Source organism: Sceloporus undulatus, chromosome 1 (assembly GCF_019175285.1).
Source record: "Sceloporus undulatus isolate JIND9_A2432 ecotype Alabama chromosome 1, SceUnd_v1.1, whole genome shotgun sequence".
Lineage (NCBI taxonomy): Eukaryota > Metazoa > Chordata > Lepidosauria > Squamata > Phrynosomatidae > Sceloporus > Sceloporus undulatus.
The window spans coordinates 9531029-9594204 of record NC_056522.1 but is presented as its reverse complement, the minus strand read 5'-3'; the positions used below and the strand labels follow the sequence as shown (position 1 = coordinate 9594204).

At 41.4% G+C, this 63176-nt stretch overlaps 1 protein-coding gene and 1 long non-coding RNA gene across 2 annotated transcripts; both read left to right on the top strand.

Moving 5' to 3' along the window:
• The first annotated feature begins 13470 nt into the window (after window positions 1-13470).
• LOC121920538 lies at window positions 13471-19850 on the top strand. The gene is made up of 3 exons (XR_006101731.1): window positions 13471-13595; window positions 18852-18981; window positions 19613-19850. It is a non-coding gene; the product is annotated as an uncharacterized LOC121920538 (long non-coding RNA).
• Window positions 19851-23137: 3287 nt separating this feature from the next.
• LOC121920484 (beta-defensin 4-like) lies at window positions 23138-31124 on the top strand. Its single transcript, XM_042447628.1, has 4 exons — window positions 23138-23348; window positions 26652-26726; window positions 28589-28721; window positions 30663-31124. The coding sequence occupies exons 2-4, from the start codon at window positions 26669-26671 to the stop codon at window positions 30706-30708; spliced, it is 237 nt and encodes a 78-aa protein (XP_042303562.1). The 5' UTR covers window positions 23138-23348; window positions 26652-26668; the 3' UTR covers window positions 30709-31124.
• Window positions 31125-63176: the final 32052 nt, after the last annotated feature.

Here is a 63176-nt window from a genome sequence, read left to right as displayed (position 1 = left end):
TCCTTCAGGCTGTCCCTGATGGAGCTGGGTCTGCCTGATCGCTCCCTCTCAGGCCAAGATGACAGTTTAAAGAGGAAGGAGCCTCTTCCTTCAGGCTGTCCCTGATGGAGCTGGGTCTGCCTGATTGCTCCCTCTCAGGCCAAGATGACAGTTTAAAGAGGGAGGAGCCTCTTCCTTCAGGCTGTCCCTGATGGAGCTGGGTCTGCCTGATCGCTCCCTCTCAGGCCACTCCATTGTTTACACTCCATTGTTTTAGACTTTCTGTTTTAATTTATATTATGTAAGTGGTTTGAGTTTCATTCAGGAGAAAAGTGGGTTATAAAACAATCAAGCAAAATAGAATAGACCTATTGCATCCATTAGAGCTATTTACATGTTGTCTCAGTATTCCACCCTTGATCTATTATACTAAATAACAGGATTCCAGATGAGAAGAAGAAGAAGAAGATATGGAGCAAAAGGGCAAACATACAAGCAACATTGTTGAAACATCCCACTCTCTTCTCCTTTCTCATGTCTGGAGTAGAAAGCCCTTTTGCCTGAGCAGTTTGTTTCAGCTCTTAGTCCTCACCTTTTGTAGCATCTCAGATGTACTTTATAGTGCCCAAGTAACAAACTGGACCAACAGGAAAAGTATTGTGGTGGAAATTCCTTGTTGAAATATAAAAACTATAGAAAGATGGAGTCACCTTTGTCAGCCAGAGAAATGGTTTTTGAAATAAAGGCTTGGAGTAACTAGAGGAAAGGAATAGTGAGTGCATCTTGACCTAGATGGAAGCTGGCACCAGTAGAAAGACATAACATAAACTACTGAGATAAGGATACATAGTTGACATTCAGAAGCAAGGTTAGGAGGGAAAGCCACTGAATTCCTACAGGAGGGGGTAAGGAGTGATGATGCAGTTTTAATGTATGCATGTATTTCTGTTCTGATTGTAAGAATTCCGTATGTTTAAATTGTAATTAGCCAATCAGGTGTATTGGAGAAGCTTCTTTGTCTTGAATAATATAAAAAGAGCCATTTTGTCTTGTTCGGGGTTCTCAGCTTTTGGAACTTGAATTCCACTGAGTTCAATGTTTTCCTTTGTCGACAAATGGAAATAAACTTATGGATTTTCAATTACTAGGTCCTCATGCCGATCCTATTGATCTGCCAATCCTAGAAATCTAAGTTTCCTGAAATTTCTGTTACAGTATGGGCCCCCTACACATTGTCCTCCTTTTTTTTTTCACAATCTGCACAATTTGTTACATCTTCAGAAAATCCTGCAGAGGCACAAAACAGCAGCAGTATATTGAACAAAAGCTTTTGGACTCTAGGGGACTGCAGTCAAACCAGTCTTGACCTTTGATCCTCCAGGTATTTTGGAATTTAACCCCAAGAGGTATGAAACACAAACAGATTCTGGGAGTCCAGACCATTGGGGAGATCAGATATTAAGAAAGAGTGATCTACTAGAAGTGAACTCCACAATTTAAGGAGCTGGTTTACTCATTTTTAACTCCTAGAAGGTCAGCTTTTGATTACTTTGAAGGCAATACTCATCATCTTTTCCCAGCTTGATATATTGCAAGCAGAAGAGATGGGCAGATCAACATATGAAGCAGCTGACTTATTTCACAGAACGGTTGTATGTATGTGTAGCAGTGGTGGTTATAGCCATATATGTATGGGGACAGGGGAGTGGGGAAAGCTGGAAGAGAATAAACTCATTTGAAATGTGATGCTGGAGGAGAGTTCTACAGATACCAAAGACTGCCAAAAACAAAAACAAATAAATGGGTCTTAGAACAAATCAAGCTTATACTCTGCCTAGAAGCCAAGATGACAAAACCGAGACTGATGTATTTGGACATATCATAAGAAGAAATGAGTCTCCTTTATATAGAATTCTGAAATCCAAAATAATCTAATATCCAAAATTGTCCACATGGGTGGGTGAGACCCTGACTCCTTTGATTTCTGGTGGTTCAATGTACACAAACTTTATTTCATGCATAACATTGTGTAAAATATTATATATAAAATTATCTTCAGGCTATGTTTATAAAGTATACATGAAACATAAATGAATTTCATATTTAGATTTGAGTTTCATCACCAAGATATCTCATTATGCATATGCAAATATTCCAAATTTTGTTTTAAAAAATATGAAATCCAAAACACTTCTTGTCCCAAGCATTTTGGATAACAAAGACTCAATCTGTACTATAAGCACTGAGGTCAAGATTCTGTATTGTCATTGTACAGTACAATGTACAATTGCTGACTCTGCCTTGCAGTGGCTACGTTCCTACCTCTTGGGCAGATTCCAGATGGTGATGCTGGGGGACAGCTGCTCCTCTATGAGAGAGCTGACATCTGGTGTCCCTCAGGGCACCATTCTGTCCCCCATGCTGTTTAACATTTACATGAAGCCGCTGGGAGAGATCATCTGGAGACATGGGGTGGGGTGTTATCAGTACGCTGATGACACCCAAATTTATTGCTCTATGTCTCGGGCTGTTTCAGTGACCAAGGAGGGCATCTCCCCCCTGAAGGACTGCCTGAAGTCGGTAATGGATTGGATGAGAGAAAACAGACTTAAGCTGAATCCAAATAAAACGGAGGTACTCATGATAGGTAACCCCAATCCGGGTAAGGATATAAGTTCTCCAGTTCTAGATGGGGTTACACTTCCCCTGAAAGACTGCGTCCGCAGCTTGGGGGTGCTCCTGGATTCGTCACTTCAACTGTCTTCTCAGATTGATGCGACAGCCAGGAGTGCCTGTTATCAGCTTTGGCTGATACGCCAGTTGTGCCCCTACCTGGAGCAGCGGGGCCTAGAAACGGTCGTACATGCTCTAGTAATCTCTCACCTTGATTTCTGCAATGCGCTCTACATGGGGCAACCTTTGCGCCACGTTCGGAAGCTCCAATTGATATAAAACATGGCAGCCAGACTGGGTGCCAGAAAATCCAAGTTTGACCATATTACACCAATTTTAAAATCACTACATTGGCTGCCTATCAGCTTCCGGACACAGTACAAGGGGTTGGTTATCACCTATAAAGCCCTGCATGGCCTGGGTCCAGTCTACTTGAAGGAACGCCTCCTCCCATACAATCCTCGCTGTACACTCCGATCCTCTGGGAAAAACTTCTTACAATTTAGAAAGACCAGACTGATGGTGACTTCCCGGAGGTCCTTTTCTGTCACCGCTCCAAAAACTTGGAATGACCTGCCGGAAGAGATTCACCAATTATCCTCATTCGAGGCTTTTAAAAAGGCGACAAAAACCTTTCTCTTCTGGCAGGCCTTCCCCAATTGATAATGTCCAGAACCAATTGAATCCCCCTTTTATTATTTTTCTTATTTGTGAATTGTTTTTAACTTTGATGTATTGTTATGTACTTTTTAAACATTTTTTTTTACTGTTTAATTTTATAGTTGGGAGGGAGGGTTGGGTTTGGGTTTTGTGGGGCTTGTTGTTTTTAGTGTTGTATATTGTATTTTCTTTGTTGTTACCCGCCTCGATCCTCAATCGGAAGAGGCGGGATATAAATAAATATTTATTATTATTATTATTATTATTAGTAGTAGTAGTAGTAGTAGCTACAACAACAGAGTTGTCTCATTGTACCTGCTTCTGAGGAGCTCCAGATTGGTGCATTGGGAAATGACATCCTCAGCCCACTCCTAGTTGTGGAGTGCATCGAGACAAGCAGATTGAAAGACCCTTGGAGTCCTACTGCAACTCCTAGTCTCAATGTGCTCCATGTCCATCAAGATGATTGCATGATTGTTGACACACTTTTCAATGAAAACAGAATTGCATCTGTTTGTATCATAGTCATTACTGCATATCTTTGCAGTTGTGCAACGGACTCCCTCCCCAGTGACATCGTCCGTAGGCACCACAATTCAATTGGGCTATTGACTAACAGGAGGGTGGCCAAAATGGTGAAAGGCCTTGGAAAACATACCCTAGGAGGACTCCCTAGAGAGCTGGGTATGTTTACATTGAGGAAGAGAAGATCAAGAGGGGGCATGATAGCCATGTTTAAATATTTGAAAGGATGTTATATGAATGGAGCAAGCTTGTTTCTGCAGCTCCAGAGACTAGTACATGGAGCCATGGATTCAAATTACAGGAAAAGAGATTCAGTCGAAACACTAGGAAGAACTTCCTGACAGTAACTGAAAAGAAATCATCTCCTTTTTCATCTTGTCCTGTGAAGAGCTGCTTTAGCTAAGATTTCTGTCTTAATTTCTAAATAGGAAAATATGCCCCCTGCCCTCAGAATGTTTGAACAACAAGCTGTGAGCAACTGTTGTTGGCACTTAATGCATGCCACTTAATGACATCACTAGGGACAATCCCCTGTCTCTGATTTTGGCCTAGAAACCTCAGGGCCTGGGACAAATCCAGACTGGCAACCTTATATGGCATCATTCCAATGTCAATTGAAAACCTGAGTTTTTATTAAATCCTTTGGTGGCTAATTCTATCCACTCTGAACTTTTGTTCTCGTTTACCTTACTTTAATTTATTTTAAATTGTTCTCACTGGTTTTAAAATGTCTTTTAAGAAGTGTGAAATGGTTTAATATGCTCTGAGTCTTTTAAAATCATTCTCATTGTTTTAAACTGTTCTAAACTTATTTTATTGTATGCCACTCTAAGAAAGTTAGACGTAGGACAGGGTTTAAATATTTTAATACATAAATAAATAAAAGTTGTTATGTGAACTTTTGATATTTGGAGTGCCCCCTGCTGGTACAATTTGGGGACATTTGTTTTGTATGAAATAATCTGTTGTACAGTGGTACCTCGGGTTACGAAATTAATTTGTTCCGCGGCTAATTTCGTAACCCGAAAAACCTTCGTAACCTGAATTGCCATAGGCGCTAATGGAAAAAAAATAGCTCTCTGCTGCCCTCCGGTGGCGGCCTTTCCATTTAAAACAGCGCCGGGGTTTTTTCGTAACCTGAAAAAACCTTCGTAAGCCGAAACAATAAATCCCTATGGGATTTTTTCGTATCCCGAAAAATTCGTAAGCTGGGTAATTCGTATCCCGGGGTACCACTGTACTTCCAATACTCAACATCCTTTAGGTTTATCATACTTCTGTGAAGCCAGGTAAAATGAGAAATAGTTATTAATAAGCTTCTCACAGGCAATTGTTAGGCAACAGGAGCAAGAGGGTGTTACAGCACTGTTATTTTGCTTGTTTTTCCTACTAGGAAGGCTTTGTTCCTTGTCAGCACTTGGCAGAGCTCAGAGGTTGGAAAAAGGATTTCCATTACTACCTCAGGGTCTTCCTGGCCTCTGGAAAGAGACCATTGACATATGTGGAGCTGGTGGCAGGCACTGTTCATCTTGGCTTTATTTTCTTTTTTGCAGGTTATGTTTGCTATTCTACACAGAATCATAGGAACAGATCAGTTTCCAGGTGATCAGGGATGAGCAATGTTCTCAAGGCGTTCAAGGATTCTAGTGTGAAAGCAACACAGGTCTATACACTATCCATAAAATTATTATCCATAAAAGCTTGAGCCATCCACATTTAAGCACATGGTTCTGAAGAAAGGATGGATTCGCAGAGCAGTCCATGGACCAAAAGATAACCAAACATGGACTATATGGAACCACTTACTAAACTAAACAATTTCTTTTTATGCACTTACACAAAATATCATTAAGAATTGTTTAGCAAACTCTGCTTAAAGTAACTTGGTTATCTTTATTATGCTGTTACGATTTTAACACAAATCAAGAGCAGAAGTATGGTAATTACAAAAAGTAAAAAGAAATGACACAGAGGCTGTACAGACCTCCCCTAAGGGGCAACCTGCAGCAGCCCCTTTTAGTGCGAGATCGAGGCTGCGGCAACCACACGCCGTGGTGTCCAGTCTTGCCTTTTCATGGTGCAAAAAGAAGCTGCAAAAAGTGTCTCCTTTCTGCAGCAGAAAGGGTGCCATAGCCACCAGCACTGTGGCTTTTTAGCGCTCCATTGGCACTGCACCATCTAGATGTACCGTGATGCCACCTTCAATATGGATGCCATGCCCCAACTCCACCCCCAGGCCAACCTTAATGGCTGGTCTGTACAGCCTCACAATTTCTCCTGGTGATGAATTGAGAGACAGGGTATTCTCCATGGCTACTCCTAGGCTATGAAACTCCTTCCCAAGGAAGGTTTGGTTGGCCTCTTTTGTGTTTAGTTTTTTCCATCAGGCTACACATTTAGCAGATTTATTTTAGCACAAGATTGTATGGATTACAATCCATTTCCTTGGGTGGATATGGTATGTAACCACTTGTCAAGAGAGTGATGATGTATCAGAGGTATCCGATTTACCTGAGCCCATGAATATCATAGAATGTTACAATCACAGAATGGTAAAATCATACAGTTGGAAGGGACCACAAGGATTACCCAGTTTAATCCCTTTCTGCTATGCAAGAAACACACAATAAAAGCACTTCTGACAGATGGCTATCCAGCTTTGGTTTAAACACCTCCAAGGAAGGAGGCTCTACCATGCTCCCAGGCAGTGTTTTCCACTGCTGGACAACTCTTCTTTTTTAAAAAAGTTTCCTGTATCTTCATTATCCAGGTTTTACATAGAGTTGTTACATACAGATTGCCGTATTTTCATATTTTAAAATCGAGTAAACTTCCACCGTATAACATATGCCTTGTGTGCTTATTATCTTTCAGATTAATGTTTCCTTACAAAATTAACATATCTTGATAACTCCAGTCTAAATAATGCTTTGTTATTTTTAATCTCTCTATCCTCTCAATGTTACTGCCGGACAACTCTTATGATCAAGAAAGCTCCTTCCCTTTAGTTTGGATCCATTGCTCTGTGACCTAGTATATGACACCCTTTCAAATATTTACACATGGCTATCATGCCACCCCTTAACCTTCTCTTCTTCAGGTTAAATACAGACCCAGCTCCCTAAGCCACTCTTCATAGGGCTTGGTAATTTCCAGGCCTTTCACAGTTTTGGTCACCCTTCTCTGGACACGCTCCAGCTTGTCAATATCCTTCTTGAATTGTAGTGCCCAGAACTAGACACAGCATTCCAGGTGAGGTCTGATCTGAGCAGAATAGAGTGGTACTATTACTTCTCTCAATGTATTCTCCTAATGATGCAGTCTATAATTGCATCTGACCATTTTGTCACCTGTTTGCATTGGTGTACTGGTAAATTTTGAAGGGTAGGTCCTCATCATGACAGTCTCAATAGTAACATCCAAAGGATAGCCAAGAATGCAAGCAGCTGTATGTATCATTTATCTCCCTCTTCCCACCCCCAACACACACACACATGCACATTTTATAGCAGTATTGATCTCCAGCATCTTGTTTTGACCCTAAAGCAAGAGACTTGCTACTATAGTGGCTTAGCTGGGAGACATAGTGGGACATACATAGGAACAGCTGTCCAGAGTAGGAACGGAGGGCTCCAGGTAAAGTGGGGAGGTCAGGGAAACTCAGGGGACAGGATACTGTCTCAGAGTATCTTTGCCCATGCAGACAAGACCAAACAAAACTCTTTTCAGCAGTGGATATTCTTTCTCCCCGTTCCCCTCCCCCCCCCCAATGATAAGACCTACCTTGACCAACAGGGAAGATTAAAAATAGGGATGTAAGGAGGAGGGATACGTTCATGGATGCAAGTGGCCTAATTACTTGAGCTTGCCAAAGCTGAAGGCCCCCCTCCCTCTCCCTCCTCTCTCTCTCTCCCTCCCCCTCTCTCTCCCTCTCTGTGTGTGTGTGTGTGTGTGTGTATATATATTACAGTGGTACCTCGGGATACGAAATACCCAGGTTACGAATTTTTCGGGATACGAAAAAATCCCATAGGGATTTATTGTTTCGGGTTACGAAAGTTTTTCCGGTTACGAAAAAACTCCGGCGCTATTTTAAATGGAGCCGCGGCAGAGCCATGGCTTTTTCCCCATTAGCGCCTATGGGTTTTCGGCTTACGAAAGCGGCCGCGGAACGAATTATTTTCGTAACCCGAGGCACCACTGTATAGTGTCTTTGCCAGTGGCAAAGGATGCCAACAGGCCATGAAACCTTGTGGTACCCAGGAAATGTTACTCAAAGGGTATGCCTTGATGCACAAAACACCATTATTTAATTATCCCAGACTCTAAGAAAAATGAAAATAAAATTAACAGCCATAGAAGTAATAAGCACAGATAAGAGGAATGTTACTGTGTGCAAAATAATTGTAATACTAGCCACATGTGAGGCTGTTCAGAATAGTTAACCCTCCCCATAGCCTTTTATTTAAAAAAAAAAAAAAAAGAAATGGGAAAGTTAGACAAATGAGGGCTAGTCTACATCTTTCAGAATACTCTGAGGTGTCCTGAATTCACTCTTTACCTGGCTCTTAATTCTCTTCTTACCTGCTTTGCACCAACAACGCTACCTTCACTTGCACAGTCCCAGGCCACCCACCATGGGCATTTTGCTCTGAAACCAAGATAAGGAGCCCCGCCATGCCAATGACGTGCAGCAGATTGCTCCGGATTCTATTCTTCTCACTGTGAAGAGACCAGAAAACTTAGAATAAAAGGTGAGTTAAGTAAATGTGGGTTAGTGGGTGGAGACTCTGAACTGGGCCCAGGTGCTATGTAAACACAGCCTGCACTTGATTCAGGCTTTGGGGGCTGTGTGGTGTGGACACCATGCAGTCAGCTCGGGTGGGTGGGTGAGGGATTCAGGTTATAGGACTAATGTAGACAAGCTTTGGATTACAAGCAGGCTTTCGTGGCATATGCACAAGTGCCTCAGGGTCAAGGAGATAATTTTGCCATGTTTTGGTTAGGATTGCTGGATCTCAAGAGTTTTCATTGGTCATTTTCAAGTGAGAAATGGCGGTGCAATTTCTTCAATTTTAGGGGGCTCAGATCTAGTGTGCACATTTCCACCAGCTTGCAATAATTTCCAAGGAGTAATTGATTGGTTGTTACAACTTGCACAGATTCCCCATAAGAGTTGTGTAATTTACTTAGTCAGCTTCTTCCGTCACTCCCAGATATTGTGGTGTCAGAACTCACCCTCTGCTTTGCTCTATATCTTCATCAGTGACTCTGGATATTTGAGAAACATATTTTTAGTCAATTCTTAGAATGTTTTCAAATGTTTTGACTATCCCATTAAGACATACAAGCAGAATAATGTGATTGGGCATCCTAATGGAATAATGTAAATGCCTAGCAGATGAAAATATAAATTTGTTGTTGCTGTGTGCCTTAAAGTTGTTTCTGACTTATGGAAACTATAAGGTGAACCAATCACAGGGTTTATTATTGCCTTCCTCTGAGGCTGAGAGAATATGACTTGTCCGAGGTCATACTATGGATTTCCATAGCTAAGCTTGCTATGCACTTTTTTGAGTTTGATTTTGAGTATAAATATACATGCTTTGGCACTAGCCATTTGGCCTAGTCTGAACCAGGACAGAACCTCTGTTCAACTTCTAATAGATTCCTCACTAAGCCAACCACCCCACTTGCCATGGTGGCTGTTGAGCTATCTCCATTCCAGACACCCCTTGATTGTAGCTATGCTTCAGGATTAGTTAAGTATTACCACTAGCAAGGCCTCCACTTTTCACCTTCTACCACCTTTGCTTTGTTAGTTTTTGTGTGTGCATGCCTGTGTTTTGATTACTTCTCTGATAAAATGAAGAGCCTTGACAGACCAGCATCAAAGTCTGGCAGCAGAGTAGAGTGTGGTGTGGCATCCACACAACACACTCCCCAAGTCTACCCCCATGCCAGCGTGATGCCGCACACCCCGTCACACAGTGGGAGGCATCACAGCACTCTTCTGGCACTGCATTCAGATGACATAGCATCAAAGGAGCACCAGAAAGTAGTGGCACCAGCAGCTATGGCGCCCTTTCTATGGTATAAAGGCCACATATAAAATAAAGGTTATAAATAATAAAGGCCAGATCGGGGCTGTGACATGTAGTTGCCATGGCCCCGATCCGGCACTGAAAGGGGCAGTCTGTTCAGCCCCAAATAAACCTTTTTTGTAATTGCCTCTGGAGTTTTGTATGGTTTGGAATCATATACAAAGGAAAAGATCTCAGGCTGAACGTTGTCCCAGCCAAGGTGGACTCTTATTTGAGCTATTAAAATTACCCTAAGATATATTAATTTGTGGGTGACCTTCTGGGACCGCAGATTCTTGGGTAACAACTGCACCCAGATTTTTGGGGAGAGGGACAGTATGGTCCTTGAACCATCAAGACAGCCCAACGGCCCTAGTACCCCCTGAAACAGATCATCTGAAAAAACAATTAAAATGGACATCAACCCATTATGATTGTAAAATCCTGTTCTTGGAGAGTTCTCCATCCTGAACCCCTCTCTCCAGTATGGTTCAAAAGGTGATTAGAAGTGTTGTGTGGTCACTTCACTGAACACAAAATGGCAGCCGCAAGAACTTGCTATGGCTCTCCGGAGTTCTGGAAGAGCTCCAAATGTGGCCTTCCAAGGACTGGAGCATGTCCAACCCTGTACTCAACAAATTTTGTTTGTGACTTTAGATTAAGAGATAGATGTTTGTGCTGCTGGCTTCTTGCCTTCTCCCCACCCAGTCCTTTCTTTCCCTTGTTACTCCACTCCTTTTTCACTGTCAAGAACTGTCAAAAAGAAATTAATGGCTTAGGTAATGGGAGATACCAGATACTGAATGACAAATAGGGCAGAAACTGGCATTTGAAGGAAAAGACCCCCTGCCCTCAAGAAAGAACAAAAAAGATAGAATAAATATAAAGTAGAGAGATTCCATTTTTTTTCCTTGCCATAACTTTCACTCCCATAGCTAGTAAACAGCTTGTAAAACTATTTCTGGAGGTGCCCCAGGGTTGGAAGATGCCTTCAAGTAACGTCATTGAAGCTACTCCCTACTACTGGCAACAGGATGGGGCTTGCTGGGAAAGAACCCGGAAACTGGAACTATTCCAGTTCAGCAGCCAGAATCGGAGAACAAGTGAAAGTGGCTCCATCAACGTGTGAATATCTGTATGTATATAATTCAACAGGCACATTGAACACATGCGGGTATTACAGATAATTGCACTTACATGCATGCAACCTGAATGCTACACAGAAGCATGGGTATAGCTCTCTAGCTACCAGTCCTAGTTTTGTCACTCTTTACTCTTCAGTGGTAGAAGACAGCATGGGAAGAATCAAAAGAAAACTTCTCAGTTTGAGGCAGAAGCCACTAGGAGTAGTCTGTCATCTCTTCAGAAAACAAGGGCCCTTACACAGTACATATTTATAGCATTACAATTCCATTTTAACTGCTATGAAAATATCCCATGGAATCCTGAGGTTGGCTGTTTAGAGAGGGGCATTTAGGATTCTCAGCCAGAGTGCTCTGGTGCTGAAAAAACCCACTACAAACGATGATGATGATGATGATGATGATGATGATAACAATGATGTCCCTCACCAGACCAGAAATCTCAGGATTCTATGGAATGTTGCCATGACAGTCGAAGTGGACAATTAAAAGTGTCCATAAAGAAGGTTAAAATTTCCTTAGCAATCTGTTTTTATTTTATTTTTAAAAAATCTAAAATGTTCAATCGTAAATGAAGTTTTTAAAAATAATCTCCACTAATCACACCTGATTTTCTTTAGTTTTACCATCCCTGTGTCAGGTATTAGGTGAATATTTAGGTAAAAATCAGATGGCAAGAAAGGATGAAACACTCCAGTAAAACATTGGTGTTTATCAGACAAGCTCTTAAAGAGGTACTATTCCAGTGTGACTCCTCTAGCTGCCTCCTGTTGCATGCTGGGATTGGCAGTTTTAAGGAGGGGTATTTAGAATTCTCAGGCAGAGAAGTTCAGCTCCTTAAAACTGCCAATCCCAGCATGCAACAGGAGGCTGCTAGAGGAGTCACACTGGAATAGTACCTCTTTAAGAGCATAGTGTGATAAACATCATTGTAAACTACTGTAACTATCAACAGTTAACAAAATTCATAATAATAATAATAATAATAATAATAATAATAATAATAATAATGCCTATGCATTTGGGAGAAAACACCAGCGCTTTTCTTCCAAAGTAACAGCCATAACAGAAAAGTAGAAGTAATATTTTGTGGCACAAAAAATGTATACTGCACAAAAACAGTGGCCCTCCTGTTCCTGAATCAGAGGCTATGATGTGCACCTTTAGGATGACAGAACTGTGCCACTGACACAACAAGCAACTATGCTAGTGAATTGCAACAATGTACGATGAGGTACTGTGAAAGATGTCTCCTTGTGCAATGAGGCATCCATTACATATTGGGTCTCATCGCACAATGAGGCATGTATTTTGGAATATATAGTAGAGCAGGACATATTGTATTTTGAGACATGTTGCACATTGAGACATATTGCTCCGTGGTCAAGCTTCAGGCTTCACTTGTATGGTCCTGCTGGCATAGCTATGGGCTCATCTACACCAGCAAGAGTACCCCAGGCTTCTACCGAAGTATTCTGGCTCCAGATCTAGTTGGGTGTCTGTCTACACACAAGTCTCTGTTGGATCACCTAACACTACTGCTAGTGCAAGTGGTGTTGGCTGCATTGTTGTGACTCATGCCAACCGTAGTGGTGTGGTGTGACAAAACGGGGATGTGTTGCATAGACAGCCAGTCAGCATTGTTACAGAGTGTTTTCAAGCAAAATCTGGAGCAAAAGGTAAGTTTTTAAAAAACCAGTTTAAGGGAGGGAAAGGGTGGATTTGGTGTGGAAATGGCTTTATTTCATGAAGATAGCCCACACTTGAATCGAGGATTTGGTCCTGCAACATGAAGACAAGTCTTGTGATGAGGAGAAACTACATTATTTGGCATGTGTCGGTGAGCCCTGCATCTTTGTTCTTCTTAGAATAAAAACATTGAGCAATGGAACAATTCAACTTCACATGATCAGAAAAGTTGGTTTAACATAATGTAACTTCCCAACAGCATGCTAGCCAATGTATTTTGTGCAAAAGGGTGGCTTGAATCCCATTGGTTACTTCTGACTAGTCTCCCTAAATGAATTGTTGGATGCTGAGTCCGCACATAGGTAAATCTTCATGATTCAATGAGTCTACTTTAGTAGGCACTTACAATTGAACTGAGGCTAACGTCTTTTCCACAAAAAACATGGGAAAACATTCCTAAGTAAGGCTGGAGCCTTAATCACATTAGCTAGTATCAAGCACTATCATCCATTGCGTGTTCAGTTTTGAGGTTCATTCTTCAAGATCTCCACTGAACTGTTATGGCAATAAATTCCTTATACAGAATGCCATGTACCTTCATTGTTGACAGCCAACCATCCATCACTATAGTGACAGTCTATGAGGTAGGTCACCTCTCACTAGGAAATTTGCCATGCTTCCCTAAGCAGAAATTGATTTCTTAATCCTTGGATAAATAGCAGGATTTGATCCATCTTTGCTTTCTTTTTCTCTTGTAGGGGTGTTGAGAAACAAGACAACTTTCAAGCAATGAGACCCTTCTGGTTTTTCATACTGATTTTTGGGGTACTCCTGGCTGCACCAGGTATATTCCAATCAAATGTTGGTGTATTTTTCATCTCTGAGATGTTTTGTCGCATTTTCCTTTGTGTGTGTGTGTGTGTGTGTGGATTGTAGTACTATATTTGAACAGACTGGGGCTGCATCTACACTGCAGAAATAATACAGTTTGACACTATTTTACTGCCATGGCTCAATGCTATGGAATTCTGGAAACTGTTGTTTTCTGAGACATTTACCCATTTCTGTCACAGAACTCTGGTGCCACAACAAACAACAAATCCCAGGATTTCATAGGATGGACCTATGGCAGTTAAAGCAGTGTCAAACTGTGTTAATTCTGCACTGTGGTAGCAGCTTGGGAGAAAGTTGTTCTTGTTGTTATGTGCCACCACACCATCATATGAGGCTGTTAAAAGTATGACATCCTCAGTATCGTCAATTTGGCTTTAAGGGAGAATTCAGGCTTGATTTGCTCTCAAGCTCATTTATTTGTTTTCTGTTTGTTTGTTTTTGACAGACAGTGGTATTTTTAGGATGCTCTTGCAGCACCTCATTTTGACTGAATCAGTTCTTTTCCTGTCAGCTTTCTTCGCTTTCCAGCTTTCACATCCATACTTGGAAGTCAGAAATAATGTGACATGGATGATCCTGACTTAGGCCTGGTACAGATTAGGAGAAAGGGGCAGCCAGAGGCCATCCTTTTCTTCTCCGGATCATTGCTGCAGCAACCACACGGCTGTGACAATGATCCACTGGAAAAAGGAGATCTGAAATGGAGCTCTTTTCCCGTGATGCTGCCAAGGCGCCATTTGCACCCTGGGGCATTGCGGTGACATGTCTTGTGGAAGCTTCACACAAGACATGTCATGGATGCTCACGCTGTATGCATGGCATTGCGTCAAGATAGCACCGCCCATATGTACTAGGGTTTGGGAGCATGTGGTTGCTAAATGCTCCCAAACCCTAGTATCGGCGGCACCATGCCGCTTTTAGCCTGTGTGTACCAGGCCCGAGATATTCAAAGACAAATCTTTTCTCTTCAGGATTTTTCACAGTTTCTTTATAGCTGCTTTCCCCAGTATGAGAGTTCTTGACCACACTCCCCATTTTGTTTAATGTCTGAGCCAAGGTACAGAATTTTTTTGTTCCTAAATTTTGGAAAATATGGGTCTCAATTCTGTTGGTGAGTCTCAACTAGAATAGACCATTTGAATAAACTTTAAATGGTTGCGTCAACACATAGATAAAGCCCAAAGATTCAGAAGTAGAAAAAGGAGAGCATGGATTACAAATGGATTAACTCAATCAAGGAAGCCATGGCTCCGAGTTAAGGGTCTTATCTCTTAAGAGCTATTAAGAGCAGGGTCTCTTGTGGGTCTTATATTCACAGGGTCACCATAAAGTGAGGTTGTTTTATTGTTGTTAACTGCCCTTGGGTCAATCTCAGCTCATGGTAACCTTGTGGATGAGACATTATTATACTTTTATTCTTATATTATTATTATTATTATTATTAACCTTTATTTATAAAGCGCTGTAAATTTACACAGCGCTGTACATACAATCTTTTTAATTGGACGGTTCCCTGCCCTCAGGCTTACAATCTAGAAAGACACAACACAGAAGTAGAAGGGAGTGGTGGTGGGGAAGGGGCCTGTCTAGTAAGATAATACATATAAAATACATAGCAATACAGGAAATGATTCAATAAAACAGACAACAAAAGAACATCAAATAGCAAGTGACAATTATGCAATGCCTGGGAATGCTGCCCTGAACAGAATGGTCTTCAACTCCGTTTTGAAGCTGGTTAAGGAAGTGATGGCTCTTGCTCGCGGGGGAAGAAGGTTCCAGGAGTGAGGGGCAGCAAGTGAAAAGGGGCGAATCCGAGATGGGGCAGAGGAAATCCTGGGCTGTGACAGCAGGCCTTGACTACCAGAACGGAGGGCCCTGGTGGGAAGGTGAGGAGAAAGAAGGTCTGATAAGTAAGGGGGGGCAGCCCATGGAAGGCTTTAAACGTCGACAGCAGGAGTTTGTACTGAATGCGGAAAGGGAGGGAGAACCAGTGAAGGGATGCCAACACAGGAGAGATGTGGTCAGAGCGGTGGGTGGATGTGATAATGTGTGCAGCTGAATGCTGGACAGAAATTAAAGGATGGAGGTGAGAAAAAGGAAGCCAAGCCAGGAGGACGTTACAGTAATCAAGTCGTGAGATCACTAGGGCATGGACCAGGATCTTGGCAGTAGAGACGGAGAGATATGGTCGGATTTTGTCAATATTATACAAAAAGAATCTACAAGCCTTGGCTGTGGTCTGGATTTGAGGGATACACGACAGAGAACAGTCAAAGATAAAGCCAAGACTGCGGGCTTGCTGGACATCTCAAAGACTCCCTATTTTCCACTGCTTTGCTTAGTTGCAGTAACTTCATACCTGTGACCTCCTTAATAGAGTCCCTTCATCTAGCATGTGGTCTTCCTCTCTTTCTACTTTCCTCCACCATCCCTAGCATTATTATTTTTTCAAATGAGTCATGCTTTCTCATGATATGGCCAAAGTCCTCATCTTGGTCTCCAGGGAGATTTCTGGCTTGATCTGTTCTAGAACCCCCCCCCCTTTTTTTTTTTATTTTTGCTGTCCACAGAATCCTTAACACTCTTCTCCAGCACCACATCTCAAATGAATTGATTTTCATCCTATCCACTTTCTTAACTGTCCAGCTCTCAATCCATACATGGTAACAGGGAATACAATGGTTTATACAATTCTAACTTTTGTGCTCAGTTTATATTTTTGCTCTTTAGGATCTTTTCTAGTTCTTTCATAGCTGCCCTCCCCATTTTTCTTCTGATTTCTTTAGTGCAGACCCCAGTGTCTGATCCCAGATATGAGAACTCTTTTACTATTTCTATTTCCTCATTGCCTCAGTGACATTTCCAAGAGGCTCAGTGACATGTCCATTAATTGTCCAGTCCCAGGGCAACTGATAGGTGAATGCTTTACATGCAAGAATGGTGCAGAAAGACTTTTTAATTTTTTTAAATTTTTTTTTCAAAAAATGACATATGTTTTAATCTGGTTTTAATTTTTTATTGTTTAATTGTACACTGGTACCCCGGGTTACGAAATTAATTCGTTCCGCCGCCGCTTTCGTAACCCGGGATACTTCGTAAGCCGAATAGCCCATAGGCGCTAATGGGGAAAAGCCGCGGCTGCGCCGTGGCTCCATTTAAAAAAGCGGCGGGGTTTTTTCGTAACCCGAAAAAACCTTCGTAAGCCGAAACAATAAATCCCTATGGGATTTATTCGTATCCCGAAAATTTCGTAACCTGGGTATTTCGTAACCCGGGGGACCAGTGTAATTGTATTTTTTTAATTTTTGAAAATTTTAACAGTGTTTTCTCATTTAATCGTTGTATGCTGCTTTGAGTCCCAATATGGGAAAAAAGTTGGATAGAAATGATGATGATGATGATGATGATGATGATGATGATGGTGATGCAGAAAGCTCTGGTCTCCTTTTTTTCACAATGTTATTTCTTGAAGTGAAATGGTGCAGCCTTCTAATAGCTGTTGCTCCTCCAGACAATGGCAGAGGCTCAGAGTAGAAATATAAATTATATATGTTACTTTTTGTATCCATGAGGAGAAAAGAATATCCTGATACTCAGGGCACTCCATCAAGAAAAAACTGAACAGCAGCAAGATTCTTGGCACGTTACGTCATCTTTTTGGAAAGCTTGTTTGTGTAGAAAAGCAAATAGTTATTCTGTGCAGCAAAAGAGCTATTTACATAGAAAATCCACTTTCTGAATAGGTAAACAGGAACTATGTGCACGCACACACACACACACAAACACGAAAAGGGGAGAAAAGGGGTCTAGCAGTATCTTTGAGACAATGATACATTTTGGCATATATGTTCATGCATTCCTTGAAAGCTGATGCGAAAATGTATCAGTTAGCTTGCATCTGCACTGTAGAAATAATGCAGTTTGACAACACTTTAACTGGTATGGTTCCATTCTGCCGCATCCTGGGATTACAAGGTCTTTTGCTTTTTCTGACAGAGTGCTGCTGCCTTATAAAACTACAAATCCCAATATTCTTTAGGATGGAGCCATGGCAGGTGAAGTGGTGCCAAACTGACTTATTTTAACAGTGTACATGCATTCTTAGGGCCCATTCACATTACAAAAAAAATCGGTTCTGAAACCGATTCAATCACGTGAAGTTCCTACTCACCCCGAATCTCACACAAGCGAATCCGGGGCTTGCACACCCGTTCCGTGTTAAATGGCCCCTAGCGCGGGTCTTTTGAAATCGGCGCAAATACCGTTTCTTTTTAAAAACCCCGGGTCCTGGGAATGAGAACTTGGCCTCGATCACGATCGAGGCAAATTGAGGGAGGGATTTAGGTCAGAGGGTGGGCAAAGGGCAAGGCATTTCCTCCCCTCATCGGAGGGGAGGGGGAGGAGGAAAGAGCCCTGGGAAGAAGGGAGCAAGGGAAGGCATTCTTTAGGAGCCTCTTTTCCCTGCATCCCCTGCCCAAAGCCCTCTGTCGCTGGGCATTCCTTCCCTTGCAGGAGGAAAAAATCAGGTCATGAACGGAGCTCATGTCAGGCAACCCCCCCCTTTCAAATTCAAACAATTTTTTTGAGCGAACATGCGCATTGTTTATATTCCAGAATGTTGCAAACAATCAATGTTACATTTTTAACCATTTTTTTTGAGCAAATATGCGAATGATTTGTCTTCTTGAGCAGATACAGCAAGGGAAGCAAAGGGAAAGCTAATGTTGCCTTTAAAAGCATTTAAAAAAAGCATGGCAATCCCATCCTTTGCCTGGGACAGGGGCAGATCTGACCCAAAAGCCCACAGGTTTATAAAAAAGAGAGAGAGAGAGAGAGAGAGAGGCATCTCTCTCCCTGCTTCAGCCACTGAAACCCCTGTGCCTGGCTCTTTAAAAAGGGAGGACACTTCCCCTGATGCCCTGCAAACGTCACCATGACGATAGCTTGATTGGCAGCAGCCAATCTACAGAATGCATTCGATTTCTGTCAAAATGCATTCGATTTCAATTTGTAGTGGGCACTTGCTAACGGAGCGATTCGGGGGAGGGGCATCCGGATCATCCCAGTTCCCTCCATGTCTTTTAGGCCAGTATGAATGGGGCCTCAGTCTCAAAGGTGCTGAGGTATCCTTTCTTTCCCTCTGCTTTTTCTTCTTATGCTTAAATAGACTAACATCTTTTTATTCTCCTATTTTCCTGTGCAGCATTCACTACAGATATTCGGAGGGCTAAGGCCTGTAAAGATGCCAAAGGCATCTGTAGGCTTGCAACTTGCCTGCATGATCCTTGGGAGCGCATTGGAAAATGTGGAGACAAAAGGACTTGCTGCATAAGGTAAACTTGAAAGTTCAGAAGGTAACAGAAGGACACTGATTCAATGCAAATGTTAGTACTTCTATCTGAAAAGAGAACAATTACTTGGCTTTGTTATTGTTGTTGTGTGACTTTAAGTTGTTTTCAACTTATGGTAACTCTATATCATGAGGTTTTCTTAGTAACATTTGTTTAGTGGAAGTTTGCCATTGTGACTTGTCTAAGGTCACCCAGTGGATTTCACGGCTGATCTGGGAACTGAATCCTGGTCTCCAGAGTTGCAGTCCAACACTCAAACCACTGTGCCACATTGGTTCTATCTAGCTTTACCCACCCGTAACTGTTTCGTATTTACAAATGCCACTTAGTCAAAATTTTGACGCTATTGCCACAAAGGTAACTCCTCTCCCAACTTACTTCACTGGGCACCAGTTACATGGAGATGTCCATTCTGCTGGTAATCGAGCCATGGATGAATTACATTTTTGTCAGGCTTAGGAGGGGTTTGGGCCAAGAGATGTTACTTGGAACAGATCTACACAGGCCAGAATACTCCAAGATGCTGGGATGGGTGAATTTGTTGGGTCCTATCCCTGTTCTACATGAAGTAGAAAAGTCCCATCTCATTCCATGAACTTTTTTCTTTTTGCAGGAAAACCACTAAGTAGCCTTATCATAAGGCTCCTGATGGACATCTCAGGATTGACAGTGAATTTTACTCACAATATTGCTCTTGTTTTATTAAGTAGTGAGCCGGCATGCCTGAGTTTGAAAATAAAACTGGTGCCAATGAGAGAAGATGAGAAAAGATCTCTTGCCTTGAGCTTTGAAACAAATGCTTCCATTTGCTAGCCTCTGAAGGAATAGTAAGAGAAATAAAAAAATAATGAGCCCTGAAATGTCTCACTTGTGGGTCTTTGTGGTGGAGGGGGAAGTTCATTTTAAGAATGTCTTCAGAAAACCATGAGAAAGAAAAAAAAAATTGTGAAAAATAATTGCAGCTAAACAACTAAGCAATCCTGGTTGTGCATTGCTGTTCTTCGGGGACGTAAGGAAATAGTTTTCTTGTGAAAGTACTGAAATGTTTAAAACTTTGACTCAGTACAAATGGGCACTTTATGGCGCTCTGGGCCTGATTCTAGGGTTCGGGAGCATGCACCAACCACACGCTCCTGAACCCTAGTACATGCCCAGGTTAGCAGGGGAGCTCTCCATTGGAGAATACAGTAAGAAAGATATGTGTACAGGAGCAAAGAAACTTTCTTTATAATGAGTCAACCAACCCAGTTTTCCCAGCTCTGACTGGCAGCAATTACTATCTGGGTTTCAAGCAGGCTTCTTCCTATGACCTGGGTATATCTTGATGGTCTCCCATCCAGTTATTAACCAGGATCAATCTTGCTTAGCTTTCAAATTCAGATGAGACTAATGTGTTCTGGGTAGCTTGCATTTCTTGGAATCTTGGTGGATATTATTGGCTTATTGGCTTGTCATTAGAACACTTAATCCTAATGTTTCCTCATCCTGAATAAATGTCACAGGGATGTTTCACATGAGACCAGATGGGCAGGTCTGGACTTCTTCCTTCATTTTTTGGGTTGATCTTAGTCTTAGAAATGGGACTAGTTCGCCTTGGCTCTTGTAGTGCTACAGCCTCCTTGAGTGAGGTATTGTCAAGAATTGCCTCTTCCCAAGTTCAGAGAACCAGCCTTCAGTATTTCAAACAGCCAGAACTTTATTCCAGTAACCATAGGTGTTAGCAGGAAGACGTTTGTGGATAGCACTGCCATCATCCACAAACATAGGCATAACATTAACAATGTCCCGCCCTAATATTTCATAGGCTTTACTTTGATTTGTTTACCAATTTAAACATACCTGCCCCTTCTGACCGTATTTGCTCATATGGTCTCTCATCCAGTTATTAATCAGGCCCAATCTTCCAATACCAAACAACAATCTTCCCTCTACATCACTACTAAGCATCTAAACCAGAACAATGCCTCCCACTATTCCTCAACAACAAAAGTTACACACACTAAAATTTCCAAACTATTACATTAACCAATATAGCAAATCAATACACTTACACAATTTATGAGAGAGTCAGAGTCTGACAGGCATCGTGCTGCCACCTAGGGGCCAAGTTTCAGAAGGTCATGTTAGTCAAGAAGCATTTTGAGATAGCTCTTTCTTTCTCAGAGATGTTGGCAACAAAACATCAGGAAATAGAAAGCCAAGCTTATGTCCTTTCCAGTACTGGAGACCTGACAGATGAGCCCCAGTCTGAGTTCCATGGAGTCCTCTTCAGTTCTGATCTAGTGATGAGACTGGAGCAGCAGCCAAGATAAGACAACCTTGGAAGCAATATAAGACAATCTTGGAAGCTCACAGGTCACAGCTGGTTGCTGGCAACACTGGGTTGACTTTATGGATTTGCAAAGATCTACAGCCCTAAATACCCTAAAGACACCAGATCCCATCTGATTTTGGGAGCTAAGGAGGGTCAGCCCTGGTGAATACTTCAATAGGAGACTGGCAAGGAATACCACGTGCTGTAAGCTATATTTCAGAGGAAGGAATTTGCAAAGCCACTTCTGAGTATTCCTTGACTAATAAAATCCTATGAAAAATTCATGAGGGGAGCATCCATACAGGCCATATAAAATGGTCTCACATAGTTTTCACTGTGAGCTGTCCAAATGATGTATGCAATGACTGGTTCTTGCAAACTTGCCTCAGTATTTGTTGACAAGCTCATAGCTGCTACAGAGCAGGTTAACATGAAGGCAAGATGGATTTTCCTTCCATTGTAGATATTTCTCAGGTTAAAGTAAATCAATTTCCAACTTACATAAACAACACACACACACATGCATAACAAGTAATCACTCCTGTCTTACTGGTGATGTTCATAGGTCTATCTCATGACTTCTTTTCAAAGGGTAGGACCAGAGATCTTTCTCTTTCTCTGAAGTTTTGTCCAGTTAGAGGTTATTCCTGCCAGGAAGGCTGTGGAATATCATCCTTTTCCTTAGTGGATGGATCCACTGGCTCAAAACCTCTATGAAGGGAAGAGCATGTAATCCTAAATTTGTTGCTGTCCATCAAGGAATTCTCAATCTGACTAATCACATGGGGTTGCTCATCCACTAAGAACAGACAACTATTTATTTATTATATCCCTATGCATGTATGTATATATTATTTCATTTATATGCCACTTTTCTCCCAGATTGGGAAAAATGTTTTTAAATGTTGCATAATAATAACAACCCCATTATGGCAATGGTCAGTAGTATGTAAATTATATGAACAGATAGCAACTAACATCCTTTGCTCATGGCACATTGTAACATTATTATTATTATAATGATGTTGTTGTTGTGTGCCTTCAAGTCATTTCCAGCTTAGGGTGATCCTTAGGCAAACCTATCATGGCGTTTTCTTGGCAAGATTTGTACAGAGGAGTTTGTCCTATTTATCTACTTATACTTTCAATCTGCTTGGTTGGAAGAAGCTGGGACTAGTGATGGAAGCTCACCCCATCATACGGCACTTGTGCCTCAAACTGCCAACCTGCCAATCTTGCAACTGACAGAATCATTGCCTTAACCACTGAGGAACCATGTCTCCAGCATTATTATATTACTCTGTAATGATGGAGGATGATTTTTATGTCATACCCAAGTATGCTTTTTACTTGCCAGTAGGGATGGAAAGAATATTAACAAACCTTCCAAAAATGGCTGAAAAATGGGTTTTCTAAGGACTGGAGCACAGCTTTGGTGCAGCTTCTGGCCTCTTAAGATGCATGTGTTATTTAAACAGCATACCTCCAAAGTGACCCAAAGCAGCTTTATTTTGGCCTGTCTGTATGGGCCCATAGTCTCTAAAGGTATATTTTTTAAGTTCCTCTGGCTAATTAGCTCTGTTTTAAGCTATTTTACTGCCAGGAAAATGAGATTTTGAAATTGCTAGATCATCCCAGGGTTAGCTTTCTGCCTTCTCTTCTTTTCCTACCGCTTCCACATTCCTTCACTTCTTACTGTCAGAAAGAGTTTAATGGATTTGGTGGAAAGAAATGTCAGGCTTTCAGAAACCAACATTTCTTACAAAGAGGACAAGACCAAAAAAAGTAAATAAGACTTTCCACTCTTCTTTTTCTTCAACTACTTCTAATCCCATAGATGGTAAACACTTTGAGAAACTATTCCTCAGTCTTGGCAGTCTCTTTGAAGCAACGTCACTGAAGCTATTCCCGACTAAGAGCAACAGGATAGGGCATGCCAGGAGCGAATCTGAAAACTGGGATAGTTTCTCTACAGGAAAAAAAAAGGCTTCGAAAACAAGAGACAACGCTTCCCTCAAGGTGTGGAAAGCTGTAGGTATGTATATATAATTCATTGTGTTTACAGTAGTAGTTAATATATGTGTTCTACATTCCCAGTGATGTTAACCATTACTAAGAATTAGTCAGGAGTTTCAACAAGGAACTTTATTTAAACAAGCTTGCGTTCAACTTCCAGTTCTCCCGGCCCGTACTACACCATTTCTGTACGCCTGTTGCAGAGTTGCTTCCTAGTCGGTTTCTCACCACAGGAAAGGAGAAATGGGAAGACCCATAGACTCATCATGGACACACAGATTCTTATGAGCTGGAAGGGACTTAAAATGTAATCTAGTCCAGCTCCTTTGTTCATTGCATTGCTGAGGGCACATGCTAGGCAATATCTTACACTAGATTGTAAGCCCAAGGGCAGGGGACTATTATTTCTTGTTCTTTTTCTTGTAAAGCACCATGTATAGTGATGGCACTGTATAAATAGATGATGACAATGATGATGATGATGATGATGATGATGATGATATTAATAATAATATAGCTGCTCTGTTCATCTGTGCCTTCTCTCTTCTGTCAGATGTAGAAACTCTCCTATTTAGTTCTACATATCTTGACACATCATTCTTTTTATAACTTTAACAGCAGCAGCAGCAACAAAAACCCCTTTAAAGGCTAACTATATAGTTTCATGCTTTTAACTGTCTCAGTCTGCCAGGGACAGTCTTGATTAATCCTTTGTCATTGGCACTTTTCACCTGCTTTTAAAATGCCTCTCTCAAGTTTCCACAGTTGTCCTCAGCTTACTCAGGATCGTTATTTCAGGACTTTGTGTAACAAGAAAGCACACTATTGTCCCGAGGTGCATGTGGGTGTTAAAAGCTGAGATAAATACACACATCTGACACTTAAACTAGAGCAGCACATCCAGAGACTATATAGACAGACAAATAGGTTGATCTCTTTGTTGTATATAGTGGATGGGATTAGACAGGACACATATCTATGCAAGGATAATTGCACATATAAGACAAAGAACTAGATTAGGCAGTGACAGAATGTCTCAGGTGGGGAAGTAAACAGCTTAAGGTTAACCTAAGGTTAGAAATAGCAAATAATGGTAAGATAAGAGATATGACATGATATAGTACATAAATCGACATGTTTTACTGCAAGGAAGGGAATGACTGAATGATATACATGATATGATGAAGTGTGTGTGTGTGTGTGTGTGTGTGTGTGTGTGTGTATAAAGAGAGAGAGAGAGAAGCAGGAAGATGATGTATGAAGTGAGATATTATTATTATTATTATTATTATTATTATTATTATTATATTTATATCCCAGTCTTTTTCCGAGCTGGGACCCAGACCAACTTGCAACATTAAAATAACAACACAATTAAACACATAGAAAATGGTACATTAAAACAGAATTAAATTGTTACAACATTAAAATAGATAGCTTATTAAAATAATAAAATACAATTTAAAAAGACAAAACTTTTTAGAACACTTTAAAACAATACAACACCAAAAGCTGGCCCTTTAAAAGCATTCTGTTTTAAAAGCCTTTCTGAACAAGCCTGCCCTGCTGGTGGAAGGCCAAGATGGAGGGAGCCATTCTGGTCTCCCTGGGAAGGGAATTCCACAGTCTAGGGGCAGCCACTGAGAAGGCCCTCTCTTGCATCCCCAACAACTGCGCTTGTAGATGGTGATGGGACTGAGAGAAGGGCTTCTTCAGCGGATCTCAGGGCCCAGACCGGCTCATAGAGGGAGATGTAATCTGCCAAATAGCCTGGACCAGAGCCATATCTCAATGTTAGTTTGTAAAATTAAAAAACAAAACAAAATCAGGAAGCAGCTGTAAACAACAGTTGGCCCTCCGTATCCCCGGGGATACATTCCAGATCCTCCTGTAGATACCAAAATCTGTGGATGCCCAAGTCTTCAGTGATGCCATGGCCAAGCAGCTCCACTACCATTGGGCACAATGGGAATTTGCCACCCCAGCCACCCAAAGCCTGCCTCGCTGCTCTTACTGTGGATGGTGGCAGGGGGCCACCTCTTTTTCCTCCTCCTCTGGCTCTTTCCACTCCATATTTCCTCCACTGCCTCTTTCTCTTCCTCCTGCCTCTTCCTCCTCTTTTTCCTCCTCTTCCCGCCACCGCTGCCACCACCTCCACTTCTGCCTCTTCCTCCTCCCTCCTCCCCCTCTATGCCACTGCCACTGACTCTTCCTCCTTTTCCTCTGCCACTCCCTCCATGGACTTGCCATCCACAGATGCCCATGATCCACGGATGGCAAGTCCGTGGATACCAAGGGCCTAGTGTATACTGGAATTATAATGGTCTCAAACTAAATACATTTTATTTTTGTTTGTTTGTATTTATTTATTTTATATCTCACCTTTCTCTTAACTGAACCTCTGTGTCAAATATTTTCAGAGTAATTGTACCATTCCAATACTCATTAACATGTAGCAAATTGCAATATTCCTGCTGAGTTTATTAAAGTTGGGGGGGGGGGGGGCTAAGTGTTTCAGTGGGAGAATGGAAGAATTTTAAAGATAATGTTCAGAATTCACATAGGGACAGGCACATGAATGAGACATGTTCTACATGAAGGACTAAAGAGTCACTATTGCACTTCAGTAGTGTTCTGGTAATAGAAGTGGAAAAAGAGTTATGCTGACAGAATGCTCTTCTATTCCTTCTCTTTGTAGGTTCTGCATTGTGCATTGTAGTTGTGCACCCTATACCTGGAGCTGTGATTATAGTTTTGCATGCTATATTTTGCATTGCGGTTGTTCAGTGTGTTGCATAATGTTGCTATTCTGTATGAGGGGCCGCTATGGTGAATGCCCTATTGCAAGTATGTATACTACACTAAGTGGACGTTGGAGCCAGGTCACTGTGTGAGAAATTCTTTGAATGCATTGGCTATGGTCCTATGTCAATGCTGCACATCTGGAGTTATTTCTATTTATTGTGTTATAGACACCATTGCACAACAACATTGCACAATGGCATGCACAGCTCAATGTGACACTGAACATTTCATGCTCCTGTGGATATCATGCACAACTCATGGACAGGAAGCCTTCTGCTGTCTTCCACAGACTGCAGACACTGTGTGTCTGACAAATATGTCGAACCACTTTCATAGGTGAAGTTACACATGTGTGAGACACTTATCAGATTCTGTCCAGAAATGGACTAAAACTGGATGTGCCATCAAATGTATGGAAGTATTCCCATTCCTTAACCCACTTGTTGGCAGGCAAATATGAGAAAGAAGAGTTTGTGTCTTGTTTTCATTTAAGAAAATCTCTTACCTCTCCTTTTAGTTGTTTTATCTCCTACCATGAAGACCTTGGCTAGTCATTCTCCTGTTCTCTTCCTACTACTTCTGGCAGTTCCAGGTAAGTTGTATTGAAGCAAGAGGGATGGGGATGCTTTTAAGACAAAGCATGTATTTCTCAGAATATAGTTTATAAAGGAGGATGCACAATGAGTTGACGAGAGGTGAAGTTCCTGCTGTACTCATTGAAGATCCATTCATTGGACAGGTGGATGGAGGCAAGGGATGTGAAAAACCCTTGCTTATTCAGTCATTCTCAGTGAGACAGACTGTGTTGACTGGAGATGGAAAGACTATTGAGTGGCATCCTGATTTATGGCATTGTAACTGTATCTGTTCATGTTTATGATGCTAAAGGATGTGTCTAATCTGCTCTTACCAAAGAATGAGAGTGATAAGTTTCGACAAAACTCTGGTCATTGCACCATGGTTTGCTGGTGGGAGGGGTTTGGACACCTCATCCTTCAACAGCCAGCTTGCCAGCTCTGGAGAACTCCACCCCTCAGTGTGGATGGCTAGATTTTAATAGGAGCTTGGGGGATTGGATTGGGAAACAGAGTGTAGCCATGCCATTGTAACTATGTGTCTGATGCATGATAATGTTCAGTCATCTATTACTCATTTCCCAATCAAAAATGATTTCCCAGCACTCAGAAACCCCATCAGGAAGAATAAAAGAGCAGTGAGATTTTCACTCAGTTTTTCCCCATTATACAAACACCACAATGTGACCTGGTGGACTTGCTGCACCAAATACATGTTGCTGTTAAGCTTTTTGTGGGAAAAAAATTCCCACAAGTCTTTCTGCACATAAACATCTGCTGATATACTTTGCAACACTTGAAGAATACTGTGCAGAAATATTCATTTCCCCCTGCAGCAGATACAAAACTATGTGACAGAGGCCCTTGGTATCTGCTTGAGGTTCCAGGACCCCTGTGGATACCAAAACCCATGGATGCTCAAGTCCTGTTATATAAATGGTGTAATAAAATGGCATCCCTTATATACAAGAGCAAAATCAAGATTTGCTCTTTGGATTTTTTATTTATGAATATTTTTGAGCCATGGCTGGTTGAATCTGTGGATGCAGAATCCATGGATATGGAGGGACAACTGTAATTATTTGCTGCTCCAAACTAGCATGAAATAATTGGGGATTTACGTGCCCTGTGTTGACACAGACAGGCAGCCCATTAAGATTTTGCTAACTCTTCCTGTGAGCTTGTTTCTTTCTCTTCTATCCAGGGCACTCCACTCCACTAGACTCCACTACACTCCAAAGGAGTTTGTTCCACTGTCGAACAACCCTTACTCTTAGGAAGTTCCTCCTAATGTTGAGGTGGAATCTCTTTTCCTGTAGCTTGCATCCATTATTCCGTGTTCTAGTCTCTGTGGTAGCAGAAAACAAGCTTGCTCCCTCCTCAATATGACATCCCTTCAAATATTTGAACAGGGCTATCATAACACCCCTTAGCCTTCTCTTCTTCACTCACTGGTCCCACAAATCGAAAAATTCCTGCCCAGACCAACAAAAGACAAAACCCTTATTGGCCTAGTCTCTTAGTTGGTCCCCATTTAAGTTGATATGTTGAATCAACTGTTACCAAGCACAAAAAGTAAAGAAGAGGAAATGGTTCCACTCACTGGTTACTAGTGGCTCCTATATCAGTTGGCCAGTGAATCTGCTCTGGTTTTCACTCTGAACATTAAAGGAACCTTTTAAAATGCTGAACCTGTTTCGGGGATAGGGTTCTTAGGAAAGCTGAGACTCAAAATTGGAGCAGAGTTGTCATGGCACTTACCTGGCAGCCACCAAATGCGTCTGTTTCTACTAGAAGAAGAAAAAAAAAGAAGACAAAGAAGACTGGGGAGACTTTGAGAAGAATGCATAATCTTGTCCATATCTTTCTTTCTGTGCAGAATTTACCCAGACAAGTATTAGTTTTCCAGAGGAATGCGAATGGTCTGGAGGCAAATGCCAGGTGGCCCGATGTTTACTAAACTGGAGAGAAATTGGAAAATGTTCAAGGCTGGTGCCATGTTGCACTAGAAAGTAAGTCCAAAGCACAGAGATGTCAAATTATTATTTTTTTCCATAAGAAGGAGGAGACATGAGAATGTAGTGGTGGTGGGTTTAGGCAAAGAGTTTCCTCCAAGGCTCCTGTTTGGTCCCACCCTGAGACCATGAAAAAGTACCCCTCCAAATAGCAGATTGCAACCCTAAGTCCACCCATCCCTTTTAAAATCCCATCTTTACTTTGGCTAGATAAATCCAAAGCATGAGAGCCAGTGTGGTGCAGTGTTTTATTTTTATTGGAAACAGAGTTCAAATCCCTGCTTGGCCATGGAAGCCCACTGGGTTTTCCTTGGGCACATCACATACTCTCAGCCTTGGAGGGGGACTGTGGCCTCTGTGTGTGTGTGTGTGTGTGTGTGTGTGTGTGTGTGTGTGTGATATAACCACATACAGATTGTTTTGGCACACTGTTCTAGCAGTGAAATCATGCATATCAGCATTGTGAGTGGATGGGTAGGTGAGGAGGAAACAGCTGCACATGGAATGAAAGAACTGAACTATAGCAAACTGCACGTACTGTTCTTAAAAACAAGACATACACGATTCAAGAATAGATTAAGAACTAAAACCAGCACTGTGCTGGAAGATTCCAGATTTGTCTTCAGCTTGCCCAGTTTTAGTTGGTTTATTTATTTATTTATATTCCACTTTCTTTCTCGAGATCTCAGGGGGTGCACACAATAAAACTGACCAACTTGACCAATTTAGAACAAATTAAAAGGCTAAAAACATATTAAACAATTTAAGAAGTTAAATGGGGAAAGGTTCCAAATGGTTCAAATAATTTAAAACATGAACCATGTGTGCAGATTTGTGCAAAACCTAAGATGTTTTCGGAAATAACTGTCTTTACACTTGGTGCCTGAATGGCAGCAATATTGGAATCAGCTGGGCCTTGAAGAAGAGGATGTTAGGGAATTGTGGTGCCACAGCAGAGAAAGCCACAGCCCATATCAATTATAATATTGCCCTGATTGATAAGACCTAGAGGAGTGCCCCATAAAAGCTGTATGTACCTAGCAGTTGCAAAGTATTGGGGGGGGGGGGGGGGGACATAGATAAATGTCCTTTTTTTCCTTATGAAAGACCTCAATCATAAATGTTCCATAGATGATCTAGGATCTGTACTAATAGCTCACACTCTTTGTTTATACAGTGGGCCCTTGGTTTCCATTTGGGTTTGGTTTCAACAGCCCCCATGGATACCAAAAGATGCTTAAATCTCATATACAATATCATAGCAAAATGAAGGAGCCCTGGTGGGGTAGTGGTAAAATGCTGGTACAGCGGCAAGGTTACGATAGATTTCAAAGATATAGCCATGCTAGTCTGTAGAATCAGTATGTAGAGAGATCTTGTAGCACCTTTGAGACTAACTGAAAGAAATAAATTGGCAGCATTCACTTTTGTAGACTTCAGTCTACTTCCTCAAATGCGTCTGATGAAATAGACTGAAGTCTATGAACGTGAATACTGCCAATTTCTTTCTTTCAGTCAGTCTCAAAGGTGCTACAAGATCTCTCCACAAGTTTGTGAATTTGATCTTGCAGGGTCCCAGAGTCCACTCAGCCTTCCATCTTTTCGTAGGTTGGTAGAGTCCCCAGCTTGGTGGGGGCAATTGGCTTACATGTTGTAAACCGCTTAGAGAGTGCTAGTTCACTGATAGGTGGTATAGAAATGCACTTGCTATTTCTATTTCTAAAAAGGTGTTGCTTATATAAAATGGCAAAATCAAAGTTTGCTTTTGGGATTTCTTGGTTTGTGAATATTTCCAATCTGTGGATGGTTGAATCTGTGGATGCAAAATCTGTGGATATGGGGGGGGGGGGCTGACTGTACTATAGAAGGCAAAATGAGTTTGCATTTCTTCTCATTCACATTACTGACATAATTCCTTTTTCTTTGTCCTCTCTTCAGCATACCCTATGATGGCAGGTTCCAATCTGATGACAATATCCACTAGAGAGGAGTTGTATCTTTGTGACCTGCCAGAATGACAATTCACAGATTTGATGTTGGAAAATCATACACGAGCCCAAACATTTTAGTTTTTCAGCTTGCCTTATTGCTTGTTATTTTCTTCTTCTGTAGTTGGGCAATACATGGGTTCTCTTGAGTTCAATCCATGCCACCAAATCCAATGCATCAAAAGAGATTATGCAATGTAAAATATGTAATGCTCAATGCAGAGTACTTTCAAATACTCAGGTTTAGAACAAAGCCATATTTTTGTATTCCAGCTTTGCACAGTCAAATAATATATGAAGACCCAGTGCTGAGTTTTCAGAAACATTCACTTTAGACATATGAAAGCTTATCTTTGTTCTCTGATTTGCTGTGGTTCTGTATAGTGTACCAATAAACTTTTGTGATGCTGAATTTGTTTTGTGTGTGTGCATGTGTCAAATTAAAATATTTAATTTACATTATAAGATTTGAGAAAGGTACATTTGAAAAAAAAAAGAACTAAACTTTTAAAAAAGTGCTCACAACCATTTAAAACATTTTAAAGTCATTGAAAGCAGGAGTGGGCAACTTCTGTGGCAGCATAGGACCACTTTTCAAGTTGCACAGGTGCTCAAGTGTCATGAATTGAAGAGGCACAGCTTAAGGAGCTAGGAACCACCCCCTAAAATAGATAGATAAATAAATGCCCCAAACATTTATTACTTTTCCTTTTTTATTTTATCCTTAAGAAAAATAATTTCCATTGGTTGACATTATATTGAATCGTTGTGAATGTGTAAGTTAGATGTGAGAGCCAGAATGGCGTAGTGGTTTGAGTGTTGGGCTACAACTCTGGAGACCAGGATTCGATTCCCAGCTCAGCCATGAAACCAAGTGGGAAAGCTTGAGCAAGTCCTGCATGGCAGGGGGTTGGACTGGATGGCCCTTGTGGTCTCTTCCAACTCTATCATTCTATGATTCTCAGCCTCAGGGGAAGGCAATGACAAACCTCCTTTGAACAAATCTTGGCATGAAAACCCCATGATAGGTTCACCTTTGAGTCACCATAAATTGAAAATGACTCAAAGGTGCACAACAACAAGAACAACAACAAGCTAAACTTAGGACTCTATCACACATGGCTTTTAAACTGCCATTAAAATCAGACAATAGTGCCTTTGGCAATACTTACCACACAAGACTATCTCCATCTTGTTGCTGCCTTTACCTCCAATTACTGTTAAGTCACACCTTGTTATGGGTAAGAAAACCTGTCAATAAACTCCTATACTCACTGTTTCAGCATTAGTCCTCAGGTATAATGGCAGTTTCAGTATAGGGCAGTCATGTGGTGCCAGTGTCGTCTCCTCCTCCCCCTCCCTTGCTATTCTAGACCAGGCTGTTGTTTTTTCACTTTCTTTTCTTTTTTCCCAATCTCCTTGCAAGCCAAAGAAGAAATTACAGTCTAATCCTCACAAGGAGAGACTCTCATTTGTTCTTTGGTGGGTGCAGGGGCACAGCTGATTTCTCTCTCTCTCTCCCCCCCTCAATTGGTGCCAAGACTTTGTTGGATGTTGTTGTCATATAATTCTGAGCCAGTGGACTTTTATCTGGCCTTAGGGTTCTGTGGGCCATTAACTGAATGTGCAAATCATTTTTATTAAAAAAGCAAAACATTTATTCATACCCATTCACAATTGCAGTCATGCGCAAGGGATATCGGGTCTGGGATCTTAGCAGGGGTAGGGGGCTTTAACATTTTTATACTGTCCAGATGCTTTTATTCTGTTTTAAATCAGTGGTGCTTTAACAGGATAGCTAATTTAATTGTATTTTCACTTTTGTAGTGATCAGGTTTTAAGCTGTACTGCCTTTTAATCTATGCTGCATGCTGCCTTAGATCTTCATTCAGGAGGAAGATGGGAAATTAAATGAATAAATAAATGTATAAATACTAAATAAACAGTGGCTGATAGTCTACATCAGTTACTTAGTTACATATGTGTACTTAAGTAATATCTCCTGGTCTCATCCCCAAGCCTACCATAACAGCTGCACTGGGCAAAGAAGGTCTGTTTGGCTGGTGATCAAGGAGCAAAGAGAATGAATTGCTGTCCCCCTCCCTTCTTCAGGTGAGGTTGAAATATCAAATTGTAACAGGGATCCTGCTTTGGATTGTTGTAACCTTTGGATTGTTGTAGCCCAGGGCACAAGGAGGATGGCTGGAAATGCCATCCTCCTTGTGCCCTGGGCTGGAAGGAGGGTATTGACATAGACACAATGCTACTGAATACAAAGCAGTTATGGATCAGTGACTCTAGGATATCAGCCAATATACTAAGCCCTTCTGTGGGCCTGAGTACAGTACCTGCTATATGCACTGGGTGGAGCCCTGGAAGAAAAATCTCCTTTGTATCATTATAAGCTTTTATTTTTTCCCAGTGCAAGAAACAGATATGAGCACCCGAATGAAATTTGCAGATGACACCAAACTGGGAAGAGTAACTCATGCCTGTTGGAAGTGCAATAGCACTTGGCACAGAACTGTCAAAAAATGCCTTAGAGAGGGCAATGTTTGCAGAGTTAGATTAGAGTTAGACCACCGTGTATGTGTGGTTGGGGAAGCGGGTCAGAGTCCAATTTTCCCTTCTAGGCATCCCTATTTGAGCCACATTCCCCACAGCAAAATCAAATAACTCCATTTTCCTCTGAAGCCCCTCTCAAAATAACGACAAGAAGTCTGGAAGAACTCTATTACAGACAAAAAGATCTAGGCTAACATCAGTTTCCCAGAGGGCCTTTTCTATTACTGCTCCAAAACTATGGAACGACCTGCCGGAGGAGATCTGTCATATTTCCACTCTGACAGCTTTTAACAAAGCACTCAAGACAGATCTCTTCTGGCAGGCTTTTCCAACTTAGTTACCCTCCCCAGATATAGAGATATTTGTCCCCTCATCTGTCTATTCTTCCCCGTCTCTCTTTCTGCCTATTTTTTGTTTAATGTTTTTAATGTTTTTTTATACTATTACTGTTTAATTCTGTTTTAGTACTGGGAATGGGGGGGGGTAGGTCTAGGGTTTGATTTGTTTTAACTCTATTGTAATTTGATGTATTTTATTGTTGTAACCCACCCGGATTCTTCGTGATTGGGTGGGCTAGAAATGAATCATCATCATCATCATCATAATCATCATCATCATCTTGCATCACTTCCATCCTGACACCAATTTTTGTAGAGGAAAACGGGTATTTGGTGAGGGAAATGAAGTGCAATTGGTAGAGGGAATTGGAGTACTTGTCAGTGTGGTGTGAGGGGGAAAATATCTGCCACTGCCACCAGCCTATTTGTCTAGAGCCCACCCTCATCTATGCAAAAATCATAAATAAAAAGAAAAAGCTTACAAGCAGTTGGCTTACTTAAGTAATATCAAATATTAGAGGCACTAGGAAAGGCAGATTCTTGTACCACAAGATCTATGAACATTTCCTCTCCATACATTGCATTCTTCCCTTTTCACATTCTTCCTTGGAGATGTGTAGCTCTTGGAAGGTAGAGAAACCAAAATGGAGCCTCCAGTCTAGGAGCTAAGCCTTTGCTCCACTTTTGTATTTACTATACAGAATGCAACTCAGGCCTAAATTCTATTGCTAGTCCTAACCGGAGTAAACCCGCTGAAACAATTGAATTTAGCCATGTGTTGAGTCATCTTTCAACACGGGACCCAACAGGGCTACTTTAGTTAAAATCTAGTTAAGATTAACAAGATTTCAGCCTTGATTATTTTACTACCTTAAGCAACTTCCCTATTTCAGAATTGTGTTCTTTGTAATAAATCCTTTACTTTGTTTTCCTGTCTTTTGCTCCTTAACCAGGATCAGTAGCACTCTACATTATTAAAGCAGGAGACAATGTCAGGGTCAAAGATGAGGATAACAGACTGGTAACAGTGCCAAAAAAGGATTTCAGTAGGAAGAAATGTAAGGTCCTATGTCTCAAAAATCCATCACCCATGCTAATATCCTAGCAGATACTTAGGAACAGTTCTTCAGGAGAGATGATACTGTGAAATTTGCATGAGGTAGGTTGAATTCATGAATGGTGTCTACCTTGCTGTGCAGTCTTGAACACCACAGTTCAGGAAAGATATGGATTAGTTGAAATTGTCTAGAAGAGGGTGACCAAGAGAGTCAGAGGTCTGGAAAACAAGCCTCATGAACAACTGCTTAGAGAACTGGACAAGTTTAGCATGAAGAATAGATGAGTGAGAGGTGATCCAATAGACATTTTTAAATACCCGAAGGGATGCCATGGTAAAGATGGAACAAAGTTTTTTAGGCAAGGATTACGCAGACTTCCTTCTTCTGAAATATAGCCTACAGGACCTCATATTTGTTGGCAGTATCCAATCAAAATACTAATCAGGGCTGACCTTGTTCGGTTTCCAATATCGGAAAGGATCTGGTGCCTTGGGAACATAGAGGGGGACATTATATCCCTAAAGGAAGTCATTTAAGATCTTTACCTTGAACAGACCAGGATAATAATGTTTTTTCATGATAATGAGCTATACAAAATTTGCAAGCCATGACCTGGAACGGTGCAGGACAGAAATTTAATGGGGCATTTACAACACTGCCAATGACAGAGAGACCCAGTGGCATATATTTAAGGAAATCTGAGTTGTACGTGGCCTTATTTTCATGATACGGGGTAAGCAGAAGCACAGATTTCTTTATAACAAAGTGAAGGATCTTTCTGCTTATCCATCCCCTTAGAGAGCTGTGAGTATATTTATCTTTTCCAACTGAATTTAGACACAAGTTTTCAGTTTAACAGAGAAGCTTACAGTCAGAGCTGGTTCTATCATTAGACAATGGTTTAAGGGAGCAAGTAGGGGCTGCCTGTTTGCTGCAGTTTCTAAATGCTTCAGCTGTGACCATTTGTTGCACAACGGGGCTATAAGCAAGAATCTTGGCAGTGATATTATTATTATTATTGTTATTATTATTATTATAGTTTATTTCTATAGTGCTGTAAATGTACACAGCACTGTACATACAAATAATCAAATCAATAAAAATATATAAAACCTGCCAATGGCGTACAATCTACAAAATACATAAAAACAATAGGTAGTTATAAAAATAGAATTAGTTAAAAAAAACAGGCAGCAATTAAAACATCAACATCCACAATCTAATCAAATAACAGATAAGTAATCACACAGTGCCTGGGAATTCGTTCCACAACATCTGGTGAATATTTACTCCAGTCAGCCAGGACTAGGTTGGCAACAGTCAGCTATAGGACTTTTCTTCAGTCACCCCTAGATTGTTGAATGACCTGCCGGAAGAGAATTTAAAATAGCATGAAAGACTTGTCTCTAGATTATTTTTAAATTATTAAAATCTGAAGAGGTGGACTTAAGTCTACGAAAGCTCATGCTGTCCATTTCTTTCTTTCAGTTTGTCTCAAAAGTGCTGGAAAATCTCTTCACATACTGATTTTACAGACTGACACAGCTATGTCTTTGAAAGTAGAGCTGTTTTTAATGCTTTACAATTGCTTGGCATTATGTTAAAGGAAAAAGATTTCTGGAACAATGCCTGATTGCATTTCAAGGAAAAGCAGATCTGGTCTTTTGGGGTCACATACACACAAAACTGATGCTGCACCCTCTAGTGGCCATAGAATGGTACAGCAAGTAGCATGTTCTGCTACAAAGATCTGCTCAGCGTGATTTCAAAATCTGTATCTGATCTAACAGTAAGGAATTATTGGATATACAGTTTCACTCATCCCTCCTGACAATCCTTTTCATCTATGCATCTGAGAAAGTAGACTCAAGTCTGTGAAAGCTCATGCTGACAACTTTTTTCTTCTTTCAGTTAGTCTTAAAAGTGCTCTCTACATACTTTCTTCAGGGTGTTTATTAATAAGCATTCTTTGAATCCAGGAGAAACTCCGTGTATAGAGCTGCCAACTAAGGGAATTCTCCATATAAAATCCAAACTGATTTTTGTTTTTTAATCAATGATAACTTTTTCACTGCAAATGTGGTTTGGCACAGATCTCAACTACAAAAAGTCTGGCATGTATTTTTACACACATTTTGCAAACATTTTATAAGTAACCCACATGCCTTTTCCATTTTGCTGTTGTTTCCCATTTACAGAAACTGTAAAAGTCTCTGCTGAACCTACACAGGTTCTTCTCTTTCTTGAAAAGATTTGTTCGGAGGAGTTTGCCATTGCCTTCCTCTGAGGCTGAGAGAATGTGAGTTGCCAAAGGTCAGCCAGTGGATTTCCACAATTGAGCAGGGACTTAAAACCTGATCTTCAGAGTCAACACTGAAACCATCACACAGTGCTGGCTCTTTATAATCCATAAAATCATTGTATGCTGCCCTCAGATGATAAAGGGCATGACACTCTCTCAGCTTTAGACAGAGGCAAAGACAACCCCGCTCTGAACAAATCTTGCCAAGAAAACCCTATGATTGCATTAGGGGTGCCATAAGTCACAAATGACTTGAAGGCACAGAACAAAAACAAAAACAAATATTTTAATACATAAATAAATAAGGGAAAAATAATCTCCATCTACTCTATTAGCTTCATTAGGACAAGTAAAATGTGGGTCTCAAGTACCAAAGGACCAGCAAAAGACTTAGTCAGAGGCATGTTTATATGTATGTATGGCTTCAAGTTGCTTGCTGACGTATGGAGATCCTACGAATTTCATAGAGTCTTCTTAGGCAACAGCTACTCAGAGATGGTTTTGCCAGTTCCTTTCTCTGCAAGATAGCCCACAGTAGCTGATATTCACTAACAATCTCCCATCCAGGTACTAACCAGTGTCGATCTTGCTTAGCCTCCAAGATGACATAGACAGAAGCATACAAGATAACAAAATCATGATAAGAAGGAAGAACAATCATTCTTGTTGATCCAATCACACTTAGGAACCAAAGGCACATAACAACATCATTCAAAAACTTGAAATATATCACTGAACAGAGATCAATCACTTTAAAAGTTAATGGAACAAAGGGAAATTCCGTACTGATAATCAGACAACTATTTTAGGAGATTGAGGGAAGTTTCCAGTAATTAACCTGGTATAATCCATAGTGTTCATATAGATACGAGGAATGGAATTGATGGAATTAAACTTTTCATTTATAGCAAATTTTTTTTAAAAACTTTTTATGAAAAAGGAGAATCAGAACACAGGTTGAAAATAAGATTTTCCCCTTATAATTTTGCATTTTAGAAGGGAACAATTGCAAATAAGAACCACATGTCCAATTTATAAATGTCAATATTAGATTTAGTTGGAAATGGGAAAAGTTTGGATGGCATATGAATATGAGCATTGATCCACCATATTGATCCTGTAATACTAGAACTGGTAGTCTTGATAAAGTAGTGAAATAACCAGTAAATCTCACTGGTTCAGTGTTTCTACTCTAGTTGTTGATAGCTAGTGTCAAGGGGGCATCAAGGAAGGAGAAGCATCCAAGAGTCCTCAGTATTAACAATGTTGCTCTGGTCTTGCAAACTCAAGCCCCATGGCTTCATTGATGGAATTTTTGAAATTGAAAAGTTATGTGTTCTTCTTCTTTTCCTACAGCCTTCAACTTTACCAAGTAATTTTATGGCTCCCAGTGAGTCATCTCATGATATGTCCAAAGCATGGGAGCATCAGTTCAACCATTTTGGGACTGCTAATAGGACTCAGGCTCACATGTTCTGTTTTAAAGTGGAAAAAAGGAGTCAGAGGATGAAGAATTAATGATTTTTTCCAAGGGGAAAAAAACCCTGAGGAATTTTAGCTGAAAATATTTGTATGGCTTTATTCACATACATTAATAATCTATGCTAAACACAGCAAATGAGTAAAAAGAAATTAGGTAAATCACTATTGATAAATTCTAACTCACCTCTTCCTTCACTAATCAGACTGTGTCTGAAAAATACTTTCTTTCAATGAGATTTTATTATCAAAATGTTTTTTACTGAAACATTTTACCAACTTTTTTTCCGTCAACACATTTCCTTTGGGCTGTGCAGCTACTAGCTGTTAAAGTAGGTTTGAGAAGTCCTTTATAATGGTCATGGTTGTGAATATGTCGATATTACTGAATATGCAGCAGTTCCAGATTCAGACCTCCAGGTTACAAATCCATAATTGCAGTACAGGATGCTAGCAAACTTTATTGACTGTAGACTTTGTTGGCTTGCAGTTTATTTAACTATTGAGTGGCAGACTTTTCCTAAAGCTTTAAAGATCTAATTTCAGGATTTAAAGATGCTGGGGCTCTACAGACTGGCACTTTGTGCCCGCCTATAGGCATGGTGAGGATGCTCTGAGCCATGATTATGGTCATTGTGCACAGTGCCCAAACGGTGCTGCGCACAAGGGGCATCATCATGTTTCATCTTGGAGAGAGGTGACCAGTAGGGTCCTACACTGGTCTGTCCTGGACCCAGTGCTAGTCAACATCTTTATCAATGACTTGGATGACAGAATTGGGGCATACTTATCAAATTTGCAGGTGACACCAAATTAGGAGGAATAGCTAACACCCCAGAGGACAAGATTAACATTCAAAATACCTGAATAGACTAGAAAGCTGGGCCAAAGCTAACAAAATGAACTTCAACAGGGAGAAATGTAATGTACTGCACTTAGGGCGGAAAAATGAAATGCACAGATATAGGAAGGGGGACACCTGGCTGAAAGAGACCACATGTGAAACGGATCTTGGAGTCCAAGTAGACCATAAGTTGAACATGAGTCAACAGTGTGATGCGGGAGCTAACAAGGCCAATGCGATTTTAGGTTGCATCAATAAAAGTATAGTGTCTAGATCAAGACAAGTAATAGTGCCACTGTATTCTGCTTTGGTCAGGCCCCACCTGGAATATTGTGTCCAATTCTGGGCACCACAATTCAAAAAGGACATTGAGAATCTGGAGCATGTCCAAAGGAGGGTGACTAAAATGGTGAAGGGTCTGGAAACCATGCCCTTTGAGGAAAGATTTGGGGAGTTGGTGATGTTTGGCCTGGAGAACAGAAGGCTAAGAGGTGATATGATAGCCCTGTTTAAATATTTGAAGGGATATCATAGTGAAGGAGGGAGCAAGCTTGTTTTCTGCTGCTCCAGAGACTAGGACCCGGAGCAATGGATGCAAGCTCCAGGAAAAGAGATTCCACCTCAACATTAGGGGGAACTTCCTGACAGTAAGGGCTGTTCGACTGTAGAACACTCTTCCTTGGAGTGTGGTGGAGTCTCCTTCCTTGGAGGTCTTTAAACAGAGGCTGGATGGCCATCTGTCGGGGATGCTTTGACTGAGATTTCCTGCATGGCAGGGGGTTGGACTGGATGGCCCTTGTGGTCTATTCCAACTCTATGATTCTATGGCCCATGAGTGTGCCTATGATCCCCTTCCAGGAAGCAAAAACAATCCACCCAGAAGCGGGTTCTTTTTTGTCCCTCCAGAGGCTGCAGCGTGTGGTTGCTGTGGCATCCTTCTGGGGTAAAAACTGGCAGCGTTTAGCCGCCCATCTGCACAGCCCAGCCTCTAGTAAAGATATACACTAAAGGTAGATAGACAATAAAGGTAGGATTATCCAATCCGTTATATTCCCCATCACCATGTACATGCCACAACACACTACAAACCCCAGGATTCCATTGGATGGAGCCATGATAGTTAAAGCAGTGTCAAGCTGCATTAATTCTGCAGTGAGACAGCAACCACAATCACACTTGCATAGGCAAGTGTGAGAATGAAGAAGCCATACATCTAAGATGAACACATCACATCTACTAAGAGGTCATCATACAGACTGTTTCAAAATGCCTTCAGGATGCCTACAGTTGTGTTAATAAGAACAAGATAAGTAGGCTTCCTTCACCAGATTAGTGACTCTGTAGGTTTTAGATAGCAGAGAGAAAATTTGAATTAGTAGATGGGATACTCAGGTAAGGAAGTAGTAAAATGATGAAGCAATCCCAGATAAGTCTACAGGAAAATCTTAGTATAAAAAGAGCTGTCTTCAAGGAAAGGGCTCATTTTAAGCTCGACACTGAACTGGAAATCCTGAGCTCTCAAATTTCCAAAAGACAACACACCTATAGTGGTAACTATGCTTGAAGCTCTTCTTCTTCTCCTTCTCCTTCTCCTTCTCCTTCTCCTTCTCCTTCTTCTTCTTCTTCTTCTTCTTCTTCTTCTCTCTCTCTCTCTCTCTTACTTCCCCCATTTCTTATGTCTGCTCCTTCTTTGCACCACTGTTACCCATTCCTTTCCTCCACTTATTGTCTCTCTTTGTGCTGTTATCTGTCAGGTAGATCTAAAACTTTTCAATCCTTTTCATAAGAGTCCTCCTCAGTTAGAAGGCCTTTCAGGCAACCCACCTCTCCTGGTTCAATCAATCACAGCAAATAACCAGCCTGACCTCTCCTGGTTCAATTTTGCTTTTCTCTTCCCCTGCTTTCATATGTTCTTCCTCCAAACTTTTATTTGACTCTCATGCACCATCTCTACGCTATCATATTTGGCAGTGGGTGGGTAGCATGACACATGACTATCTAGATTCTTAGCTAATGTCAGAGAACAACTATATTCTGATTGCATGCTGTGTTGGTTTTATATGTATCAGTGATTTACTGTACTCATGTCCTGCTTGTATGTTCCAATAAGCTTGAGTATCTCTTAACCAGAATTCCTAAACCCACAAGAGTGGATGAGCTAGTGACACCTTTGTTTTCTGATGGTTCAGTGTACAGAAAAGGACGCTTTCTCACTACATAACTACAGTTGACCCTTGGTATCCATGGATTCTGCATCAACAGATTCCACCATGTGTGTCCTGAAATCCCCCTCCCCCCCAAAAAAATCCAAAAGGAAAACCTTGGTTTTGTCATTTTATATAAGGGACACCATTTTATTATGCCATTGTATACAATGTGAATTCCTCTGGTTTTAGAATCCATGGGGGGTCCTGGAACCAAACCCCAGTGGATACCAAGGGCCGACTGTATGGCACTTTGATTCCACCTTAACTGCTGCAGTTCCATCTTGTGGAATCTGTAGATTTATAACTTCATGAAATATACAGAATTCTTTATCAGAGAGTTCTAATGTGCCACAAAATTACAAATCCTAGGATTCTGCAGCATGCAATCATTGCAGCGAAAATAAAATCTGTAACTGTACAATGTAGAAAGCTCCAGATGTTCCACTAAATGTGTGGCTACCAGCAAAAATTGCCCATTTTTAATTCCATACTACACTTCCACAGTATGCAGTAAAGGCTGCTTTGTGTTGTTTGACATTTCCCAAGTCTCTGTTTCATTCTCTCCCCCCTTCCCTTTTCCTTTATGCTTTTGTGCATTTTGTGCAACTCTTGTCATAAGAAGAGGAGTGATTTGGAAGCATCAGAAACTTTAATTATATTCCTAACTAGCCAGACTTTGGCATAATCTTAATACTGTTTGAGTCTCCCATTTCTGAAATGTCCAGAAGTGTGTTCGGTTTCAGATTCCCCCCCCCCATTTTGGAATATTTGCATATACGTAATGAGATATCTTGGAGATGGGACCCAAGTCTAAACATGGAATTAATTTAAGTTTCATATACAACTTCTAAGCATAGCCTGAAGGCAATTTTATACATAATATTTTAAATAATGTTGTGCATGAAACAAAGTTTGTGTACAAGGAACCATCAGAAAGCAAAGTTGTCACTATCACATCCAGCCATGTGGATGATTTTGGAATTCTGGACAAAGGAGACTTAACCTGTAGTTCATTGTGATATTTCTGTGTCAAACATCTACTTTATTTATTCATGAGCTGTCATTCTTGATGTTTTTTTTAAAAGATGTTTTCAATAAAAATGTTGAATATAAAGAGGCAAATTTGTTCTCATTTTATTTGAAGGAAAACCTTGCCATTTCTAAAATACAGGAATTGGGATTCATTCAAAATGTTGATAAGTTTGCTACCTGCCAGTTTACATCGCTACCTTCATACCTTTCTACATTTTCATTCTGTATTAGTGATACTGGGATCAACAAGACATGCCTGCCATGAAGACATATTTTATGGTCTCCTTGATTCTCTACATAGCACTTTTTATTGCTCCAGGTAGGATGAGTTTAAACTTCATGGGGGAAATTAAAAGAACATTTTTAATGCTGTGAAAATATATCCTAGATAAGCACATGCTAGCTGGACTTGGAAGGTGGCAACAAACATCACCTCTGTTAGAAATTTCATTTGGATTCTTGAAGATGTTCTTCAAGGTTAACTGGGACCAGCATCCACATCTTAACCCTTTTTCTCATATCCACAGTAAAAAAAAAAGACAACTTTTGATGTTGTTATTCAATGTCAAGTCAACTTTGACTGATGGTGACCATATGAGTGAGATCTCCAAGAGGTCTAGGCTAAGGGGTAACCCCTTTAGCTTCATCCAGCCTTTGGACAATGGCTGGTATCCTATTCAGTAATTAGGTGATAATAAATGGGACTTAGGCCCATTACAGACCGCCCAAAAGGGGCAGTCTTTGGCCGCTGCCGGTTGCAGCATGGGGAAGCCGCTGCAGCCAAACTGCGCGACTCCCCCGCGCTGTAAAAAAGGAGTGCGAAAATCACGCTCCTTCCGGCAACCTGGAAGAGACGTCGCAAGTGCCAAAGCGCGCACTCACGACATCTCTTCCGGGTTTAGACGTCCGGACGCTGTGTGTCCGTTACGTCAAGATGGCTGCACCCGTCTGTATAGGGCGCCGCCATCTTGCCGTACGGAATATGCGCGAGGGGCAAGGTGCGTCCGGAAGCGATGGCGCCGCTTAGGCCCGTCTATAAGGCACCATAAGCTCTCATAACTTTGATATCTACGTTTTTGGTAGTTAAAGATGGAATGTGAGTACCTTCCAAACTACCTCTTCAGCCAAGAAATGTCCCAACCAAAGGATTTTTGAGGTGATGCAAATGGGGCCCTGGGAAATTATATATACAGTGCTCTTCCAACTCTGGAGCACACTGTGACAAGCAGTTGTGGCAGGGTCTGAAAGAGGTATCTGCAGATGTCTCTTGTCAACCAGGAATGCACTGTAGTCATCATTCCCTAATAACCTTATATGCACCACCTCCAAAACTTTTTGGTTGCGGTGTTGCCTGACTGTCTCAGTAAGTCCCAAAGGTGCCAAAACAACCCTTTGCAGTGTGACTCTTGTTTGCACTCAAGGCTTTCTGCATGCTCCTAGGGCAGCAAATTACCTTTATCCCCTAACACTTATCCCCTAACACTTTATCCCCTAACACCTTCTGGATGCTGGAACATTCCACCTTTTTTTAAAAAAAAAGCTATACTTGTTTTAACTTTTGTAAGCCATTTCAAGTCCAAGACTGGGAAAGAGATGGGATACGAATAAATAAATATAACAACAAAAGCAAGGACAACATTCTTATTTTGACTGTAATCCTCTGCCATTATAATTCGAACAAGAAGCTACCTTCTACATTCAAGCAATAGGTAATATTGTTGTTGAGTGCCTTCAAGTAGTTTCCAACCTATGGTGACCCTAAGGTGAACCTACCATGGGGTTTTCTTAACAAGATTTGTTCAGAGGGGTTTTACCTTTTCCCTCTTCTGAAACTGAGACAGTGTGACTTGCTCAGGGTCACCTAGCAATCAGCAGTATCAATGCAAGCTGCAGCAGCACTCGAAGGTTTTAGTGGAAGGATGGTAGTAAGGTCTCCCTTGAAATATCGTTCAATGCAAGTTCCAGTCCTAGCCAACATAATCAATGGTGAGGAATGTTGGAAGCTGAGCGACATCCAGGGAAGGGCACATGATCCTCATTCTGTTTCATAGATTGATCTCTGGGCTAGTCTAATGTTTAAAGTACTCATCATTCCAGTCATACAGAAGGTCATCTGGCAACATGCAATTTGCAGAAGTTTGGGCTTCACGTTTTTTACTGGCATATCCACTGAAATCTGTGGAAGTGCATATTATCACACATGTGACCATTTGTCTGCTTTGCATGCATTCAAATGGTTATGAATATTTGGTAGGAGTAGGGTGAATAGATGTGAATAGGTGCAAATTTGGGCAGGAAAGTGAAGACAACCATTAATGCGAATGTGCAAAAATTCAGCACCAATTTGCATTGTACTCTACACTTGTGTGTAGACAAGCCCTCAATTTTATATAAAGACGCCAGAGAATGAACCTGGGATATGGGACTCACATTGCTTGACTATTGGATTTTGTTTCATTTACCATGGCATACACACAAATGAGTCACAGGGTAGTTGTAGGGGTTGGAGGGTTGGACTAGGACTCCAGCAGATCAGTATTTGAATCCCTATTCTGATATGAAAACCCCCTGGGTCATCTTGAGCAAGTCACACTCTCTTGACTTAAGAGGAATACAATGGCAAACTTCCTCTGTATAAATTTTACTTAGAAGACCCTATCATGGGGTCACTATAATTTGAAGTAAATTTGAGTGTACAAAGCACCAAAGAGGCACCTAGTTATCCACCTAGTTTAGTAGGACTCCATGTCCTTGATGCAAGGAAGTTTGAAAGAAAAGGAGGAAATGTTTATCTCTTATCAGAAAGTGCCCGGACATTGTCTTCTGTTTTGAGCAATAGTAGTGGCAGTACAAACAAGCATCTTACAGTGGAATGGAGATGCCTCTAGTACCTTCAGTCTTGAAAAACTGGGACCATATTTTAGATTATTTTAGTTAATCCATCTGCAATGAGGCTGTGCTCTTTTCCTATTGCCTTCCACCTTGACAAGCTTTATTACTGTTTCTAATGAGCCATGTCTTCTCATGATATGTCCCAATTATAAGAGCCTCAGTTTTGTCGTTATGGCATCTAGTAAGAGTTGATTTGTTCTTGGACCCATTTATTTGTCTTTTTGGCAGTCCATTGTATTTGTAGCTGCCCAGGAAAATATTTCCACAATTTATAGAAGGGAAAAATTGACTAGCTTGTCTTTGCTTCTGTAGGGTGCATGAAAGAGATTAATGATGCTTTCCAGTGCTTAGATGCTGGTGGTAGATGTGAAAAAAAGGAGTGCTTCTTTGCAAAAAAGATTGGCAAGTGTAATGGTAATGACGTGTGTTGCAAAGGGTAAGTGTAATGTAAAAAACCTCTACATATATATTTTCTTATCACAGTTCTGGAATTCAACTCTCCCCTTCTCCAAAACAACTCATAAATCATAAAAAAAGAGATTGAAATGTGTAGGTGATGCGTATATTTGTGTGAAAGTTCCTCTTCATTAGCAGTTGGATATTCTTCTCCACTACGCTACAGAATGTCTGTATTCAGTTCAAATTTTTGGAAGTGGATTTCTCCATGCAGTGCCTTGTGCATGTTTAGACTTTTGGGTTTGTGACTTCATTAAATAATGGGGGTGGAATATCATGAGTGGCAAATGCCGCTTCCCCACGACCTGGAAAGGGGTGTCCTTGGGGTTTCATGCAGCAGCGGGGAAAGGCTGAGCCAGCGTTTAAAGGCCGCACCAGCAATATGTGCGGTGGAAGGAGCTCCAAAATGGAGCTCCTTTCAGCGCCGCTGAAAGGGCGCCAGAAGCGCCCTATAGCGGCACCATGATGTGATGCCCGTGCCATGCCGTTTGGACATGGCATGTCCGTCATGTCAAAATAGTGGCACCCATGTATATAGGGCAACGCCATTTTGACGTACATAGTATGCCCTAGGTTAGGGAGCATGCGAATGGTGCACGCTCCCTAATCCTAGAATCGCCGCTGCCACGCCCCATTTGGGTGGTGTAGATCCCACCTTGGTTACTTTTAAGCATCAAGATGGTACATTTTTACTGACTAATAGTGGCAGCTAACTATTTCTGAGGGTAGAGAAGTGTGATTAGTTCTCATAGTTATAACTAATGACTTTTTACTTTATTTTTTTAAAGCAACTTTCCAAGCCCTGATCAGAAGTTAGCAGTGCAGGATTTTACTCCTGGATTCTGCACAATGTGTAGAATGAATTGCAGAGAAAACCACATTTCAATCACCGCCTATAGGAAGACTTAAAAATGTGAGAATAATAGATGAGAAGACAGCAAAGAAAAGACAGTGCAATACAATCTAAGTTGTTTAGCAGTATTCAGCAATGTGCCTGCGACCAGGGATAAAATCTGAGAAGGAATCAGCAGAATGTGATTAGAAAAGATACTAGGAGAACCTTTTCTGCATGATCAGCTGTGGCTGAAGGTTTCAGGGGATGGGCGAGTCTGGTGTAGGCTTTAGATTGCACATTATCCCTAAAATGCATTCAGTACATTTGAGAGCTTCTTTAAAGTTCAGGCTGAAACCCATAGCAGGTTTATTACCCCAATGGTATAGGAATCATCTCATTCTGCTGCTCATATGGTGGCAATCGTATTTCCGCTAGTAATACCATCACTGTATCTTTTTTTCAATATAGTGAAAGCTTTCCCTTCTTACATGCATGTCTGTATGGGCCTTCAAGTTGCCTGTCGAATTCTGTAGTGTTTTCTTAGGCAACTAATATTCCTATGTGGTTTTGCCAGTTCCTTCCTCAGAAATATAGCTTACAGCACTTGGTATTCCTTGACTGTCTCCCATTCAAGTACTAACCAGGGCTGATCATGCTTAGCTGCTAAGATCAGATGGGAGCTGTTGCCTTTTAGGCTATTTTGAGCTGCATTTACACTGCAGAAATAATTCAGTTTGACACCACTTTAACTGCTATGGTTCTATGCTATGGAATTCTGGAATTTGTAGTTTTGTGAGATATCTAGCCTTCTCTTTCAGAGAGCTCTGGTGCTACAACAAACTACAATGCCCAGGGACCCATGGGATGGAGCCATGGTAGTTAAAATGGTGTCAGACTGCCTTAATTCAGCAATTTAGTAGCAGTCTAGGTGAATCAGTTCTTGCATAGCCTGTGTTTATTAAGTTCACTCATGTCTCTGTGTTTCAGAAATTCATGGAACTGATGTTGGAAGAACTACTGTGTGCTTGAAGTCTCATTTGAAAAGAAGCAGCAAGAAACAGAATGAGATCAGTTACTGAAGCCCCACAATTTTTTTCACTGTCCCATTGCATGCCTCTACAATTTGTTGCAACTTCTTTTAGCTTCCCACCTTCCAAAAATTGGGGGTTGGGGGTGGAATCCAGTTTACACAGTTCAGATATTCAATTTTTTTAAATTTGTTTCCTTCTTATTTCTTGGCCATGGTTCTGCACAGTGGTACGGATAGATGCAATTAAGCACAATGTAGATGCAGTTAGTCTATCTCTGAGCAGAGAACATAGGTCAGAGTTTTACACATATAACATTCAGCATAGGGGCTGTTCCTGTTTTACATCACACAGGTGATTTTACACTTTCAGTCAAAATATATATAGCATCAAATTCCCCCCAATAAAATTGCCATCAATAATACAGGAGTCACGGAAATTGTTAAATCTAACTCTATGTAGCTCAACTTTACTGTCCTTTTATACATCGTAGATTCTACCTGTAGCAGCCTCAGAGAGAAATTTGGCAGTTACAAGAGTGACATTTAGGCATTTATCTTTCAGCAACAATTTTACATTAAAAAGTCTCATCTTCCACTCATCTTACTTAATAATGGAGAGATTTTGGTTTGTAACATCAGATCTGATTGTAAAAACTACAGTGCAATAAAATATCTTGCATAGCCTCTACTTCCAAATTATCACAAGGACATCTTTTTTTGGTATAAGAAACACTGGCAAATATTAGGGAGCCCAGGTAGCAGAGTGGTTAATGCTTCTACTTCAGCAACTCACTCACAAATGACAAGGTCTCTTTATATACTGAACCACAAGGTCTATTCAGCCTGGCATCCTCCTGTAGGTCACTAAAATGAGGACCCAGCTTATTGGGGCAGTTAGCTTACACTTTGTAAACCGCTTAGTACATTGGTGAGTGGTATAGAAATGTACTTGCTATTGCTGTTGCTAAATCTGTCAAAAAGTAGATCTGTGGAATAAACATTGCACCTTGCCTTAGAGAAAAAAAGGTGATACTTGCCTAGAGACAGGCTCACCAAATAAGTGGCAATATGGAAAGGGCCATCATAATGTATGTGCATCATACTGGGGGAACAAGAGACATAAGAATGCGCACACAATTCACAGAAAGCTATCTCCATTAGCCTTAATTTTACAGACCTAGGAGCAACATCCAAAAGAAAGAAGGGATGAGGAGAGGCCAATAGATGCAGCTTTCTTTCTTTGCTATGCATTGGACCAAGAACTATCAAAATTATCTTGTGCCATATATTTAAGGAGACCTAGGCCCTCTCCAAGTACTGTAACCTTCATCCATAATTTAAGGGCAAGAAAAAGGTCATTCTTCTAGACCTCTTGGTTTGGAACTTGTTTGGCACTGCTTTAACTGTCATGGCTCCATCATAGGGAATCCCGTGATTTGTAAGGCCCATTCCCACTTACCAGAAAACCCATTTCCTGAACCGATTTCTGAAACTGGTTCTAAAAAAATGTAGTTCTCACTATGTTTGCGCTGGTTTCAGGAACTGGTTCAGGAATCAGCAAGTGTCAGGGGGCAGTTTGATGGCCCCGCCCATCTCTGGTATCTCCTGGCCCCTAAATCCCCGGTCCAGTCTCATTACTGGCTTCTTTGGCCACAGACCGGGTTCCCTGCACCTTTTTTTAAATTTCCCATGGCCAGGGAGGCCAGAAGAAGGTTGCAGAGAAGCCGGAAGGCTTGTGACATCCTTCCCAGTTTCCCCCCCGGCTTCTCTGCAACCTCCTTCCGGCCTCCCCGGCTGTGGGAAATTTTTAAAAAGTGCAGGGAACCCAGTCAGTGGCCAGAGAAGCGGGTAAGGAGGCTGGGCCGGGAAATTTGAGGCCAGGAGAGGCCAGAGATGGGCCGGGCAACCAAGCTGCCCCACGAGCTGAGCTTTCACTGGGAAGCAGGGCAGATTCAAATCCAGTTCAAATCAGCCTGGTTCCCACTTGGACTGAATCAATTTGTTTCTAAACAAATTGATTCAGCCCAAAACACACCTCATTTTACCAGCATCTTTTTGACGTGGGTTGAATGGGCAAAAATGGGCACAAAGCATGCCCCCCCCTTTCTGAATCGATTTCTTAAATTGGATTCAGTAGGAACCATGTCCATTTAACTCGGATCACAATCATGATGTAAATGTAGTGAGAAGAAGGCTGTAGTTTGTTGTGGCTCCACTGCCCATTGACAGAGGAAAGTAAATATCTCACAAAACTTCCAGTCACAGAATTCCATAGCATTGAGCCATGGCAGTTAAAGTAATCTGTAACCCCACTTTGATCCTTTGGGAGAGGCGGGGAAACACAAATAAATTATTATTATTATTATTATTATTATTATTAAGTAATGTCAAACTGCATTAATTCTGCAATGCAGATGAAGCTAAAAGGCACCTACCAAGCAAATTAAAAAAGGCTATGTCTGAAAACAATTAAACAAGTAAGAGCTGTTTGACAGTGGAGCACATTCCCTCAGAGTGTGGTTGGGTCTCCTTCTTTGGGGGTCTTTAAACAGAGGCTGGATGGCCATCTGTCAGGTATATTTTGATGGTGAGTTCCTGCATGGCAGGGAGTTGGACTGGATGGCCCTTAAAGTCTCTTCCAACTCTATGATTCTATGATTCTATGAAGTTAAAACTATACAAAGCTCTGTTGAAACACAGGACAACTGCACTAAAAGTTCTATCTGCCACATGACTGATAAGCCAGAGACTTGTTTGAATAAAAAGGTCTTTGTCTGACAACAGATGGAAAGAAGGGAGGGCAACCAAAACTCCCAGGGGAGGGAATTCCACAACCCCGAAGCAGTCACTAAAAGAGACGCTCCTGTGTCCTCTGCAAGGACGTCTGTGATAGTGGTGAATGAGAAAGCCCTTTCCCTCAAGCTCTTAAAACTTCAGAATTTATTTCACTACCCTTTTCCCTGAGCCAGGCACAGGCTGAAACCTTTTAAAAACAGATTTTATTGCACACCTCCATGCCCTGGCAGGAGGCATCCCATACTCAATCTGGACGTTTCCTGTACTTTGCAAAGAATGGGAACCTGACTGGGTACTGGATGCCTCCTGCCTGGTCACTGATGTGGGCGATAAAATCTGTGTTTTAAAGGTTTCAGCCCACACCCAGCTAGGGAAAAAGGGCAGTGTGATAAACTCACAGCTCTGGCTGATACAGGGAGAATTTATCTTTCAGATAGTCTTCATGCATCTTGCTGCAGAAATGCACATCAGTGCTGCAGGACTGCCCTCTCCTGCCCCAGTTACTGAATAGCTGTACAGGTGGTATTCCAGCAGCAGAAAGCTACATTGCACAACTGTGGAGGGTGGAGGAAGAAGAGTCATACTTGACAGAGCTTTATGTTCCTTAGTACCATGCACTATCCAGGCCACTGTCCCAAGTGCCACAATAAAAAAGAAAGAAGGAAAATGAATTAAAAGGACCTTGATTTTTGTCCCATAGAATGATGGCACTGATGGGAGAAGCATGGTCAGAACAGTGATTAGCTTTGTTTGGAATTCACATTTTCTTTGAGAAAGTTGGAAGATGCCTCCCTCCTCCATCATTTAGTTCCTTTGTCTTGTAACACTGTTGCCCTTGTGCTGATGTTTCCATACCCATGTGCATTTTTATAGAATTCCACTTTGATCAAATTGGAAAAGCGGGATAGAAATAAACATCATCATCATCATCATCATTATTATTATTATTATTATTATTATTATTATTATTATTATTATCTTACCTCTTAAAACCTCTAATTCCCAGCAGACATTGAAACAAACAGCATTGTCCATGTCTGTATAGTGTTTTTTACTTTAGGTGCATAATCTGGTGAAGACTGACAATCTGTGGACTAAATAGCATACAGTCTTAGTTTTGGTAGGCAAAAGGGTCTTGTAGCACCTTTGAGACTGGGAGAAAGAGAGAAGTCTACTTCCTTAGATGCAGTAGGTAGAGTTACATCTAGGAAAGTTTATACTATCAACTTCTTTCTTTCCCTCAGTGACTCTCCAAGGTGCTACAATATACCTTTGCATACTGATCCAGATTAGCATTGTTGTTTTTTGCTGCTAATTGCCCTTGACCAACCTTGATCCAAGTGGACTCCATGAATGAGACACCTCCAAGCTCTCTTGTCCTCATCCATTCTGCTCATGTTCTGCAGGCTAAGGGCCATGGTTTCCTTGACTGAGTCTATCCTTCTGCAATGTGGTGTTCCTCTCTTTCTATTATTTTCCACCTTTCTTAGCATCATTGTCTTTTCTAGTGAGTCATGCCTTCTCATAATGTAGCCAAAGTATAAACTTTATCACAAGGTGAAAATTTGGGGTGGGGGGGTGGGGGTGGGGGGGTTTAAACAGTGATTATCCCGTGAAAATTGCACAATCACGATTAACATTTTCACACGCAAGGCGATTAGAGTGCTATTATCCCAGGAAAAAAAGGCAAAAGCAGCAACAAATCATTCATGAGGAACTCCTGTGAATAATTTATTGCTGTTTATTGCCTGATTATTACAGGGATAATAAATAAAATAATAAATAAAATTTTTATTTTTATACCGCCCTTCCATAGATCAGGGCGGTTCACAGCAAATATCAATAATAATAAAACACAACATATACATTCAGGTTAAAACAATTACACAGCAGCAAAATAAAACAGAATAAAACCCCCGTTAGCCAGTTCTCTTTGCCACAGAAGAGGAAGGGAGGCCCACTGGACTTTAGTCGGGGAATGCCATCTGAAATAGAAAGGTTTTTAGGTCCTTTCTAAATTGGGCCAGGGAGGTGGCCGAGCGGAGCTCTGTGGGCAGCGTGTTCCAAAGGGCCGGGGCGGCGATGGAAAAAGTCTTCCTCGTGGTAGAGGTCAACCTAGCCCCTGGCACCCTAAGTAATTGCTGCCCAGATGTTCTGAGGGTACGGGACGGAATGTACGGGGAGAGGCGGTCCTTCAGGTATCCTGGGCCCAAGCCATTTAGGGCTTTATAGGTCATTACCAACACCTTATATTGTGCCCGGAAGCGAATAGGCAGCCAATGCAAGTCTTTAAGCATCGGTGTAATATGGCTGGCCCTGGAAGTTCCAGTGACCAGCCTGGCTGCCATATTCTGTACCATTTGTAGCTTCCGGGTTTGGTATAAGGGTTGGCCCATGTAGAGTGCATTGCAGAAATCCAATCTCGAGGTTACCAGAGCGTGTACTACCGTTTCAAGGTCCCTCTGAGCCAGGTATGGGCACAGCTGGCGAATGAGCCGAAGCTGATAACAGGTGTTCTTGACCGTCGCATTCACCTGAGCAGTCAGGTGAAGCGACGAGTCAAGAAGCACCCCCAGACTGTGCATGGAGTCCTTCACAGGGAGCGTGACCCCGTTCAGGACAGGTGGAACTACCGCCATTCCTGGACCAGGGGAACCTATCACCAGTACCTCCGTTTTCTCTGGATTCAATTTGAGTCAGTTTTCCCTCATCCAGCCCATTACTGACTCCAGGCACGCCACGAGAGGAGAGACGCCATCCTCAGTCACTGCATCAGTCGGAGACATAGAGAAGACTATTTGAGTGTCATCAGCGTACTGATAACCCCGCGCCCCATGTCTCCGGATGATCTCTCCCAGCGGTTTCATGTAAATGTTAAATAGCATGGGAGACAGAATGGCCCCTAGAGGGACCCCAGTTATAAGGGCCCTCTCATCGGAGTACACATCTCCCAGCTGCACCATCTGGGACCTCCCAGAGAGGTAGGACCGGAACCACTGGAGCGCAGTGCCCCCGATTCCCACCTCTGCCAGGCGACCCAGAAGGATACCATGGTCTATGGTATCGAAAGCCGCTGAGATGTCCAAGAGCACCAACAGGGACACGCTTCCCCTGTCGATGCCCAGACGGAGGTCATCGACCAAGGCGACCATGGCCGTCTCAACCCCGTGACCCGCCCGGAAGCCAGTTTGAAATGGGTCCAGATAATCCGTTTCATCCAAGACCGCCTGAAGCTGGATTGCAACCACTTTTAAATTAATAGCACTTTAAGCTCTACTTGGTGTGAAAATGTTAATCATGACTGCGTGATTTTCATAGGATAATCACTGTTTACACCCCCTGATTTTCCCTGTGTGATAAAGTCCTATGGCAGCCTCAATTTAGGCATCCTGTCTTCCGGGGAGAGTTTAGGCTTGATCCGTTCAAGGAACCACTTATTTGCCTTATTATTATTATTATTATTATTATTATTATTATTATTATTATTAAGCTTTATTTATAAAGCACTGTACATTTACACAGCACTGTACATACATTCTTTTTAAGTGGACGGTTCCCTGCCCTCAGGCTTACAATCTAAAAAGATTGTCCATGATATCCTCAGCACTCTTCTCCAGCACCACATCTCAAATGAGTTTATTTTCTTCTGTGCTTTCTTCACAGTCCAACTCTCACATCCATACATGGTGATGGGAAATATGATGGCTTTGATGATCCCGACTTAAGCATTCAGGTTTATGTCTTTGCACTTGATGATCTTGTCTAATTCTTTTATAGGTATTCTTCCCACTGTAGTTGATGTAGGCAGAAAAATAATTAAGACGTTCCTTTATCTGAATAAACTGAATGTGGGAGTAGATGAATGGAAAGAACATGGGCACATCTTGGCTCAAGGATGTGGGTGAAGATAATGTGGGTGAATTCCAGCTTAAAGATGATGATTTTTTTTCCTGAGTGGGATAATAATACCATATATCTTGTAAGGGTGGAATTATTTCAGAATGGGTATAACTGGGCATATGAATATAACTATGAAAAAGGAGTAATGATAAGCAGGAAATCTAGGCTAGAGGATCATAGTCTTCCCATACCTTGGTAAGTATCTGTAGGAAGCTTCTTCAGTTTAACCACCATTATTTTTATGTTGTTGCTGGTTTGGGAACTGGAAATGCTCTCAACACTTCATGAGAGAACAGAAACAATAGTCCTTCAGAGGTTTTTATTCTGGGATTCAAATGGCAGATATCAGAATTATCAGGAAGGATTTTGGGGGTGTTCCTGATTTATGCTTGGAAAAACCTACATTGTGAATCAGGCACTAGTGTCAAATAATTCACTGTTCAGCCAGATTTTTAAAATTGGCAGTGATGCATTTGAATGTTAAAAGTAGAAAATAAAGAACCATGGCTTAAACATTAGGTCAAAAAGTTCTTTTCAGAGGAGTATTACTGCTGATTTTCATATCTGAAATGAAAACCTGTCAAACAAGAATTTTACAGCATTTTATGTTAAGTGTTACAAAGTTGGAAATAATTAGAAAGCCTCTTAGTGCAAAATAATGACCATGGAGGATCTACATAAATTCAACCTAGACAATAAGGAAACTGAAATAGTAAAAGGGCTTCCATACTTTAGATCAAATATTGATCAGGACAGGAATGGCAATCAAGAAATCAGAAGACTAGGAATAGCAAGGGCAAGTATGAAAGAACTAGGAAAGATTCTAAAGAGAAAAGTTATACAGCAGGGCAGTAAAGTTAGAATTGTTCAGACCGTTGTATTTCCCCTCACCATGTACGAATGTGAAGCTGGACAGTGAAGAAAGCAGATAAAAAGGAAATAAACTCATTTGAGAATGACGTGGTGTTGGAAAAGAGTGCTGAGGATACTGTGGACAGCCAAAAAAATGAACAAATGGGTCTTAGAACAAATCAAGCCTGAAATCTCCCTGGAAGTCAAGAATATTAAATTGAGGCTGTCATACTTTGGCTACAACATGAGAAAGCATGAATCACTGGGAAAGACAATAGGAAAGATAATAGGAAAGTTGGAGGTATGTAGAAAGAGAGGAAGACCCCATGATAAATGGATGGATTCTATTAAGGAGGTCACAGATATGAATTTGTAGGACCAAAGTAGAGCAGTGGAAGACAGGGAGTCTTGGAGATGTCTCACCCACAGGGTCACCATGCTGAATGCTATGGAATTCTGGGATTCGTAGTTTTGTGAGATATTTAGCCTTTTGTGTCAGAGAGCTCTGGTGCCACACAAAAAAACTACAAACCCCAGGATTTGATAGCACTTAATCATGATAATTAAAGTGGTTTCAAACTGCATTCTCTCTACGGTGCGATGCAGTCTAGGTCTCTGGGAGACCATGGTTCAAATCTCCTCTCAGCCATGCAAACCCACTGGGGGACCTTGGGCAAGTCACACTCTTTCGGATATTATTGTGAGTCACTGGAGATACTTGGTTATGGTGTGGAAGACAGACAGACAGACAGACAGACAGACAGACAGACAGACAGATGCTGTGTGTCTTCAAGTCATTCAAACTTATGACAACCCAAAGGAAAACCTATCATGACATTTTCTGGAGCTAAGAGTGTGTGACTTGCCCAAGGTTACCAAGTGGTTTCCATGACTGAGCTGGGGTTTGAACTCTGATCTTCAGAGTCCTTGTCCAACATTTGAACTACTACATCAGAGAGAGAGAGAGAGAGAGAGAGATTTTAATTTTTGTATAAGGAGTGATTTGAATTTCCTTTAGAACAGACAACTTTTTATCTGTACTAACTTTCAGCAATTTCTAAAGCACATAAGACCTGACTGAAAGGCCAGCATTTTTGCAATTGCCCCATTTGCCTGATATCTCTTTTCCCTTAGTGATACTGAAGACAACTTCCTGCCATGAAGATTCTTTATGTTTTCTCCTTTATTCTATTCATAACATTCTTGGCTGCTCCAGGTAAGTTGCATAAACTCAGTTGAAACAATCATAATAATAGATCTGAAAGAGTCAATGGTCAAATCAAGGTAGGCATGGGTGGAAAATAGGTTGGGATGTAGAAATGATGGTTTGAATCTTATTGTTAGTCTCAATTGGAATAGATGATTGAGGAGATGGGATTTATGCAAGTATTGACTGATGGGTCTACTCTGGTTGGACCTTTCATCTAAACATTAAGAAGTTCTCCCCCCCCCCCCCAACTGTAATAGCTGTTCAACAGTGGAATAATTGACCTTGGAAAGTGGTGGACTTTAAATCTCTCAGGAGTGCTTTAGCTGTGTTTCCTTGCATGGCAGGAGGTTGGATTAGATGACCCTTGATCTCTCCTCCAACTTTGTCATTCCATGAGTCTATGATAATAAAGTTGAGGATTCTGCCTTCATGGAATTTGAATCCTTTCCCACTTTCTCATTTTGAAGGGACTGTCCCAATTTGGAAATTGTTCATAATTAATCAGGCTGTCATCTTATTTTATTCTGATTTGTTAGGTACAGCAAATCCCAAGGCCCCCTTTCCACATTTCCAAACCTCCCAAAATGGAAGTGGCTATGAATATATTTGAGGAACATTTAAAAATAGTGCATTAGGTCATATATGCTAATATTTAAAGCAGGGACTGCTGCCTTGGTTTGTGGTGGAGTCTCACTCTTTGGAGGTTTTTAAACAGAAACTGGATGGCCATCTGTCAGGATGTATTCCTGCATGGCAGAATGGGGTTGGACTTGATGGCCTTTGAGGTCTCTTCCAATTTTATGATTCTATGATCCAAAACACACTGCAGAAATAACCCAGTTTGAGACTACTTGAACTGCCTTGGTTCAGTGCTAGGGAACGCTGGCAATTATAGTTTATTGTGGCATCAGAGCTCTCTGACAGAGAAGGCCAAATGTCTCATAACTCTACAGTTCCCAGAATTCCCTAGAGCTGAGCCAGGGCAGTAAAAGTGCTCTCAAACTGGATTATTTCTGCAGTGCGTTTTGGACTACATTGCTGTTCTTCATAACTATTAATACTTGGCAGAAAGAGTAACATCTACTGACATCTTTGAAGACAGACAGGTGGATTAACAAAACCAGGACATCACACACATTTTGCAGTATTTTATCTGTAAAATTAGAGAAGTTGTACAGGTTCCTTGATTCCACATAGTTTATACAGATTTCAGGATGCTTCTTTTTATGGCTTAGATTTGCAGGATTTTCTGCTTTTTTTAAAGCTGAGTACATCAAGTATTGTAGTGGAAGGGAGATGTTTGATGTCTTTCTAATGGGTCCAGTCCATGGTTTCTGGCTAAAAGGAAGGAGACTTTTAAGAATGAGATACAAGCAAACATGGAACTCTCTGATATCAATCCATCTCAGCAATTTGACGCATTGCTATTATTCCTTCAGCTAACAAAGATGAACTCAAGCCAACGTAGTCTGCAGCAGCAGCATGCTGACACTGAAGGGGTGGAGACCCAATCTATTACTGTAAGACTAGCCCCCCAAACCGGGATCCTAAGCTGTGAGCTTCACATTTTTGAAAACCATGAGTGACTATGATGCTATGGCTAGAGAAGCAAAATTGATTTGATACTAAACTCGCAGCAGAAGCATGAGAGAAGTAATGATCATAATGATCAAGACATGGAGGGGAGAATTTTATTAGCGGCTTGCATATTCATAAGTGTGGCTTATTCATATATATCTCAAACAGCTGTGAAACCCTGGAAGGGGCTGGAGTGGCTTCTCCTAATCAGTAGGGAAGAAAAGGAAGGGGAGGCAGTTCAGAAGTGGAGGAAGTGGTTGTATTTTTTTGTTCCAAAGAGAAGGAATAAAGGGAATAGATTTCTAAGGGATTTCTTTCCTTGCAAAGCCTGGACCACCTGCTTCTTCCTCTGAATTGCCTCCCCTCTTTCCCAGGACTGGTGGGGAGGGAAGAAGAAGTAATTCAGAGGAGAAGGAAGCATCTGAGTGTATGTGTGTGTAGTCTGGTATTTTTCCAAAGGGAAAGAGAGGAAAGATTTCCAAAAGCCTGGGTCAGTTACTGATTTCTCTGAATTTCTTTTCCTCTGTCCACTGGCAAGGTGAAACAACAGCACCCCTTACTGAGGCATGACAGCTAATGGGAGGAGGTGAATTTTTAAAGTCTCTTTTTAAATCAAGAAGCTAAAGATTGCCATTTACTTGTCCATTTTACTCCTTCATTGCTTGCACAACCCAATAAAACCAGAAAATTTAGTAAGGATCAGGATAGAAGGATTGTTTTTAAAAGGGAGAGGCCAGAATCGTATTCATGTTATGTATAGACAAGTTTATGGAATTGACTGCACTTTGTTGTCTGCCCAGGAACACCCACATTCAGCTCAAGGTTTTAGAGCTAAAGTTGCACATGAGCTGCCATTGCACATGAAGGTGGACAATGTGGTAAATGTGCATTGCACCTGCATGCATGGACTCACACTGCTCAAGTGCATTTTGGTGCGCATTTGATCTCATACTTGGCATCTCAGTTCAATCCCACAACACTACCACTGAACTCAAGTGTTGTGTATCACAATTAATATGTAACCATGAAGGCAGAGGTTTATACCATGCAATCCAGATGACCAATCTTCACCATTCTGTCCTACATGTGTACATCCTGACTGGAAAATGATGCTTACATGCTACCTATTAGGAGTTTGAAAATCCTTATGCCTCTTTCTACAGATTCCGTACAACTCTCTCCCCTCTTTTTGCTTATGCAGGATACTCGGTATATTTCCATGATGATGATAAGTGTATAAGTGAAGGGGGGAAATGCAGGCGTTTGCCATGTTACCCCTTACAAAAGATTGGACACTGCTTCCTGAATACCTATTGCTGCCAAGAGTAAGTACAAAACATATTGTTTTCTTTCATAATGTTTTATCCCAGCTCTTGAATTTGAACATTCTTCCTCACCCAAGCCACTCACATATGCCCTCCAACTGTCCTAAAATGGCAAGGACAGTCCATCCATCCATCCATCCATCCATCCATCCATCTCTTTTTTTCTATCCCACATTTCTGCCACTGGAGCTCAACCAGGCTCATATGCAAAGATGAGGTCCTTCAAATGCAAAGATGAGGCCCTGAGTCTCCTGATTAATTCTCTGTCTCTGCCCTTATCCTCACCTCCCATAGTAACACTCCTGAAATTCCTTGTTTCTTCCACCACCACTACCCTTGGTTTTTCTGAGCTCACTAATGTCACTTTCTGTGTGTCAGTTTCAGATGAAAGGGGTTGTCATCCTTTCTCGGATTCTGGATTCTGACTTCTGCTGGATGGAATAGAAGCAAGAACAAGAATGTCTGTTTCACATCTTTGGAATCTTCAATTGTCTGTTACCGTCACCTTTCCATTGCACCCATCACTGTCCATCTCCACTGGCCCATCTCCTGCAGCCCCCAAGTTGAAAGAAACTCTGAAGTCCCAATATTTAAGATTGCAACTAAAGGGATGTGGCGTAGGTGGGTCACACCAGGTGACACTTTAATGGGAGGTGACACTACTGTTCCCCAAGCTGTGGCATTCACTCATATCCCTTTAAAACCCCGGAGTTCAGCACAAAATAAGGTGTGAGTAGGGAAAGGCTTAGTGGGCAAAGAAAGGAGAGGCCTCAAGGTTTTAATTTTTTTTTTACTCTTTTCAATTTTTTCTTTAAAAACATCAAGTCTTACCAAATTTTCACTTTTCACAATTTTTCACTTTAATTGCATGAAGCTATGTAAATACTTTTAGGATGTCCTTAAAATATTGTAATTTAAAGGTAAAAATTTAATTTTGCTAGTTGTATGTTCACAACTATTGCTATTATGTGAAGACAAAGGCTTTCACAGCCAGCATCCATAGTTTTTTTGTGCTTTTTCAGGCTATGAGGCCATGTTTTAGAAGAGTTTATTCCTAATGTTTTGCCAGCAGCTATAGATGGCATCTTCAAAGAATGCTGGCATGGAAGAGAGTGGGGTGTATATATGATAGTTGAGAGGAAGTGATTTACATGTTAATCTGTGTACTATTCTATGGTTGAATGGCAAGGCCTCAGGGTGTCAGACCCAGAAAAACCCAGAGGAATGAAGACAACTACCAAAAGGAAGGTATTTTTTTTACCATACATCAAAGGAGTCACAGACAGAATAGGGAAACTGGTAAGGAAACAGAACCTTCAGTGGTCTACAAAGCAACCAAGAAAATCCTGCAATGCTGTGCTCAGTGAAGGACAGGTTGCAGGAGTTTACCACACACCATGCAGCTGCAGCAGGAGTTTAGCGCATACCATGCAGCTGCAAACAAGTCTACATAGGGACCACCAAATGCAGTGTTGAAACATGAATCAAGGAACACGGGAGACACTGCAGACTGAGTCAGCCAGAAAAATTAGCAGTAGCAGAACATGTTAAAAACCATCCTGGGTATGAAATGCTGTTTCAAAACACTGAAATTCTGGACCATGCCAGCAACTGTCAGGACAGAATGCACAGGGAAGCCCTTGAAATCCATAAACACCTGAACAACTTCAACAAGACAGAAAAAACCCTTAAAGTAAACAATGTTTGACTACTAGTCCTGAAAAACATGAAAATCAAGACCCAGCAAATGCAAGTGAAAACCACCCAGGGTGGGGGTGGGGGGGTTTCCAAGAAGACAATGGATCATTTATTCAACAGACAACCTGAGGCCGTGCCATTCAACCACAGAAAAATGCACAGATTAACATGTAAATTGCTTCCACTCAACCAATAGTATATATAGCCCACTTTCTTCCAAGCCAGCATTCTCTGATGATGCCAGCCACAGATGCTGCTGAAACCTCAGGAATAAACTCTTCTAGAACAAGACGCCATAGCCCCCCCCCCAAAAAAAACACAAAAAAACTATTGCCATTCTATCCTGTGGTATACGAGAATTACAATTTATAAATAACATTGGCATAAAAAACATTGTCAAGGTGCTGTATGGTTTCGTATGGGAAGAGGTCAATGGGGGTGACATCACAAGTTACATTGTGTGACACCATGAGTTACCACACTGGGTGATGCCAGCCTTCGTGATGCGTCAGTCACTATTTAGTGGTGGCTGGTGACTCCAATGTTGATGAGGCAATGAAGGCATTGTGGGCCATAGCACAATCTTGAAAGGAGGTATCCCAAAAGTGAGATGGCTCCACCTCTTAGACCAATAGTTCCCAACCTTGTCTATGCCCACACCCTTAGGAAATGTTTGATTAATGTCTACACTCCCTACAAAAGTTGGAGATGAAAAAGTCTAATTTCTCATTTTTGAACTACAAATACTGAGGTTGAACAAACTGAACCTTTTTTAAAAAAGCTTTTAACTCAGTGCATAAAATATACATCTAAGTTGAGCAAATGGACTCTAATTTATTCAGAAAAAATGTAAACAGTAAAAGCAACCCCAATTTTCAACATAAAATTAAATGGTGTCTTTGGCTCCTGTTTTACATTCATGATTTTGTCAAAACATGGAACTTTCATACTGACTATGACCTAAAGGTCTGCCTACAAGTGATTCCCAGATTTTTTTTCTTGATCGACAAAAGGAAACTGAATCCAGATGAATGCAAGTATCTTTGTTACACCCTCTGAAGTTCCATGGTGCACTCCCTGGTGGTGCAGGCACCCTAGACTGGGAACCAGCATCTTTAAAGTTCAAACTAAAACTTCAATTGGATTTGTCACCTTACTGACATGGAAGCCACCAGCACCTGCAGTCAGTAGCTCAGACGTTTAGCTTCTGTTACCTTTCTCTTACTGTAAAGATAAGGAGGCTAGTGGTCGGGTTGAGCGGGCGAGTGGAGGTCAGGAGGACCCAGAAGAAGAGAGAGAGGGAGAAGGAACTCAGGTGGGAGAGAGAAAGGAGTTTGGCTTTGCACCCGAGGGGAGGGCGGAGGCCCTGGAGTTGTTTAAAAGAGGCAAGGGAGAGGCGCAAGGGGGGAGGAGAATACGCGGAAGACGGGGACGCGGAGAGGAAGCGTGGAGAGGGAAAGAGGAGGTGAGCTTGGGAAGGGGAGAAGCAGCTGGAAAAGGAAGAGACTTCATAGGAGGGAAGGGGCGAGTGGGGCCAGTGCTAGGGACTCACCCCACTTGTTCCCGAGAAGAGTGGGAAAAGAGGAGAGAGATTTTAAGTTTTGTCTAAGGAGTGATTTGAATTTTCCTTTAGGACAGACAACTTTTTATCTTACTAACCATCACAATTCTAAGCATATAAGGACCTGACTGAAAGGCCAGCCATTTTTTGCCCAATTGCCCCATTTGCCTGATATCTCTTTTCCCTTCGTGATACTGAAGACAACTCCTCCTGCCATGAAGATTCTTTATGTTTTCTCCTTATTCTATTCATACATTCTTGGCCGCTCCAGGAAGTTACATAAACTCAGTGTGAAACAATCATAATAATAGATCTGAAAGAGTCAATGGTCCAAATCAGGTCGGCCAGGGTGGAAAATCAGGTTGGGATGTAGAAATGATGGTTTGGAATCTTCATTTGTTAGCTTCCAATTGGACTAGATGATTGAGGAGATGGGGCTTTATGGCAAGTATTGACTGAGGGTCTACTCTCGGTTGGGGACCTTTCCATCTAAACCAGGGGTAGGC

Excerpts from the sequence above, each read along its gene's own strand:
- LOC121920484 (XM_042447628.1), top strand. The coding sequence starts at position 26,669 with ATGAAGACCTTGGCTAGTCATTCTCCTGTTCTCTTCCTACTACTTCTG. Across the intron at positions 26,727-28,588 it reads ACTACTTCTGGCAGTTCCAG|AATTTACCCAGACAAGTATT; the intron begins GTAAGTTGTATT and ends CTTTCTGTGCAG. Across the intron at positions 28,722-30,662 it reads GTGCCATGTTGCACTAGAAA|CATACCCTATGATGGCAGGT; the intron begins GTAAGTCCAAAG and ends TCCTCTCTTCAG.